We start from the raw sequence: 72,089 nt of genomic DNA on the forward strand, positions 1-72,089 counted from the left end.
TATGACGAACAGGTTTCCTATTTCCTGTAGGATAACGGAATTTTGTGAAATCAAGGGCAGGTGGCTCCCGCTTCCTAGATTTAGGATGAGGAGTCGCCTCTCGCCCTTGAACTGGCTTCCTCTTCAGTGAAGTGGAGGGTTTCTTGGTCGACTGCTCCTTGACTGGAGCAGGCGGCTTCTTGTTGATCAACTCTTGAATCTCTCCCTTGAAGTCCCTCATGAAGGTCATGAGTTCGTTCCTTGTGATGGGAGCAGACCCATCAGTCGGCTGTTGCCGAACAGGCGGTGCGCCTGCTGGCTCGCTTCCTGTTTGAAGATGCTCCCGTTCCCTCCTTTCGGTATGACGGGTACGTCGGGCCCTTAGGGTCCCGTCTGAAGCTGTATGAGCTTCAACTTCGAATTCACTTTCGGTATCATGGTCCGACTGAACTTGAGGGTCGTCTAGGGGACGCCTCTTTTCAGGAGTCGGTACAGACTTGGATGCCATCTCAGAAGTACTCTCCCCACAGACGGCGCCAAATGTTTCGGGGTTTTCTGATGTCCTGCGGGAGAGTTACAATTCCGAGACTGGAACCGGACGCCTGTACCTGCAAAATAACGGAGACTCCTGGGAGCTCCGCCTCCAACGGTCAAGTTAGTACTTGATTAAGGAGTAATTAATGCGGAAATTAAAGTGATTAGGTCTCTCTAGGTGAGAGTGTTTAATGTAGGTAATCTGCTTTGTTAGCGAGATCAGCCGGTTATTACTGTGTGTAATTAATGTGTTTCTTCCGTAATGTTTCTGTGTTCTTTTTCTGTCATCCTTTTTTGTTATCTCTCTTAATGAGGATTAAGGGAGGTATTTATAACCTTGGAAAACGTGTCCATCCTAGGTTTAGGTTAACCTAGGGCCGATTGGGCTTCCCTCGGAAGTTGGGCCTGGGTGGCCGGTTTCTCCATTAGGCATGGAGTATGCCACATGTCTTGACATAACAGGTCCAAGGTGGACGAATAAGCGCGTGCCACGTGGGAAGCCATGGTTGTTCCAACTGGGGGACACTTGGCAGGACCTGATTGGTCCACGTGGCGCATTCCGATTGGTGGGAGCAAAATCCCCTAATCAAATTCAACAATAATTTATCCAGAAAATTTATTTGTAACAAAATAACTTAAATTAAATGTAAAGATTATTGAATTGAATTGTATAAAAAAAATCTATAGTAATAGAAACTTAGAAGATATAACGTTTTATATAAGAAAATTAAATTATTAGCTTAGGTAATTAGGTTAGTACCCATATACGAAGTCATATACATTTGTCCATAAATTTTTGACACACTTTGATCGGCATAATATGAAAATTTATTTGAGTTCATTTTACTTTAGGATAATTAGTATTCCTTAATCAACTTTTTAAATATATTTTTAGTGAGTAGTAGGTTTTTTTTTAAATAAAATAATCACGTAAATGTTTAGAACAATTAGATTTAATTTTATAATATATGTTATGTACGAAGTATACTATAACAAAATTATTTTGTTCTTATAAACGTTATGTATAGTTTTAAGATTAATACTCTGTACAAAGTATGCTACCAAAATGATTTTTCTTTAAAATTGATATTGATAATATTATAATAATCTTGGAAAACAATATATTCCAATACCTTTTTTTTTAATCTATCTTAGTATTTTTGTAATTAAAAGTTTCCTAGTATATATAGAATATATGTAAAAAATTTAATTGAGTAATATTGGATTAAATATGTTGTCAAAATGAAAATGACTATTATTATAGGTTATAAAATATATAGATGTCATTAAAATATGGCAAAAAAATTAAAAAGAAAAGGGAAAAAAAAGTGGGAAATTTTTTAACCAGGAAATGACAAGTGTCATTCCTGGTTTCGCCTTTAGTATAAGTTATTGATATATATATATGCCATGCACGGTGATCGTTATAGATTATTAATAGATAAATATTATAATTATAAATTAGACGAGGAATAATAAAAGTATGTGATACGTTAAATTTTAATTGTAGCTTCTAATACACAGTTAAAAATAAAACAGGCAAAAAATCCAAACAATATTTTTTTTTTGTTGTAAAACAGATCACAAAATATTTTTAAGAATATAATTTTTGGTTATAGTTGTCCAATTTTTTGTTTTAGAAAAATTATTTGTGAAATCTTTTTACTTTATATATACTACATTAATATGGAATGTGTACCATAAATAATATTATTTTTTGAAATTGATTTGCTTCCTTAATTAATAGACTTTTTTTATATAAAATAATAATAATAATTAAAGATACATCAGGAGATGATACGTGTTATTGCTGGTGTGTCTTTTAGTGTATAATATTGACTTTATCTTTTTTACTTTTATTTTATTTTAAGTTTAGGAGATAAAAGATTATTACTTTATTTTATTATGGTAAAAATAGAACACTTCATTTTCTTACTTAAATTTACAAATTATGGAATGCATAAAGATTTTAACATTAAATTTTTTGTTTAAATATAATTTTATTAAAAAGGGAATACAAAAAGTAAATATTAAGGGAGGTAACATGTGGCATGTAACTGACTTGTGGTGACATGTAGCATGTTAGTGATTGTGGTTTGTTTTTTTTAAATACTAAGCATAGATAGATTAGTCTTTTCATTAATCTTTCACTATTGGAATTCGGGCAAATAACGATAGTTTTTCTACGACAACTAGAAAAACTGTTGTAATATTTTAATTCTACAATGGTTTTTGTAACTGTCATAACATTATGACTGTTTTTTAAACTATTGCTGAGTTATGACAGTTTTCGGCCAAAAAAATGTTGCAATAGATACTAAAAATAAGGAATTTTTTTACTTTTACCACCAAAAAAATCATAAAATTGTTTTCTACTACCAAAAATTTTAAAAGTTTTTATTTTACCACCAAAAAAATTAAAAATTGTTTTTTACCACCTGTCGTGAAAAATCTAACAGAATATTTTAAATTATTTGATTTTTGTGCGAAACACATCATCTTTAGGGGTTTTGGGGACATTTTGGCCCTTCGAATCCAATTTGAGGTCAGAATTGACAAAGAATGATCTTAAATGCTTCCTTTTGAGTGTTTAAAAACACCTCGGTTTACGTGAACCACGCAAAACGAGGCATTTTCGATCATTTTGTCAATTCTGTCTTCATATTGGACCCGTAGGTCCAAAATGCCTCATCTAAACCTATATGCGCACAAAAATCGAAAAAAAAAAAATTCACCATTAAATTTAACGGTTTTCTTGACGTTAGGTGGTAAAAAACAATTTTTAGAAACTCTTTTAGTGGTGAAATAAAACTTTTAAAATTTTTGGTCGTTAAAAACAATTTCGTTATTTTTTTGGGGGGTAAAAGTAAAAAAAAATAAAAATAAATATAAAAAAAAATTAATAGTTACGATAGATATAAACTGTCACAACTTACGACAGTTTTCAAAACTGTCACAATTTGCAATAGCTAATGGCTGTCTTAGAGTTGATTTTTTTTTTAAATAATGGTATTTAAAACCCACTTCAACAAGCCCACACCAACCCTAATACTCTTCCGCCGTTTCATTTTCTCTCCTCTCTATTTCCCTTCTCATTTTCTCTCTCCTCTCCTCTCTTTTTCTCTGATTCGCTCTCCTCTTCTCCACCTTTTCTTAGTTTCTCTTTTCTCTTTCTCAAATCATCTCCCCTCTTCTTCTTTTCTCTTTCCTCTCTTTTCCAATCCCCTCTTTGTTTCGTTCTTATCCTCCTTCTTTCCACTCTTTCTCGTCCTCCTTTCTTGTGTTAAAAAAAAATGGCGAAGGTGGCTACACAAATTGAAATTTGTGTATTTGAGGTTCGATCAATTTCGTGACGTTGAGGGTTTTTTTTGTCAAATTTGACGATAAAAATTCCAAATCTGGAGATTTTATGGTCGAATTTGACAATCAACACCGAAAAAAGATGAAATTTTCGAAGGTATGTTTAATTTTTTGTATTTTTTGTTTTTGTTAATGTGGTTTTTGTTTATATTCTGATATTCTTTGGTCTAAATTCATTATTTTGTGCTTGTATTGCCTTTTTTTTGTTGTTCATTTGTTTCTTTATTTTCATTTGATTTTCATTTTATTTTCGTTTGAATATGTTATATTTAGTTTATTTTTGTTTAATTTGTTATATTTCGCTTATTTTCTTTTGATTTATTGTGATTTGTGGCTTGTTTATTCGAATTTTGTACAGTCTCGTGAATCTCTGTTTTTTTAATTTTTTGTAGGTTTTTGATGATTTGATGCATATTGTATCTTTGTGTAAGGTGGTGGTGGGAAGGGGGATATAATGGTGGTGCACTGGTGCGAAAGGCTGTTGAGGGAATTGGGGGCAGGGAAGCCTAAGTAAGAGTGGGACAGAGGAAGGGCTTTTTTTTGTGACGGCCAACCGTCGGTAATACCATCTTACGACGATTTTGTTTTCTCTCATAACTTACGACGGTTTTAAACTGCTGTAAAATAATTACAGCGACAAAATAAAAAACTATCGTTGAAATTAGCAAAGCTGTCGTAAAAATTCTTACGACAGTCAAACTGTTGCAAAAATAAAAATTTTACAACAATTCTGACTGTAACAAACAGTTTACGATAGTTGACTGTTGCAACTATTTTTTGTGACAGTTTTTGCTATTTGTTGCAACAAATTTGGATGTCGCAAAATAGCTTATCTTGTAGTGTTATAAGGTTGTGCTTTCTCTCATCTTTCTCCATTGTGTATATATATATATATATATATACGGGACAATTCATATATATATATATACGGGACAATTCATAAATAGACAACAGTGGTGTTTCAACATAAGCAATGACAAAATTAAGAAAAAAAACACTAGAGTATACACATACGAGCACTGCCTCTGTTTATTATTTGCAATGATGTGAAATTCACTAAAATTTAGGTAAATCTTATTTGTGAGTGGTGGAGAAAATAAAGTTGAATATGATGAAAAGAGAAATAAAAAGACATAAAAAGCATATGAAAAATACACTTTAATAATCCCAACTATTGCCGATCTACTTCTAATAATCCCAACTAAAATTATTTTTTTAATAATCGTAACTATACCTCTGAGTTTGCTCCAATGGTCCTAAAAACCGGTTACCTATTGAAAGGGTTTTTTGTAACACCATATGTTACCACATGATTGGCCTAAATATTAAAAAATTAAAAAATATTGAAAACTGATCTAGCCAACCCAACCCACACGTCCAACTGTGAAATCCCAGCTAACCTACACAGACAATCGGCCACCGGCAGGCCACCTCCCTAACCCTCCGAAAATGGTTGATCGGCCCTCCTCACCCCCAAAAAACACACAGCCGATTCACTGAACTCAACCCCCTAAACCACTCTTTCCTTCGCCCCCCCCCCATCGAAAAAATTCAGTGTCAGTCCTTCTCCCTTCTTAAACCCTCAAAACCGCCCAGGGTGCCGAGAATTTGGGGGTTAGGGAAAGGAGGTCACTCGTCTTCAATGGTGAGAAGGTTATTTTTTATAGTCAAATTCAGTGGTTTGGGGTAGGAGTTTTCGACGGTTGAATTATGTGGTTTTGGGGTGGGAATGTGCCGACTATGAAGGTTTTTGGGGTTAGGAGAGGCCGACCGACCATTTATGAGGGTTTAGGAAGATGGTCATTTGTTTTTCGACGAGCTTGGGGTTAACCCTGCGTGTTTTGTTGTGGCGTACGGGGAGGTGGTGGTGATTGTTATGGTTTACAGTTTTTTTTTTAAAATTTGACTAATCACGTGTTGACACGTGTATTGGTTACCTATTACAATAAGTTAATGACTTGGAGTTGACTGATTGAGACCATTGGAGGCAAACTTAGGACATAATTAGGTTTATTAAAAAAATGAACCTTAGCTGAGATTATTAGAAGTAAATCGACAATAGTTGGGATTATTAATATGTATTTTTCCATAAGTGTAAAAGCAAAGAAAAATTTTGCCCTAAATAATATATAGTAACCTTTTAAGCTAATTGTTACAAATAAATTGAAATGGAGATAGGATATGAATTTAATTTTTTTAGCAATCAAATTAAAACTCGTTAAAAAGATAATTAGACTAGACATCCTGAAAGTTTATATATATTTCATTATTTAATAGAATTTAAGTGGTATTTATATAAGTTTTTGTTTACTACATTAATAGAAAAAAGGTTATTTTTAATGGAAATTTTGACAAAAAAATTTTGTCGGAAACACCTTGAATTCTGTCGAAAAACCCGTTTCCAACGGAATTTCCATCGGAAGCGGTTATCGGGAAACATTTTGTAAGAAAAACGACAAAATTCCGTCGTCGGAAGATATTTTCCGGTCCCGGAAAATTCCATTGCAAATTTCCAACGGAAATTTCGTCGGAAAATGCTTCAATCAATTAAAAAAAAAAAACACGCCGCACCACCACCGACTAACCCTTACCTAAGACCACGCCACTCTCCTTAAACTAACACTACTAAACCATATCTAAACCATCCCCACCATTCTCCCCACCCTAACCCTAAACCCGCCTAAGCCCACAGATGCCACAAACCCAGTGCCACCCACAACACGTACACGTAGCAGCCACATGCACCACCAGCACCACTACCCCTACATAAGACCAACATTACCAAAAAAATAATAAAAAATATATATAATAAATTGTAAGAAAAGGGTAAATACCTTATGAAATCTTCAACTTTTGGTTTATATGGTCAAATTCGACCATGAAAACCCCATATCTAGAGTTTTCATGGTCGAATTTGACCTAAAAAAACCATTAATTTGTTTTGTTGTAGTTTAATTAGATCAATCTAGAGTTGTGGACACAACAAACAACATACGTGGTCATGGTTTTCGTAGGCGGTTGATGTTGGTGATTCAGGACGAAGAGAGAGAGAGAGAGAGGGGGGGGAGAAGAAGGAGGAGGACAGAGGGAAAGAAGGAAAAGAAGGAAAAGGAGGAAAAGGAAGAAGACAAGAGAAAGAGGAGGGAGAAGGAGAAGAAGACCGACAAAGATAGAGGAGGGAAGGGGGGTGGAGATGAGAGAGAAAGAGAAGGACAAGATTTAGAAGAATAGAGGAGAGAAAGGGGGAAGATCTGAAGAAAATAAGAGGAGAGAAAAGGGGAAGATCTGAAGAAAATAAGAGGAGATAGAATGAAAATGTGAAGGAGTAGGAGAAAAAATCAGCGGAAATGAAAGGGGGGGGGGTTGGCTGTTTAGGGTTTCAGTGTTTTTATTTTTTTTTTAAAAAAAAAATATTCTGACAGAAATTCCGTCGGAAGTTTTCGACGAATATAAATTCCATCGGAATGTACATATTTTCCGACGAAATTTTTTTCTAGTGGATTTTTTGAATTCGTCGGAAATATCCGACAATTAATAAATTTGTCGAAAATTTTGGTTTTTTCGACGGAATTACGTGTCTGTCGGAACCAATCCATTGAAAACCCACCTAATTCTTGTAGTGTTAGTACATTAATAATTAGATTTTGAAAATTTTGGATGGAGCTAGTGCACACAAATGATCCATTGGGTTTTTGGAGTGATTAGAATTTAGAAATATGGCTCCTGTATATATATTTTTGTGCCAATTCAACCAATAAGATTAATAATTTAGTATGCAAGGTAGACAAAATCTATTCAACAAGTTTAGATATCTAATACAATATGTTCATAATTACAAAACTTATAGAAATTTAGAAATATATAAATAAGCGAAACAAAATAATTTTACGTATGCAAAACATCAAATGTTTAGATATATAATATATAGGAAAATTTGCTCAGAATAACACCATATTTGAGTGGTCTTCTAATAATAGCACAACCTTTTGATTTTTTAAAATAACACCACCTTTCACATGCATTTGCCAAAAATGAAACAAAAAATCAGTAACTTGTTTTACAGGTAACCTTGGAACATGTGTCCCAGTCTGATTGCTCATTTTTTTTTTGATAAAAATAAACCCTTAAAAACCTAATAATTTTTTTTTTTAAAAAAAAAAACTAGAAAATAAAAATCAAATAAACCCCCCTTCCCACATCTCAGCTCTCCTGCCCACCCGTTTTCACCGGCATCCACCTTCCCACACCAAAACTTCCCACCTGAAACCACCCTATCCCCGGACCCTTTCCCAGTTTCTGGCACCCCCTCTCCTACCCGACCCCTTTTCCGACACCCCCTCCCTTTCCCAACCCCCTTTTTGGCACCCCCTCCCTTTCCCGACCCCTTTTATGGCACCCCCTCCCCTTCTCGACCCCTTTCCAGCCCCGCCCCCCCTCCATTCCTCTTTCCCGATTTCAGCCCCCTCTCTTCATTGTTCCCGATACCAGTCTCCCTCCCTTTCCCTTAGCAAATTTCGAACCCCCTCTTTTTATCTACCCCGATTTCGAGCCTCTCTCCTCTAAATAAAGGTAATTTCGATTGGTTAGGCTTTTGAGGAGGTGGTTTTTGGGAAGGAGAAAGGTAGTAGGTGGTCGAAAATGAGGAAGGGAAGGGAGGGTCATGCACCGAATATTGAGATAGAGAGGGTGGTGTTTTTCGGTGAACTGGGGGCTGGCCATGGGCAAAAAAGGGCTGGGTTGGGAGGCTGGTGTTTTTCGGTGAATTAGGGGGTTGGGCTGTGGAGGAGGGGGCTGGTTTTGGTTTTTTTAAAAAAAAAAAAAATTTAAGGTTTGTTTTAATTTTTTTATGTTTTTCTTTTATTTTTTAAAATATTTTTTAAAAAATTAACCAATGAGATTGTGACACGTGTCTCATGTAGTTACCAACCGTTTTTGTACCACTTTTGGCAAATGCAAGGGAAAATTGGTGTTATTTTGGAATAATCAAAAGGTCGTGTTATTATTGGAAGATTGCCCAAAGGTGGTGTTATTATGGACAATTTTTTTTGTAATTTATATTGTACATAATTCTAAATTTTGTAAAATGATTAACAATACATAGATTTACAAAATAAATAAATTTTCATAAGAAACATATCACATGTCAAATTATAATTAAGATTTTCAAGTTCCGAAATATAAATCAATAAAATATTTATTTATAAGAAACGTATCATATGTTCATATTTCTGACAAAAAAAAGTTCAAAATAACAAAATATATCCAAATACAAAATTGTTCTTAGCAAAATACACAAATATCATACAAACTCAAGTATTGGTTAAATTTAACTAGCTAGATCAAAATCATACATCTTAAATAATTTTGCCCAAATATCATGTACACTCAAGCATCAACTTAAATTTAAGTTGATGAAAAATAACCACCTAATACAAATGTTTTTAATGATTTTCAAGAAAGAAAAAAAAAAAGAAAAAAAGAAACTGATGAAGGTAATATTCTCACAGAAATAGTGATGGTGTTAAAGTAAGGAAAATTATGTAGTGATGGTGTGGTATGAAGTAAAGAAAGAAGAATCAATTCTCTCATTTTGGGGGTAATAGTTACACTAGAGGGAGGGTGGGTAACTATTACCCTCATCGTTAGGGGCGAAGCCAGGATTTTCAAGTCTTGGGGGCCGGACTTGTTAAACAACAGGTTGATGGGAAAAAAAATGTACTAGTATTTTATTGTTACAAAAATACTTTAGTTGAATCGTATTTTTTGTTTGATTTGCTTCTAAAGTCTGAACAATGATAAAAACAAGAGTAGAATCTCAATTCTCAAAATATGATGCAGATTTTCTGTCATTAAGTTTATTTGTAGCTTAAGTCTTTATCAAAAAAACAAGTGAGTGATGGGATTTGAACCCAGGCTCCTTGGGACACTACCTACCTAATATGACAAGCTTCATTTGTTGTATCATATGTGTCTTCATTACTATATATAATAACTTTAAGGTTTTTTTAGATTTTAACACCTGATAAAAACAGAAAAATTGATATTAACACCTCCAAAAAAAAAAATTATTTTAACACCTCTTAAAAAAATTTAAATTGGAAGTTACCACTAGATAACGGATTCCGTGACGACAAAAGTCTATGGGCCCCAGCATTTGGTTTTACCTCCAATTTTCACCTAACAGAATACGAATGTTCTTCCTTCATTGAATACTCACCCAACTTCTTCATTCAATTCTCTCTGAATCTTCATCAAATCAAACAAATATTCAAAGGGCAAAATTTAAACCTAATTTTGTGTGGTTGAGGACCAAAGCTAGGTGTCAACATTGCAGAAGAACAACTCAGCAGGTGTTCGTCATCTTCATCAAGCAAAAAGGGGCAAACGTTGTTGGAGATCTTACAAAGACAGTCGGAAGATTCCAAAGAAGGTATTTTTTTTTTATCATCTTTGATTGTGGTGCTGGTTGATGTCAAAATTGCAATTATATGCTGAATTAGGTTACTTTTGGTAGAAGAGCATGAAACCCTTGACAATTCAATTGACTATGCAAATTAGGTTAATTATTTAATTGACTTTGCGAATTAGGGTAATTGAATTATTTAATTGAGATTAGAGGTTATTTACAGTGGTTTATTCTTAATTAATTCATGGAGTACTTGAATTGAGTTTGAATTGTTTATGCAAAAATGTTGGAATTGCTGCCTTTGCACTGCAAGTTAGATAATTAGGGTAGATTTGTTTATTCTCTTAGTGTCATTGCGCATGTTATCATATAATGTTCAATTATTGAATGGGTTTTAATATATGTTTTCCTTTTTGACTGGTGGGTAGATAATGGGGGACAATGATGGCAAGGTTGACATTTGTCTTAGAGTTGGAGGTGCATTTGTTCCAAAAAGAGTAAGCAAAGATAGGCAGCTTCTCGTTTGGTGTGGTGGGTGGTGTTATTGGAAATGGAAAGTTGAAGTGTCTAAGATGGATGTGCATTTGATTAGGACAGCTGCTATTCATGGGTTTGTTCAAGGGGATATCCCTGTTCCTATGCATTACAATTGTTGGTATAGGGAGAAGGGGAAAACTTTTAACACTGGGAAAAGGGAGCTAGTTAATAGTGAAGATATTAAGGGTCTTTTGGAGACAGCAAATGGTGAAGGGTATGTAGAAGTATTTGTAACAGTACCAACTACTACTAAGCCCACAAGTGAGGCCCAACCCAATCCACCAAAGGCAAATAAAAAGGGCAAGAAGGGCACCACTGATACTACTGTCAGTGTGACAAGGAGCCCTGGGTTTAGTAAGGCAGAGAAAGGAAAAGAGAAAGTAGCTGAAGTGGTAACTGAGAAGGGTAGGTTGAAAGGGAAAGGGTCATCAAAGGCAAAAGCTCTGAAGTTTAATGAGCTTGAGGATGTTGACTCTGAGTACTCAAGTGAAGATTTAAGTGATGAGGACTTGGGTTGGGAACCTGGTGAGGAAGAATATGATGAAGGGGATGAGGAATGGTATATTGAAGGGTCACAGGATATTTTGGACAAGGTGAACAAAAGCTTGAAGAAAGGGCTGGGAAGTGAAATAGAGGAAGGTGTTCCCCTGAAAAATAAGAGGTCAGAGCTTAGAGAAGACCTGGATGTTGGAGATCTGCATCTGAATCCAGAGAATGAAGGAGATTCAGATGAATCAAGGAGTTTGTGTGGTTCTGATGAAGAAGAGGACACTGCTCCATGGTTCAATGCTGCTGTTGACTTTGAGAACCCTATTCAGTTGAAAGTAAATCTGAAGTTCAGCAATGCACAAGTGCTAAGGAGGGCACTTAGACTTCATGCAGTTCAAAACAGGTATGAGTTCTACTTTTTGCATAATGACAGTACTAGGATTACAACACAATGTAGGTATAGGTGTGATTGTGAGTTCAACACTTACACTTGTAGAATGCCTGCTTGTACATGTGTGGGGGGAGTGAAGTGTCAATTCAAGGTCTTTGCTTCAAAACTTGTTAAGCAGCAAACTTGGCAAATCAAAACCCTCAGATTGAAACACACTTGTTTAAGAGTGAGGAAGAACAGGATTCTTATTGCTGAGTATATAGCACAGAGGTATTTGGAGGAGTTTAGGAGTAACCCTAGCTTGAGAATTAAGGAGATTAGGGCTAAGATTATGAATTATTTGGGTATTGAAGTGACTTATTTTAAGGCATGGGTAGCAAGGTGTAGGGCAAAGTTAATTATATTTGGTTCTGCTAGGGAGCAGTATGCAAAGGTGTGGGATTATGGGAAAGCTGTGATGAAGTACAACCCTGGTTCTGGGTGTAATATTGTTGTTGATGGTATTGATAGGCCAGAACCACCCTTGTTTCTCAGAATGTTCATCTATTTAAGACCTCTGAGAGATGGTTTTGCAAGAGGTTGTAGGCCACTTATTGGGGTGGATGGTTGTCACCTCAAAGGTGCCTACCCTGGGCAGATTTTGGTGGCAGTGGCTAAAGATGGGAACAACAATTTGTTCCCCCTAGCCTGGGCCACAGTGGAGGTGGAAAACAAGGAAACTTGGGGTTGGTTCTTAGAATCTCTAATGGCTATGTTCACACATGACCAAGGAGCTGGGCTAACCATCATGTCTGATAGGCAAAAGGTAATACTACCTTACTTTTTTCTTCCAAAACTTTTATTCATGTGTAAGTGATTGAGTTTCTTCTAATTTGGTGCATTGATGTTTGCCTTTTTTAGGGATTGATTGAAGCAATGGCTGATGTTATTCCCAAAGCAGACCATAGGTTTTGTGTTAGGCATATTTGGGCCAACTTTAAGCTCAAATTCACTGGAGCAACATTTAAGGAGCTTTTTTGGAGTGCTGCTAGGGCTAACACTATTGTAAGTGAATTTGTTCCCTTTGATGTGCTAAGTTTTCCATTCGCAGTACTTGTTAGATTGTGTAATGACAATACATGTTTAGTTTTACATGTTTAGTGCTGTGTTTGATAATGCATGTATTACATATATGTTTACTGACTTGAGTAGTTGTTATGTGTGGTTTAATATGTATGTAGTTGGCCGTTTGAGTATTTGTTTGATTGTATATGTATGCATTTGTCAGTTTGAGTGTTTTTCTGATTGTATATGTATGTATTTGTCAGTTTGAGTATGAGATAGCCATGGAGTCTATAAAATTTCTTGATGAAGCTGCATATGAGTACTTAGTGACTATTCCTCCCAAGCATTGGTGTAGACATGCTTTTCCACCTACTGCCAAGTCCAACATGTTGTTGAACAACATGTGTGAGACTTTCAATGCAGTAATCAGGCCTGCAAGAGATAAACCAATCCTCACCCAAATGGAATGGATGAGGAGGTATATAATGAACAGGAATAATGAAAAGTGGGAGGATGCCAAAGATATACATAGTAACTTAGTGCCATATGTCAGGCATGTTCTGCATAGGATAGATTTTGTGGCTAGGGGGTGTGTGGTACAGCCATCAAGGGACAACACATATGAAGTGCAGCTTAAGGATGACCAAGTGTTGGTTGACTTGGAGAAAGAAACATGCACATGTTACCATTGGGAACTAACTGGGATACCTTGTGTTCATGCTTATGCATGCATGCTAGATATGAGGGGTGACATAGAGGCTTATGTTGACCCATACTACACAATGGAAACATACAGAGCTGCTTATGAACCAATTGTCCTCCCAATGCCAGGTCCCAAACACTGGGAGAAAGTCAAAATGAGAGAACCATTACCCCCTGCATTTAAAGTGCAGCCAGGCAGACCAAAAAGCAAGAAAAGGAAGCTTGAGCCAGGGGAATGTTCAACTGCAAGTAGCTCAATAAAGAGGAAGAAGCAATGCAAACACTGTTGGGGTTTTGGGCATTATGCCAAGACCTGCAAACTACCTCCAGCACCAGCAACAGAGCTGGTAAAGGCAGTAGGCAGACCCCCCTTGAATACACCTTGGATGGTAGAGGAGAGAAAAAAGAAAGAGCTCAGGGCTGCAAAAAAGGTAACCCAAATCAACCTCAACTTTCTTACTCTTTTTTTTGGTACATTTTCAATCCTATAATACATGTCATTAACTATTCCATTTTGACACAACATGTGTGATAGGCTGCAACAGAGGCAGGAGTTGGAAGACAACCTACCTCAACCCAACCAACCTCCAGTCAATCAAAAACAAAGAAGAGGGCTATCTCCAGTCAACCTAGCCCAAGTCAGCCAAACCCAAAGAAAGAGCCTCCAACCAAGGCAAGAACCCCCTCAAGTCAGCCTGCAGCACAACCAGCTCAGCAAACAGGTGTTGTGACAAGGGGCAAGATGCAGACCTTCAAGATGAACCTCACCCAGTGAATTCATGTGTCTAATTAGTGAACAGTGTTTATCAGTGAACAATTTGTTAGTTTTATGTATGATTTGGTAGATTTCCTATGGGTTTGATTACCATATGACATTTTAAAACTTGTATTTCTGATTTGCATTGCTTTAAGGCAGTATAAAGTAAGCTTCTTTTGTCAAACTACTTTTGAAGTGCTTACTTATTTTGCCAATGAAAAAAGGGAGCTAGTTTCACAGCTTTTATAATCTTCAATTCCTTTAGCAATGTTAAAGCATTTTAAAAAAACAACAACTCAGTCAATGCAAATATCATTGAAACCATTCTCATAACAACTCAAGCCAATACAAAATATTTAAATTTAGGTTCCATAACTTAATTGATACTAATACAAGTTAACCACCCCTACCCATTATTAAAACAACAAACATTGACAAACTAATACAAATTGTAATGCCCAACCAACCAAAATAGTTCATTGAAGTTGTCTTCCCTGCACTGCACTCCCTGTTCATTCTGTTCCTGTCACCTTTTAAGGCCTTGCATATAATCTTCAAATTATCAACTTCATTTAGTAGGCACCTCCTTTGACCACTGATTTCATCAACTTCCCTTTTCAATTCATTGACTTCACCCTTTAGCAGCTTCTTATCCAATAAGAGGTTGTTAATAACCCCTGTTTTCCAATCTGTCCCAACAGGTTGATCAACCCACTCGAAAGATTTGCAGCCCCTTGTTTCTGTGATTGGATCATAAAACTTACAAGCTCTAAACTTCCTCCCTGGATTCTCCCTTGTCCAGCTAGTTAGCTTGCCCATTGGCACACCACAGTTGCATTTCTTTTCATTAGAAGGGGAAGAGCTAACAAACGCCATAATCTGCATCACTTTGAGAACAACAATTACATATACACATTTAATCATCAACGAATTAACATTGTTAACAACAATTTTCAATTTTAATGAACTAATACAAAAAGCCCCAAATTTCAATTTCTGATAAACCCTAGTTTTGTAATTGGGCAATTTCATGCATACATAACACAATCTAAGTATCAATTCCAGTACAAAACAATCCTAATTAATAAACCTAATGAATTTATTACATAATTAACAGACAACTAACCTAAATTTACCCAATTTGATTCAACATAATTCGTTGCATTCGTATAAACCCAAATACCTGTTTCAGTAGCTTCAATGTCTTCCACGAACTAAAATAAAACCAATTAATCCAGTAATTTTGGTTAATTTGAAGCAAATCGAACTGTTTCAAACAAAAATTAGGTTAAAATAGAGGAGAATTGGGGAGAATCGTGCATATATAGAGGGAATTCAAAAAACCAAACTATCCGTTAGAATGGGACCCAGTAACAGTTCCGTCAACTGAACTATGATTTTGGTGGTAACTTCCAATTTAATTTTTTTAAGAGGTGTTAAAATAAATTTTTTTTTTTGGAGGTGTTAATATCAATTTTTCCGTTTTTATCAGGTGTTAAAATCTAAAAAAACCTAACTTTAATGGGGGGCAAGAGTTAATAATCAAGGGCCGCAAATCTGGGCCGGGGAGGCCGGGCCTCCTCTAGCCCCCGTCCTTTCGCCCTTGCTCATCATGAGGGTCTCATCTCTCTCTTCTCTTCATGGTACAAGTACCTTATTTTATTTTAAATACCTTGTCTTCTACAATAATATCTCTGATTAGTTAAGTTTTTTTCAAGTTTGTCTTATATTATCCCATCATACATTACACCCAATCCAAGCATGACCTATTGTAAGTCTTATGGAAGATATTGGTACTAAATAATGGTATATGTAGATCGAAAATTGGAAATCATCAGAGCGCAAAACAGAAGAAGAGAAAGCAACAAAATATAGGATAAGGCAAGATATCTACTACCTCCGTGTTTTATTAGTTGACACCGTTTGGCTTTTAAACTATTCATAAATTACACTTTGACTAACTTTTATGGCTTATAGCTACAATATAATATACTCAAGTAGGATCTTGTTTGAATCGTCTCAATGTATATTTTATTAATATTTACTTTTTTTTAATATAATTGTACAATGTTGAGAATTTGAGATATTAATGTTAAAAAAGTGTGTTGACAATCGTAATGATAAAATGGTGTCAATTAAATAAAAACGGAGGTAGTATATGTTAATATCAAAACAACATTATTGTTTTTGGACCCGCATCACCTAGATCTAGATGGACCCAGGTCCATCTTATGATTTGCGGTTTTCAAGAAATAGAGTTGATCAAGTCAGCCTAGCCCGAATTTAGGTGGGTTTTGGGCAGATTTTTTCGACCCCAAATTTTAAATTTTCTAGCAGGCTTTTGGGAATGCATTTTAAGCCGACCCAAAAATGGCCAGAAAATCCAGCCATTTCAGGGTGGGTTTGGGAACCTAATTTCCGGCCTAAAACTTGGCCCGCCCCGAGAATTAGACTTATTTTTAGGCCTTAGCAGGTCGGTCCCTTAGCCGATGCGGCCTGCGCAATTGCTCAGGGTCCAAGATTGCTTTGGGCCTCAGACTAGCTTTGGGCCTCAGACTATACAGAATTTAGAATTTGTTGTAGAATAAACTTAGTATGAGTGTTGTGGCTCACTCGTATATGTGCGGATTTTATAGTTTAGTAGGTGTGTGGTTCGATTTCCACTTAAAATAATAATTTAAAATATTATTTCTTTATTCTAAACCTCCGTGAAAATCAAAACGAAACTGTGATTTTTTGTTTTTTAAAATCATATGATATATGTCATGTAATGAATAAAAAATTAGTCAAACTTATTAAATTCATGATAAATTTGAAAACTGACAACAAAAAAGTGGAAACACCTTTTTCTTATTTCTAGTTTTTAGTTTTCAAAAAAACTGAAAACTTAAAACCAAAAACGATGTCAAGCAAGCCCTTATTATAAAGTGCAAGATTATTATACATTTCATAAAATAAAAAAAAAAAAGGGCCTATTTAATTAATGGGTACCCGATATATATATACTCATTGTCCGGCCGACCCAGAACTCGAGTTATTTTATCTGGTTAAGTACCCAGCCCAAATAAATGAATAAAATTTGGTATTGGGTCAGGTCAAACAAGTCGGGTTTTTTTTAACACTTCTACATCCTACTGTCTATGGACAGCATATTTCATCTTTCTAAAAACCTAAACCTCTCTGCATCACCGTTACACCTCGCGAAGCACTCAGGCCTTTAAAACAACAGGTACAATTTCTCACCATTTTCTCTCTCCTCTTTTACATTCTTCTTTATCTACTTCTCTATATCTATTTAATTCTGTTGCATTTTTGTTTCATTACTCCTATTTTACCCTATAATTTCTGTTTCACAAGAATTCATAAATCCATTAAATTAAGGGGGTTTTTTTTTTTAAAGATTTAAATTTTAATTAGTACATTAGTTGTTTGATTTTGTTTGAGAAAGAAGCACATATCGAAGGCTTGCTGGTTTTTTAATTTTAGTAACCTGTTGAGCTCAAAAGATGTGCAATATCATAAATGTCGTCAATCAGCTTGTACTATCTCTAAATTTTTTTGGGGATTTTTTCTGGGTGACGAACATTGATTTCAAATTCAAAGATTTTTAACATAAAATTAGTGTATAAATGAGTAAATGTACATATTGTTTTACAAATTTTATTAGGTGTTATTTGTTTTAATTGAAATAAAATATAATTTGGTTTAAATGTATTGGGCTTGGAAGGATTTGTCCTGTATATTCAACCCAATATTGTGTAAGCAGTCGAAACGATTTCCGACATTTGCATTTGAAGAACACAAACTCAGTTGGGTGTGGAGATGCTATAGTTTAGGAGAATTTTATAGTTGTTGCTTTTGTTTGTTTGAGCAATGAAGTTCATTTGGAAATTAGTGATGCCACTTTGCTTGATCATCGCTTTTGTCTTTTGGTTTTGGTGGTTACGTATTGATTTATTTTCTGCAAATCACAGTTATTTTAAGTTTGCTCATCTCTGCATTGGTTGCTTATCACGTTTTTCTTTTGGTTTTTAGTGATTTCGTATTGATTTATATATGTTAATCACATGTAGTTGAAGGTTCCTTATCTCTGCGTTGCTTGATTATGGCGTTTGTCATTTGGTTTTGGTGGTTTTATATTGATTTATTTTATGTAAAGCACAATTAGTTGAAGGGTGTTTATTTCTGTCATTAGTTATAATGAGTGTGGCTACTTTGGTTTGTTTGTATCTGAATATTTTGGTCAGATTTCATTGGTATGTAATCTTAACTGTGCTTTCTTTTTATGTAATTGGCTTTGTTTAATTCTCAGGTTCTTGATTTGGTTTCAGTAGCAACACTTTGAAGAGCAAGATGGCAAAGCCGAATCCCAAGGTTTTTTTTGACATTCTGATTGGGACTAAGAAGGCTGGTCGAGTTGTTATGGAGCTCTTTGCTGATGTTACCCCCAAAACGGCTGACAACTTCCGTGCTCTATGCACTGGGGAGAAAGGAATTGGAAAAGCTGGGAAGCCACTCCATTATAAGGGCTCAGCATTTCACCGAATCATCCCAGATTTCATGTGCCAGGGTGGGGATTTCACCCGGGGAAATGGAACTGGAGGAGAATCAATTTATGGTTTGAAGTTTGCAGATGAGAACTTCAAGTTGAAGCACACAGGACCCGGTATTCTCTCTATGGCAAATGCTGGACCAAACAGTAATGGCTCACAGTTCTTTATTTGCACTGCAAAGACATCATGGCTAGATGGAAAGCACGTGGTATTTGGTAAAGTTGTCGAAGGTTATAATGTGGTTACGGATATGGAGAAACAGGGCAGTGACGATGGAAGAACTAAATGTCCAGTGGTCATAGAAGACTGTGGGCAGCTACCTGATAATTGATTAGAAATCATCAGAAGTGCTTTAGAAAGTAAGTGCCCTTCGCAGTATTCTGAGTAGTGATGTTTGAATCTTGATTAGTCTTCATGTATCTTATAATAGGTCATCCAAGAAACAAGAAATTTGTTGCTAGATAAATTACATGTACTTTCATTAGAGTGTTAGCTTTTAATGGCTTTATTTCAGGCGTTGGGTTAGATATTGGCAATTGCCCTGTTCCATTTGTTTCAAGTTAATACATTAATTTCTTGTTTCCTGAGTATGTGATGCAATGGGAAAAGGAAATCTCTGGTCTGTTTTTCTATGTGCTATTCGCGCATAGTGTTATGCCATTAGATCAGCTCAATTTCACAGTTTCTGAATCTGACATTCAAACAGAGTTGCTTGGATTCAAGATTGCTACAATTTTTTGCTTGATTACAAGTAGTTGATGCATTGGCAATAATGAAAAGACATGAACAGTTTTGTCTTTATTCTTTCCCTGCTAGTTACTCAAATAGATAATCGATTTGCAAAAGAACACTTCAAATTACATTTCGGTGTAAAAGATTGAATAATATGTATCCATTTCAAAACAAAGAAAACAAAATTACAAGCTCTATACTAGAGCAATAGTCATCATACAACTACAATGATCTTTGGTCTCTTTTCCATCTACATGAATCTAACCCAAAAAGACTCACCTCAAGAACCCCCTTCTAAACTAAACAATCAATCCCAATCTTCATCACTCAATTGATCATCAACCTCGTCTTTAGGAGGCCTAACCACAATCACAACCGTCCCTAAGCTCTCGGCCACCCCCATTTCCTTCAATATCGAACCTTTCTCCACCTTCAACCCTCCATCATCACCACCCTTCCTAGCAACCAAATAAAACCCATCATCAACCTCTACCTCCCTCCTCTTCCTATCAATCACCACCAAAACCGGCTCATCCACATACCACCTATTCACCCTCCATGGCAACACTTTAGCATTACTAAACGCCACCGCCACCCCACCGGTCCCAATCCCCGCCAACGGAATCCACCTCGGTAGCACCACCCACCTATCCCACCCCTCATTTGCAACCAAAACACCAAACTCCCCTTCACTCTTACACTCCATAGGCACCCTCCCAACCCCACTCTCCCCCTCAACCGCCTGCGAAACCGGCAATACCACCACAGTCGTGGCCTCTGCAACCTCACCCATCTTCAACCTCACCACCGGCACCTTAATCGCCGCCTTGACAATCTCCTCCACTTTCCCTACCTTCTTCCCCTCAATCTCCTCCCTCACAGTCTCCCTCGCCTTATCCGTATCAGCAACATCCAACGCCGTCGCCAACGCCGAGCTCCTCCTCTCCGACGGATTCATGAACTCCCTCGAAAGCCGATAATGCCAAAACGCCCAACAATCTCCAGGACAATTATAATCAAAACACCCAAAACCCGGCTCATCTTTTCTCGCCGGAAAATCCTTAATACTCCTCGCAATTTCCCGCGCTCTTTCCCCGTCTAATCTTCTCTTGACAACATAGTTCGCAGTAGCAGCTCTTTGCGACGTATTCAACATCCGAATTTCATACAAAAGCTCAGCACCACCATTTTCAAAGAAAGCCAGAGTTTCAGGCTCAATAATGGGGGAATCAGCAATGGATTCCCTCACCTGTGCAGCAACAACGAGGAGATTCTGCTCAACACCGGAGATTCCAGTAAGCTCTTCAATTGAAGGTGGAGTAAACCCGTCTCGAAACAGGGTGGAGATAAGGGGAGCGTACTCGTACCATGACCCAAGACGGTTAGCAAGAACCTCGATGATCGAGGCGGTATCGAGGTTCTTGTATTTTTGGGGGAGGGGGTTGGGAGGGGGGCGAAAGGGTTGGTATAAGTTTTGGGGTTGAGGGGAAGAGGAGGATTTGGGGATAATGAGGTTGGGGACAAGAGGTGGGGGAGAGTAGGATGAAATGATTGGTTGTTGTTTGTTTGCGAGGCGAAGCGAGGTGGAGGAAGGTGGTGGGAGAAGGTGTTTGGTGGTGGTGGAGAAGAGGGTGGTGGAAGAAGAAAGGGGGTGGGAGGAGGAGAGAGATAGCATGGTGAAAGTGTAAGTGTGAGAATTGGAGGGAGATTGAGTGATTGATTTATCACCTTATCTTGTTTTGAGGAGAAAAAAGGGAGGGCAATGAATGATGGAGTGATGTGTGTATTTGTAAGTTTTGGGATATTTTTTGAGGGCTTTTAGGAATGAAGCCCATGACTTTGATGGCTAGTATATACCATTTATGAGAATAGAATCATTTTAATTTATTTTTATAACAGAATTATGAATATTCATACGATTGGAAAAAATTAATGTATTTATTTGACCATCAATTTCTTCTATATTAGCTTGAGTTGGATTTAATTTACTCAAAATTACTAATTTGTCCCGCTTTTAATTTTTTTTTTTGCCCCTTTTACATATATGATAGTCAAAATTTTAGAACATTGACCACAAATTGTAACTAATATATGTAAGAAATTATGCACGAGTAGTCATAGGGAGTCTGGTTGGATTAGACTATAAAGAGGCAAATGGGGTAAACAAATATGGATAAAGAGAGTTTTCATTAAGACATAACCAAGACTAGAAGACCAATGAATTCATGGGCTAGTGGTTAAGACTAAGGGTCATGTACAATAGGTCACATGTTCAAATCCTCTGCTCATTTTGACTTAATGTATTTATCTAAGTTTAAATATACTTATTTTATGTCAGTGCAAATTATCTCTCCAGTCTCCACAATCTTATTCAACTCCAATGGACATTCATTTTGCTTGTGAAAAGGTGGTGTATTGTCATGTACAGGTTTAGCATATTCCTGCACAATAAATGTTTGCATATTAACAAAAAACTTACCTCGCCAACTATTTTTAGACTTTAGATCTAGTTTTAATGTTCCACCTCCTCTTGCTAATCTTGCTATCACTACCAGAGTGTGATAGAGAATATAAAAGATATTCCTTCTTTGTCATAGGTTAGGATATGTTTGGATATATTTTGTTAATATTTTATCCTTATCTTTTAAGGTTTTCAAACACACTCATATTATTGTAAACTTACATATATTAATCAATAAAAATCGCTCTAATTGAAATCTAATTAACATAAAGATTATTTTAAAAAGAAGGTATCTCGTCAGTCCGGACTGACCAAATATTTCGTCAGTACAACAGGTTTTGGATATCCGTTATTGGCTGGATGATGATATCCTATATTGGCTGGATGATATCCTCTATTAGTTATATGATATCATATAACCAATAGAGGATATCATCATGATATATTCCAGCCATGATATCATGTAGTCAATAGAGGATATCATTTAGCCAATAAAGGATATCATGGATACGATCATAAATGATATCATATAGTCAATAGAGGATGTCATCATGATATCTTCCAGCCATGATATCAGGTAGCCAATAGAGGATATCATTTAGGCAATAAAGGATATCATTAAGCCAATAAAGGATATCATGGATACGATCATAAATGATATCATATAGCCAATAGAGGATATCATTAGGGGTGTTCAAAAAAACCCGACCCGATTGTCCCGACCCGATTTCCCGATGACCCGGTAAATACCCGATGGAAAATTTGGGGAAAAAAGTTGTTTTTTTCGGGACGGGTACCCAACCCGGGAAAATAGCATGTTATCCGGGTCGGGACATGGGTCGCAGTTTTTAATACTCGGGTACCCGATTAACCGATATTTTTTTTTTTTTAAAAAAAAAAACCTTCCCTCAAACTAAGCCCAGCCCACCCTAGTTAGGGTTCTTTCAAGCGCCTCTCTCATTCCCTGCCTCCTCTATCTCTCTCTCTTCTTGCATCCTCATTCCCTGCCTCCTTTCTATCTCTTCTTGCATCTCTCTCATTCCTAGCCTGCCTTCCTTCTTCCTTGAATTATAATTATTAAACATTAAAAACTATAGAAAAAGGCATATCCATGGCACCCAACTGATGTGAAAAAATTAGAATCTGCAAATGTAAAGGGAGACTGATGGAAACATTAACAATATTGTGTTACTCACTTACTCTGCATTCGCACTTCAACAATATAATCTCAAGGTCGAGTTCCTTAATTCACAAATACAGAAAGAGAAGATGAGAGGAGAGAGAATGTCTTCATCAGGGAGCGTATGCGTCGTCGTCGAAGTTTCTCCCACAGATCTAATTCTTTTTCTCCTCCTTATTTTCTAATTTCATTAAATTTTGTCAACCCCTTTTATTTGTTAATTTTTCGCGATTCAATCTTAGTAATTCCATGGATCTTTGTTCTACATTTTTCCCACAAATTGTAAGCATAATTTTGGATTCTATATTTTGTTTTTGTTATTTTTGATGATGATATGCTTGTGATTGGGAAATCAATGGTTATAATTTGTGTTTACCTAACAAAAAAAAAATTAAATTACAGCAAGTATAAATACCTAAAATTAATACAAGTAAGTATAATGTTTTTTTTTGTAAAAAAAAAAAAAAAAGAAATCCGGGTACCCTATATCCCGACCCGAATATTCGGGTCGGGACATGGGACGAATTCACAACTACCCGAAACTTCGGGTACTCGAAAACCCGGGTACCCGGATTTGAACACCCCTAGATATCATTCAACCAGTATAGGATATCATCCAACCAATAAAGCATGTGTATAAATTATTAGAGGATATGTATAACTTGTTTGAGGATATGTATAATTTATTTGATGATATGTATAACAATGACGGAACCTCCATTGAGAGCTCGTACTAAAGGTCATAGGTATAACATAACTTGCTCATTTCTCAACCAAAATATATGCATCTGTTATCAAAATGCTCACTATTCAACATATAATCATATGGGACAATTAATTTCAACAATTATACATCACACAAGAAAGCTCCAATTTGATTTTTTGGGCATTTTTTCGAAAAATCTGAGTATCTTAAACAATTATCAAAACAATTCAAGCATAAATCACGGACAAATATAATCCCCAATCTTTATTTTTTCTCTCCTATCCATCCTCTTCAATTCTTTTAAAGTTTCTCTCTCTTTCCCGAGCCATGACTGACCTCGCTTCTCTCCTTCACTGTAACCACCATCTTGTCATCGATTGGAAACTTGTTCTTCATCATAAGAAGATGACGATAATATATTGCAAATATATTTAGGATTTTTTAGGTGAGGAGGAGATAGAAAAATCTGTTGTAGTTGTAGTTACCATTGATGGTTGATGTTTGGTAGAGACAAAAAAAGATATGATGAAAAAATGATAGGGAAAGGATTTTGTTAAAAAAAGAGAAGGTATTGATGCACGAAAAGCCACACCCAATACTTTGTGTATTTATAATACTGCTCCATCGAATAAGAAAATATAAAATCACAATATTCTAATTGTAACTTATGTCATTTTTGAGGAAAATAAAAACTTTTGTCCTAATGTACTAATCTTAATACCAAATTGACATTCACATGGGGAGTATATTAATAGATTGAGTCCAATTTTGTCACCTAGATATTTGCAAGTACACAAGATATTATATTCTCTTTTACAATTCAAAAGATCATGTAATATGTGGATGTGACAATGTAAAGGTGTGGCTATAACACTCAAATAACAACCGTTACCTTTCCAAATCTAATCCACCAAATTATGGCAACAACAACTTGCTTCCCTCCTTTGACAATCCAAATTCACCATCACCAAAATCTTCCTACATTCAAATTCAAACTTCAACAACCAAATCATAATCAATTCACCATTGATGAAACAAAGCAAATCCATGCTCACTTTCTAAAAACCCACTTCAAAAATTCTCATGAAATGCATCCTACAATCCAATTACTTTCAACCTCGGTTGCTCGATATAACTTCCTCATAACATCTTATAATAAGAATAATCAACCAAAATATGCACTAAATATATATGCCCAAATGAGAGAAATGAACATTGAAATTGACAGTTTTTTAGTTTCTTCTCTTTTGAAATCTTGTGCACAGATGGGTTGTGTTTTTTCTGGTAGAGAGATTCATGGTTTTGCTCTGAAAAATGGGTTAGATTTTGATATTTTTGTGGGGAACACTCTGATTCAAATGTACTGTGAATGTGGGTTTCTGAGTTCTGCAAGGCTCGTGTTCGAAAAACTGGTGAAAAGAGATGTTGTTTCTTGGAATACAATGATTAGGGGATATGTTAAGCACAGGGTGTTTAATGAAGCTCTGAGAATGATCAGAGAAATGCAGTATAAGTTAGTGAAACCGAGTGAAAGTACGATGATTAGTATTCTGAAGCTGCTGGCAGATGTTGGGAACAAGGACTTGACAAAGCCCATGTTTGCTTATGTGATCAAGAATAGCGACATGAATCAGTTAGGGGCTAATTTGACTACTTCTCTGATAGAGATGCATGCTAAGAGTGGGAGTGTAGATGTTGCGCGTTCTTTGTTTGATAGCCTAACCGAAAAGAATGTCTATACTTATACAGCAATGGTTGCAGGCTACATTCGTTGCAATGCTATAGAGGAGGGTGTACGACTTTTTGGCCAGATGATAGAAGATGGGATTTTACCAAATGAAGTCACTCTGCTGAGTTTGATCGCGGAATGTGGATCAGTTGAGGCTTTGGACTTAGGAAAGCAGCTACATGGTCATGTTATCAGAAGCGGGTTTGCTATGACTTTACCTCTGGCTACTTCTCTGATAGATATGTATGGTAAATGCTGTGAAATTAGTAGTGCACGAGCAATTTTTGATAAAATGGGGAGAAGGGATATTATGACTTGGACAGCTCTTATATCAGCTTATACTCGAGGAAATTGCATTGAAAAGGCGATTGATGTCCTTGTTCTAATGAGAGAAAGCAGTATAAAGCCTAACCAGGTTACTATGGTTAGTTTAGTATCATTCTGTGCAGAATCAGGTGCACTTGACTTGGGAAAGTGGATTCATGCGTACATAGATAAGCAGAGGATAAATAGAGACATAGTACTCGATACTGCTCTTATTGATATGTATGCCAAATGTGGTGATATAACTACAGCCTACAGGCTGTTCGAAGAAGCTGCAAGTAGAGATATATGCATGTGGAACTGTATGGTATTGGGGTTCGGTATGCATGGTTTCGGTGAGAAAGCTTTAGAGCTCTTTACTAAAATGGAAAATTTGCAGATCAAACCAAATGAAATTACATTCATCGGATTGCTTAGTGCTTGTAGTCATGCAGGTTTGGTGATAGAAGGAAAGAGGGTTTTCGAGAAAATGAAGAATAAGTATGGCTTGTTACCAAAGATTGAGCATTATGGCTGCATGGTGGACCTTTTAGGTAGAGCAGGTTTGCTTCATGAAGCATATGATATTGTACAAACCATGCCAATGAAACCTAATGTAGTCGTATGGGGTGCTCTGCTTGCCGCTTGCAAGGTTCATAAGGACCCTGACCTGGGCGAGTTAGCCTCTTCAAAGCTGCTTGAAATAGATCCTGATAGCTGTGGCCATAATGTTCTTATCTCCAATATCTATGCAACAGAGAAGAGATGGAAGAATTTAGCGAGTGTGAGAAAAGCCATGAAAAACAGAGGAATGAAAAAGGAACCGGGAATTTGTTGTATTGAGGTAAATGGTGCAGTGCATGAGTTCACAACAGGAATTCAGGCACACGCACAATTTGGAGAAATTGATGATATGCTCGAGGAGATGCTCTGCAAACTGAAGGCAGCTGGTTACAAGCCGGATACTTCTGTAGTACTGCTTAACATAGAAGAGAGAGAGAAAGAGAAGTCACTGAAGTATCACAGTGAGAAGATTGCCATGGCTTTTGGCCTCATTAATACAGCTCCCAGTACTCTGATTAGAATTGTAAAAAATCTAAGGGTTTGTGATGACTGTCATACTGCTACAAAACTCCTCTCCAAGATCTATAACAGGACCATCATAGTTAGGGACCGTAATCGCTTCCACCATTTCTCAAAAGGATCTTGTTCTTGTGGTGACCACTGGTAATGCATTACAAAAAGATAAAGGGAAAGATATTGAAATGTTTTACAGCTAGAAAGTACAGTATATACAGTTGAAGCTTACAGCTCTTTCGCTGAAAATGACACCTCTAAACACCATTTGCTCAAATAAGTGTGTACAAGATTAAGCTGGTACAAACGAAGGTATATAAAGCCAATCAACCAAGCCACTGCTGACAACGTCGGTCCCCAGTACCCCCAACAGCACGACGAATGCTGATCTTCTCATTTGAGTACTTCTCTTGAAGAGATTCAAAAGCAGTCACATCAAGCTTACCGGAAACTGACTTCCCTTGTTTTCGACGATTAAGTTGCTCTCGGATTGAAGTCCAAAGTTTCCCTATAGCATCTCTCTGTTGAGAGGTGAACCGTGATACATGGTCATAGGCATGTTTTACCAGTATGTCAATGACAGTCTGACACCTGCAAATAAGAATCCATCGTTGTTAGCATTAAAAACGAGAATGAAGTAATTAACTTGTAGCAAAGGGGCGCAAGAACAAACCATGGGATTTTATAGCGCTTTGCAGCTATCTCCAAACAATTGATTATGGCTTCTCTTTGTAACCTCAGAAATCTCATCGTCTCTTCTTCATCCTCCTTCCCTTTATTATTTTTTGTTTTCTCATCTTTTTTCGGTTTACTTGAAATAAGAGCATCAAGCCCAAAAGGATCCAACTCTTCTTTGGTGGTAACATCAGTAGAAAGATCAGAAGGAATCACATCCTGGCTTGACTGAACCTCTCTACTTACCCTTTCCTTCTCATCTTGAAGTGCTGCAGCTTCCTCAGCATCATCTTCCTTGGTTGCAAGAGGAAGATTGGATATCAAATCTTTGACGCGGCCAGCAGCTTTTGAGAACTGCATGTAGCCCGAACAAGAATGTTAACCTACGTAGCGCACACGCATTATAGGCTCAGGAAAGTACATTATAAAACGATTTACATCAATGAAGCTTCACATTGGCCAGAATGCCAAAAACTATTAATTAGAATAAAGAATTAGTGTAAGAAAATCAAGACAGCTAAAGGGGTTGCCAACTTGCCATACAAAAAGTAACTGTAAAGAGGTCTATAAATGAAGAACAGAAATTGCTTCCCTAATCCATGCATTTTCATGTACCTCTCCAATCTATAAAATATGCTTTTTACTATTAACTCATGGTAGTTACCTGTGGAGACAGGAAAGGAATACTCATCCATGAGGTTGAGATCAGGGGAAATATATTTTTAAATAAAAATAGCTACGTTTGGCATTGTGTTCTTATGAGTTATGACAGACACGGATTTCAGTAGAAAACTTTTGATCTGTTTCTTGATTCTTGACTTCGAAATATAAGAAATTTCCTCTCCATTCCTCGTCTGTTCTTAGTTTAATGAATACTAAACCCTCTCTAGCTGCAACTATATATATTTATATATATATATATATATATATATATATATATATATATATATATATATTTTACGTATTTTCCATCTCCCAGCCCCAAAACTGCCATAGAGTTAGGTGTAGACCTCTTAAAATAATTAATATGCTGCTGTATTGATACTTAGGTTACACGTGTGTAGGGTTTGGTGGTTGGATGTATCTCTTTGAGAATTTAAAACACTTAAAATTGACCTGAGCTTTTGTTGTAGCTTCACAGCTTCACCAACGGATCGAAAAAACTTATTTATATCTTCCTCATCATTTATGCGACAATTGAAATCTGATTTTCTAAATTTTTATCTAATTTCTGATTGAGTGCAATAGAGCGTCAGAACTCAGAGGCAAATAGCATTGCAGGAGCATTAGATCTAAATACAAGATTGAAGCCAAGTAACCACATGAAAGAAAGGAGACATTCAGATATCAGAAGATATTAAAATTCATATTTGGTCCCAAATAAAAAATTTGTATAAATTGCTATAATGGGCAGTTGGGCTCACAAGTTGAGGTCAAAAAAGTTACATGTTTCCCCTCCTCCCACTCCCACCCCCCACCTCCCCGGGCATCCATGAAATTATCAAAACTACTCTAGAAATTTATCTTCTGCTATTTGTAATATGAACCGCAAAGAGAGCTTTTATAAGATATGTCAATCACGCAATGATTTGATGAGCAGAAACATATGAGTATTAGAATACCACAGCATGAAGTGGTCCAACAAAAGGTAGTCGTTGTGAGCTAATTAACCCATTTACAAGCATAAGCATGAAATGACTGTGGTGTATAAACACACAAGTATGCATAGGCTAATAGTGTTGATCAGGACAATGATCCCTGATTCCCTGTGCATGAAGAAATTTCCACCACCATGTTTCTGCAATCAATGTATTCCCTAAAGAATACATGTTGACAGGAATGATGCAAGACTAAATAAAGTATTTCCTTTTAACAGAAAACCCATTCTGATCCTGTTAGTCAAACATAAATCCCAAACACCCTAGCTTCTATATTTGGCAACTCAGAATGCCTACAATATCATCCAGTTAGACACAGAGGCACAGACAGAATATCCTATAAACCACAGAAACACTGAAGGTAATCCTGCTGTTCTTGTGATACTATGGAAATGGGAGCATGTAAAAATGTTTATAAGAAGACACTCAGAAAATTATTTTTGCCGATTTCCAAAACACCTTGCACCTTAAAACATTTTTGAAATTTCTATGCCATCTAAAAAACAAATTTTTTACAAGGAAAAAAAGGGAAAAAAAGTTTATAATCCCCTTCTTTCCTCATTTTATATTGATCTACACTTAAACCAGAACAACTTCACAACTCACGGCCTCAGGTCATTACTCATAATTTGATAACCACAAACAAACCTTTATTCTAAAATAAATTATTATCCAGAAGCCATGCCAGAAAATCATTATGAACCAAAAGTGGTAACTAATATATAACGGCCAACTCAACCATAAGCTTCTATCTCACAGATTTAACACATGCCATCAAAAGACTCATCCACCAATCCATCCCTGGAGTAGACAACAAATCACTTTGATGCATAGAACATTTGGCTAATTCCTCTTTTTAGACCAACCTTATCCCATCCTCAAAGATGCATCAAAATCTCCACAGCAGATTGCATGCATACCAATATTGTACACTATCCACAACTAAATCAAGTAAGATATTCTTATCAGAAAAATTCCAAAGAACTAAGCCCTAATGGGGCTCCTAATTTCTATACACAGTTTCTTAATCAGATCTCTAGGCATCAGCCCCTCCCTAGGTGATAAAGCATTAAGCATCACTCCAACTGAAGAATACTGAAGTACAAAAAACTTAGCAGCTTTCTCATAATAATTAATTAACCTATACCTGCCATGCTTTTAGCTACAAAAAAAGTGTGGGTTGCAAAGTCATGGCATCACAAACTGATATTTTAATGCTGAATACATATACTCACAGATATATCATTATCTCCACTTTGGAAAACATTATCATCTCCACTTCAAGACATTCTATAGAAGAACAGTTAGCGCTTGAATGCATAACCCCAGCTCAAATTTTTGATCACATATTCACTTTAAACCTGTGACACATGATATCTTAAAAATAGTACCAAAATGCTTACCACAAAGCTGTCATCAGTATACAAGTCATTTGCCACCACAGCTCGGATGGTCCATACAGTTAGTTGATTCTTCTGCTTCTTATTCAGACACTGCAGTCAACACAAGGAGAGTCATCTCTAAAAGAAATGTATCACATATGAAATCAAGTAATAAAAAATCATAGACACAGATAAAAACATTGAATAACTTACATCTTTTGCATCTTGTGCCACAGAGAACAATGCATGATAATCTGATCGTGCAGAAGCATTATTGCATGAAGTAGGCGAAAACATTGCTGCTTCCAGTATGGAAAAGAAGTGATCAGCCGTCTCAGGTTTGACACTTCCAGCCTGAATCAACTGTATAGCCAACTTCGAAGCTTTACTGAACTTAGCAGAATTTCCGATGTGGGAGGCTATCTTCTGCATGGCCTCAACAATTTGTGATACAGAAGCATCCGTTGAGGTTTTAAACCTCAATTTCTTTCCAGATCCAACCTCTGAAATGAATTAAAAATAATTCAGCACCTTATTAGCATATTAGTGCTATGCTTAGACATATATAGTCATAAAAGATTATATAAGACCATAATTTCTCTCAAGGCTTTCCATAGCTCGAAACACTATGAAATGCATATGGACTAACGAAGGTTATTGTAAGGAAATAGCAGTCAGCAATTGAAAATTAATGATATTGTCTCACATGAGACATCCCAATGCTAAAACAATTTTCAGTAGGATCCCTCATTCCCTCTAGATCAACCTATATTTGCAATTTCAGCAAACCAAACCAGACAAAATTGAATCTTCATTGACTTATTGCTTTCTAGAAACACAAATGACTAAAAATATCTTGGGAAAAAAATTGGAAAAATCTAGATAAAATTATTATATCAACTATGATCACCATCATGAGTCAAAGACAAAGGTAAGTTGAAACTTTGCAGCTTCAAATATCAACTCTGACCAGTGACATTCATGAGTCATAGATCAATGGTGTCACTTGATGCAATAACCATAACAGAATACCAACCTCGTATAAGTATACTAATTTGACAAATTATCACCATGAAAATGTTGCACAGACAGATATGACAATTCAAATTAACCCAGAGCTTAAGATTTTTATCAGCCACATGGACATTTTCAGAATGTAAAATGATACCTTGAACTGTTATTGATTATAATTGTTTTATTCCCTAAATTAGAAACACTATACAAAGTATAATATAAACTAGGTCTGAGGATTTAGGTCTGGCAACAAACCTTGATCACCAAACTTTATCCAAAATCGAATCAATCACAACAATACCAATCCTCTTTCATTTCTGCTTATTCAGAACCACAATAGTAACCAGGCGAAATCAAATCCACAATGACCCTTAACCACTGAAATAATCCAAAGCAAACCTACCATAACCATATCATTTCTTGTTTCAATGCAGCTTTGCTTATCAAGAAACACTAGTGAACAAATCTATGGATTGTGACAACCCTAAATTACGAAACTTTATTTAAAAGCCGATTAATTAAAATCAATAACATTTCTTATTTTTGATTAAAATTATTCAACTAAGCTTGACCCTTGATCACCAAAACTCAATCCAACAGCAATCAACCGCAATCAACATCATTCGAACCAATCACCAAAACTCCTAAACCATTTAATTGAGCTTTTCATTCCCAGAATCATTCAAGTCTGAAAAAACCAACTTTCCCTACTCAGAAACCCTAAAATGACCAACCCCTTTTAGTTCAAGTCAGCAATAACTCGTAATCACCAAAATTTATACAAAAATAAATCAACCAACAATCAAAATCATTCCAATTAACAATCAAAATGCACAAATTAAAATATGAAATCAAAACTATACACAATTACATAGATAAATTAAAGTAATTGATTAAAAAGGGGGCAAAATTACCTTCATTTGGGGTAGATTCTGGAGGCTTGGATCGTTTGAGGGCGCTTTTGAGGGGAGGAGGAGGGAGTGGAGTTGGGTCTTTAATAATACTAGTTGTTGAATTATTTTCATTGATTTTGACAGATTTGCGAGGTTGAAGATGAAGTTGTTGTTCTTGTTGTTCTTGAGAAGGAGGTGAGAGGTATGAAGGAGGTGGTAAGTCGCCAAATAAGTCACCCGCCATTGTTGAAGGTTGAAGGATTTCTCGCGCTCTCAGTTGCGCAGTTGCTAACTTGCAGGCTTTGCAGCTACAAAGATAGGAGCATTTCTCAGACTCAACTAAGGGGTAAAATGGTAATTTGACATTATTGAATAAAGTAATGAGAAGTTGAAGCAGTTGGTCCCCCATCCTTTGTCAGGTAAAACCCTAAAAAAAGAAAATTAGGAGAGAGAAAAAATACAACACATTTTGTAATAAAAGAACAAAGATAGGAAATTCAAAACCTTCAAACAAAGAGAGAGGCGGTTTTCAGAAACAAGCAAGGCAAATTTGCATCCTCTTAGTACAAATTTGAAGTGTGTACCGTGGTTGTTTAGCAGTTCCGCGAACCGTGGTTGTTTGCCGGAAATTTGGTTGCCGCCGATTGCTGTAGTGTGTCGCTCATCGTGATGTAAGTTTCTACATTTGGTATTTTATTTTTACAATGAATTTGCGCTGAATTGTTGTATGAATTTGCGCTGAGTTGTTGTATAATATGTGCGAATGTTTAAATTTTATCAAATTATTTGCTTTAGGGTTAATTAGTAAAGTGTAAATGTATAATTTCTTACTTTTAGGGTTAATTAAACTGGCAAATCGTTTTTTATTTTTTTGCAATGAATTTCCGCTATGTTGTATAATTTGTGCGAATTGTCGAAAATTTATCAACTTATTTGCTGTAGGGAGTTAATTAGGTTAGTATTATTATAATTTGTGCGAATTGTATATAATTAGGTTAATAGGTTAGTATATAATTCATAATTTGTGCGCATTGTCGAAAATTAATCAACTTCTTTGCTGTTGGGGGTTAATTAGCCAAGTATTATTATAAATTTGTGTGAATGTCGAAAATTTATCAACTTTATTTGCTGTTGGGGGGTTAATTAGCTAAGTAAAAATTTAAATTTTGAGGGTTAATTTTCTTAAAAATGTTTATATTCGTTTGATAGGGTTAATTGAATTATGTGTGGGAATTGAATTATGTGTGTAAGGGTGTTTTGATTAAAATGAGAGATGGATTTGATAAGCTGATGTCTTAGCTTTAAATTGGCTAAATTGCTTATTAGTTTAATAAATCGAGGTGAAGTTTGATAATGTTCCCAGTTGGTGATCCCTTTATGTTGCATTGGTTGATAATGATACCACCAACTTGCTTGTTGGTACTCTGCTCTATAGTGTGGTGGTATTGGTTGGCAGAATTTGATTTGGTTTGATTTGATTGTTGGTAATTGATTACTGTATGTAATGGTATATATGAACTTGTTTGGGTAGTGGTGTAGGTGTTTCTCCAAATAATTATTGATATGGTTTCTTTATTTTGCGTGTGTTGTTCTAATGTTATAGTCATGATGTCGGAGCAGTACACTGATTCTTCAATAAGTTGCAGAAGTAAATGGGGGGTATGTGACGAAAGAATTTATTAAAAGACACATATTGTTTGTTTCAGCGCACTTGTTTTATTTTTTTTGGTACCCTTCGCAGTCTACCCTTAAACATATAATGAGGACGAGAAATGCTCCAAGTGGTTCATCTAGCCAACAACAACCCAACAAGAAGAGAATGAAACAAACAGTTGTTGAGGATGTTGATGAAGGAAATGAAGATAATAACTACGATGGGTTGATTAGTGGAGCAGACAATGCTGACTATGTGGTCGATGAAGAAGAAGACTTTGCTGAAGCTAATATTAATATAGGTGATTACGAGGTGGAGTCAGAGTACCATGTCACTGAACACACCGACAAGAAACGTAAAATTGTCCCCCCACCACCAAAACATGTCAGACCTCCACAACCCCCACACCTAAGGTTGTCAGAAGAGCTCGGCGTCCAGTAGTTATTGAACCGGACCATTATGAGGTATAGAAACACTTTAATGTAGCTAGTATTTCCTTATTATTCACAGTTTTTTGGTTCATGAATTGTGATGTTGGGTAGATGATTCTGTTTGTGTTTAATGTAGTTTGTTGTTCAACAACCGACTTTGACTTTGGGTGAGCAAGTTAAAAAGAAAGGCGTGTTAGTCGCGACACAGCTGAGGAATTGTAGCTAGAAGGTAAAGTTAAATAGCTGTTGAATTTGTGGGACTGTATTATGTTTTCATGTATATTTGTTGTCTTTGTGGGAGTGTATTATGTTCATGTGTATTTGTTGACTTTGAATGTTTGTTTGGTCCTTTTATTTTAGCCAGCGAATTTTAATTGTCGGATTGGTGCATTTACCGATGTTGTGAAGGCGATGGGCATAGATGATAACAAAAAACAGTTGTTGGAGGAAAGTGGGTTTGGAGGGTTGCTGAAGCTGCCTTCAACAAAGATTGATCGTAGATTTTGTTATTGGCTTATGGCACCCGGAGAAGAAGGTGTTAACGGGAGGAGATGGAAGGGAGCTTCCTTTATGCCCCGAACAATGGAGGTGCATATTTGGCCTTCCGCGGGGTCCAAAGCCTGTGCCTGTTAAAGTTCTTAATGAAGCCATGCGAGAAAGGGTCGATCTTATTGTTCTTTAGTATGGGGAGATAAAAGACAATGTTTGCCATATCAAGATTCAGCAAGCAGTTGATGAGCTTCCGTTGATGCTGATTGCAACTGACTCGGACAGGGATGAGTTTATGAAGGCTTTCTTATTAATGATGTTGGGACTACTGCTATGTCCCACTACGAATGGTCAGAGTTTGACAACTTAGTTATTGCCTGCTGTTTCGATAGGGGCTGCTGCCCGGGATTATGATTGGTGTACTTGTGCACACAATTGGCTTATGACTTATGTCAGAGACTTTAGGAAGAGGCTACACAACAAAGGTTACGCGGCTGGTGGTGGAGGATGTGTCCTATTCCTTCAGGTATTAATTTTCTACATGTGTTAAGTATAATTTTGTGCTAATGAAATGGTGGTGCTGCAGTTAGGTTAAATTGTTTGTTGGTGTTCTTATTAGTAAACATTTGTTTTGCAAAGATATTTTACTTGGACCACCTAGCAGTGGCTCCTTTGAGTTGGGGTGTTATGCCACGATCGGTGCTGTGGATTGAGAAGAAACTCCAGCTGCTATTCAAGCTGATTTGCTTCCTTCCTTAGACTATGGAAAACAGAAGGTGAATGTGTTTTTATCTTGTGTAAATAGTTTAGATCCTTTTATTAATGTAATTCGAAATTTGCTCTACTGAATCTACAACGTAATGTGTAATGGTACCAACTAAGAGTATGTTGGTACTGTGTTGACACCATCATATTACGTGGTGGTATTACAAAAATGGGCAATTGTAATGGTTGTTTTCGATTATGTTTCAGGGACATGTTGTCGCATCATCATCAAGGAGGTCGATCAGAAAGGCATTAGGATATGACAGTAAGAAGAAAGGTGCAATAAAAGGACGTAATTAAATGATTATTCACAGATTATTAGTATTTATAATTTTCTGGTGAAAACGATTATGTAATGCCTTTTTATTAAGGTGTAATGCCTTATTTTGATGGTGTAATAGCAATTTTAAGTTTATTATGCAAGGAGTGTAATAGCAATTTTAAGTTTACTATATTTAGATACTATAAACTATAAACCAAACTCATATTTAGATTAATTTAGAATCTTTATTCCATAACATACTAAACCTCAATTATACTTACATACTATAAACTGAATACATAATAAAGGAAATTAAAACAACAACAGTCATTTTCTTAATGATCTGAGTGCTCAAATTAATTTCGGTGATGGTGGCCGAGAGCTTGTCCATGCCCAACCAAATTAACTTCGCCGGAATCATGTTCTCTGACCGTATAACGTTCTCCTCCTCCACCCATTTGAAGAAATCATTGTGTCGACACTTATAATATAAGCGTCCCGGGTTAGAAGACAACTCCGATACACGCACTTCAACAACATTGGACTCGCAATTTGGGCAAGTTATCATCTCCACCCCATGACACTGGTGGTTGTTGAGGAACCCTGCTACTAGCCATTGTATTCCAATGTAAAGGGGAATTTTTTTTTTTTTTTTTAAATTGTTTTGTTCATACTATTCATATTTTGTTGACAACATTGGGAAAAGGGCACAAGCATAAAAGCGGGAAATTTCCCTCCCATATCATTAAGCACGTTGATAGTCTTTTTCCATTATGAATTTTCAATTCCAACAAATCATTTCACAGGGCACAAGCATAAAAGGGGGAAATTTCCCTCCCATATCATTATGAATTTTCAATTCCAAATAATACAACATAAATATTACATTCCCCATGAATGAAAGACAAGACCTCACCCTGATACACTCACCTCCAAAGAAAAGGCTACTTGAAGCAGGTAGAAGCTTAAGATGTGATGGGGACAACGTAGGGGCAGCTGTTTTACACGCGTTTGACAGCTGTATGTCGCAACATCCAATGTCGTAAAAATGGTATAACAATGATACAACAACAATAAGTTATGGTATATATACATACCACCAATACACAATTGTTTTGTACAATGGGACTTAATTCCATACCATCAAATACCAACATGGTTTCTACCAAATAGCTGTTAAGTAAAGTACCGCGTTTATTAGTAGTTACATATTCCCCCTCCAACAATTGCAATTACAATTTGACCTCCTCAGCCCCCCTCAACAAAACACATTCCTCTCTCTGAAGCAACCTTCCCCCTTTGTAATTGTTCATCCTGTTTGAAAATGTTTAAAAGAATCTTTGGCCACACCTCTAAAACCAAATCCATTACCATACAAGCCCGTGGGAATGAGCTTGTTGGTGGTCAAAGAATAAACTACCACCCACAAGCTGTAATATACTTCAATACTCAATCGTCCATTACCCAACCCGAACTAGACTACAACAACATCAGTTACTACCATGATACTCTAGACTACCAAAGGGGAAATCCTATCCCGGATGAGCTAGTAAAATAGGGTATATATTCGTTCCAGCACGATAGAGATGGGTTTGAGCCGCAATGGATGGTTAATCGAAGCGGTGGTGGCCCTATGTTGCATTTTGGAAATTCCTAGAATGGTGCTCAGACAAATTAAAGGAAGAATCCTCTCCTAAAATGTTCCCTACTGAGCTGCTTGCTGTTTTGGATCCAGTACCTAATATCAATGTAGAAAACCCAGCAATTTTTAGCTTCCTTGATTGCCTTGCCGCATTGTTTGTCGCCCCGTACGATGAATCCCTGCATGTCATGTGTGTAGATTCGTTTATTCACTACATGTGCTTTAAACTAGCAACAAAGGGGTTTTGCTTCCGAAGAGGACATTATCATGAGGTCGACATACACTCTGAGCAGCGTATGTATGAAGCCAATGATAATAAGTACATTCCTAGGGGGAGTGTAGCGGTATATTGGAATGCCCTTGGTGTAGATCGGCCATCATTCACCACACATTTCCTTAAAATTTACGCTAAGCTAAAGCCATGGGTGTGGGTTATCACTGAGTCTCGTGTTGATAGGAACACGTTCATTAGAGTAGTGGGTGAGTTGCCTGGTGGCTATCGAGTATCCGGCTTTGCACTGCGAGGTTGTACTGGAAGGCCGGGGCTGTTATCATGTGGGACAGTAGGTTAATCCCCCGATTCACTGGCCAACAAGAACTTTGCAATTTCGAGATATTTAATGTTTGCTTTACAATGAGATAATTACATTGTACTAGTGTTTAAACTTTTTATTAAATTGTTTGCGAAATTAGTATGAATGTACCAGTTACATTTTCATATGTATGCAAAATATATACCAAGCAGTTATTGGTTGGTATAGTAGTAGTTTATATTGCAATTCATTTTCATAACCGTGCATCAGTTCAGTGATTATGCCATTTAAATTATAAATATGATTATTTAACTCATAACCTTATAAATGGCAGAATGTAAATGACATATATGTTTAAAAGTTCTTTTACTAATGATGTTAATGTTTGTACACAAAAAGCAAATAGAAGGTGCTACTAATCCCTTTTTTTTTTGGGAAATTCTCTTTGATAACACTGTAATATTTAATTTTCTCAATGGTGAATTGCAAAATTTTTATTATCTTTGGTAAACTCAAACTTTTTATATTAACTAACCATAACATTAGTAATAAAAGTATAGTTAAACATTTAACTATAGTTAGTTATTTTTTAATTTATTTTATTATTATTATTATTATTATTATTATTATTATTATTATTTTACTAATTAAAAAAAATTAAAACAAAAAAAAAGCCACCCCACCAACCAGACACCATTCCCGCCCCTACCCACGTCGGCACGGTGGCGCCAGCCCCATTTCCGTTGACTCGCCGGCCTCCCCCTCCCACTAAACCGTCATCAGCAACCACCACCCAGATCGCAATCACGTCCTCTTCCCCCCTGAACCGTCATCATCAACCACCACCTAGAATTAAAACCAAAACCCTCCTTCGCCGGCGCCATGCGCTCTAAGCTCAGTCGGCGGACGCCCAACCTCCCCCACGGCCGGCGATGCCCTATCTCTCCTATTCGCCGGCCGAAAATCCTTAAACCCACCCAAAAACACCAGAAAATACCCAAACCCGTTTTGGGGTTCGAAACCAAACCTAGAAAACATGTTGGGTTTTCCGATGGTTTTGGGTGGGATTTAGGTTTCCGTGGTCGGCTTACAGGGGAGGAGGTTTTTCAGGGAGGAGGAGTGGTTTTCTTGGTGGTTTGGGGTGGGTTTAAGGGTTTCGTGGTGGGGGAAATAGGGGTCGGGGTAAAGGGAAAGAGAGGAGGTGGGGGACGGGGAGGCTGGGCGTCGGTAGTGGGGGAGGTTGGGCATCAATCATGGGGGAGTCCAGACGTCGCCGGCTGGGGGTTGGGCGCCTAGCCACCAGCAGTGGTGTTGCTGTCGCTGGTGGCTAGGTAAGGTGGTATGGGGTTTGATTTTTTTTTTTTTTTTGGATTTGGGTTTAATATTAACCATGGTTAGTGAATTATATATAAAATAGTCATTCTCTTTGGTAATCAATAGTTCAGATTTACCAATGATAATAAGTTTTTTCACAGTTTACCATGACAGTGTTACCAAAGAGAATTTCCATTTTTTTTTTTAATTTTTTTGTTTTTGTTTTCAAATAACTTCCATGTTTTTTTATAACAAAAATAATCCTCTAAATAACTTCCACCGATTTCCTAAAAATTTTTAAAAAAAACCTCCCTTCCACTATTTTTAGTATTTTTTTTTCCTAATAACACGTTTTGTATGCATTGCCGATTGGAACACAAAAAACACTAACACGTAACAGACAGAGTAACCCCAAGCCGAGTAACCTCAGATCGAGTAACCTTTGACATATCGAGTAATCCCGGACTGACTAAGTAACCCCTAAATAAATAGCCCCTCATGATGTGCCAGCCAACATTAAATGTATACATTATATTTGCTATGCAAAAGAACAAAGTAACATTTTTAACATTGATTAATATTTCAAATAATCGTTTAATAACTACGTTATCATTAATTCAATAATTATCAACACAAAAAAATTATCAACAAAGTAGCATTTTGCACGGGTACACTATAGTGTGGATTAAGTCAAAGGTATCTAGAATTATTAGTGTTATATATCAGATAATTAATTATGGAGAGACTATATTATTTTTCACATTTAATTATATCAGACAATTAATTACCAACCAACCAAGAGATGAATAAATACACATTGAATTTTGATGGGAATAAAGCAACATATCTCATTAAATGAAGACATAAATAGATCATTCAATTTTCATAAAATATATGTAATACATTGTAAAGAAAAGTGTGGTACAATACGGTGAATACTCATGTTGGAACCTGATTACAGCGAGGATGGTATAATTTAATATCCTGTTGGTCTTAAACCAATGTTGTTTTGAGCTCGGTTGGTACCCAACTGTTATTTAATGATATGCAGCATATCCGTACCATGTTATTAATGGGGATTTTGCACCAACTTTATTTGTTATTTTAACCAAAGTGCACATGAATAAATTCACTCTACCTACGAATTGTACTTGTAGTATTTAATAATCATAAGTGTATTTGTAGATTTGAACTTTGTATTTGCATTTCACCAAAAAAAAAAAAACGCTTCTCTTAACTCATTTCCCCCTTTCTAACTACGTATTTTCATATGGAAAACCAAAAGAATCAAAGATCCTCTTCATCTTCCAACAACAGAATCACAAGAACCGTGACCCATCGATACACATACGCCGAAAAAGGAAAAGCGAAAGTGGAAGACTTTGACATAAACAAGGAACTTGAAGAACCCGGAGAAAGGGATGTGAAGGATACCATCGGCACGATTGTTCTCGAGAACCTATCAAAGAGCCTTATTTGGCCATTTCAACTTGCCGTTTATAGTGGTAAAGGATCGGGTGCTATATGTGGTATAAGGTTTCATCCCGATTATCCTTACTTGTCACTACTACAACTTGGAAAACCTAGAGAATTCAAAAAGGATGCATACTGCTTGTTATTTTACTTACTAGATGTTACAAGATGGCTTTTATTTTTGATGTGATCAAATTGAAAAAAATCCTACCAAAATGCATGCAAGATAAACGAAACGTGCATACAAATGGATAGGAAAGTTCTTTGCCATGTTTAAGCCAATACAGAGTTGGTTGGAAGATGTTCATGAACACGTTCAGAGTAACGTGCCGGACTCCGGTAAGTGGGGTATTGTTATTTTAGGCCGCAATTTTTCCGGAGAAAATGGAGTGGGTATTCATGTAGCTGATAAGATCAACATCACTTATGAGTGGGTTAACTTCTCCCACGAGAATTTAAGGTTCGAGCTTGAAGACGACGAAGAAAACTTCCTCACGTTCAAAAACATGATGATGGAGGCCAACGGGTTGGATGTCATGGAAAACATTGATATTCTACTCACTAATCCATATATCACTGATCTCCACCCTCAGGATTACAAGAACCAAATGGATGTGGCGCTTAAGAAGATTATGGACTGGCTCTTTTGGGATATGGATTTAAGTTCTGACTCGGAGTACACCACCACAGACACTGACGACACGGATGGAAGTGAGGAGATATGAAGTTGTTGTGTTGAAGCCCTAGTTAAAACCGTTAAAACAATACCATTAATTGTTTGATGGTATACCATCAAATGACAATTGGTATTAGAAATATCAAAAACGATACCATTTATTGTTGAAGCCGCACAGGTATAATAGTACTGTCTATAGGCATTATGGTATCATTAGTCTTACTATGTTTATATAGTTAAGTTGTTGTCTTAAAGACTTTATTAGTGTTAAGTGTTAAGAGTAGCTTCGGTAGTTGGTTGCTTATGTACTTAACTTGTTGTCTTAAATACTTTATTAGTGTTAAGTGTTAATAGTAGCTTCGTGGGTTGCTTATGTAGTTGTAAGCATCTGTTACTAGTAAGTTCACAACATTGACTATGTATGAACTCTCGTTAAGTGGTTATTTATATTGTTTAGTGGTTATTTATTAAATTGCTTCTTTCTTTATTTATATAGTAATTGCTTTATTATTTTTTGCGAATGATAATAATAATGGAATGAATGATAATAAATTGTGAATAATAATAATAACTGGCCATAAAATATCACCTTACAACGGTATACCATCATAATGACAATTGGTTTAAGTAAATTCCAAATCAATACCATCCTCATGGTGGTTGATAACAATGGCCGTTGTGCCTATGATACCTCGTAAAAATACAAAATAATAAGTAAAATACAGCATTGGTATCATTCAATTACTAACATTCAATACACAAACACCTAAATTTGTACTTGCAAGTTCCCTTTATTTATAGCACTTCTACTAGTTGTTATTCATCCCAGTTGTACTTTGCTTGACTAAAATCCCTTCATCATTTACCACACTACTTCTACTACCAAGTTCAACCAGGTAACACTTCAACAGAAAAAAAAATAAAAAAAACCTAAAAATTAATTACATGGGAAATAAGAAAAACAATGAAGGGGAATCTTCACATGGACCGGTAACAAGATCGATCTCTCGACGTTATACATACGCCGAAAAGGGAAAAGCTAAGATAGAAGACTTTGATATTTCTGAAGAATTGGGTGAACCCGGTGAAAGAGATGTTAAGGACACCATTGGCTTCTTAGCTCTCGAAATGAGATCAAAGAGTTTAATCATGCCATTTCAACAAGCCATTCTGGGTGATAAGTGTTTTGGAGCCATTCACGGGATACGTTGGCATCCCACGTACCCGTATTTGACACTTCTTGAACTTGGCCCACCAAATGCATTCAAAAAGGAGGCTTACTGCTTAATGTTTTATTTGTTGGATGTGTACAAGATGGCTTTCATCTTTGATATGGTGAAGTTGAAGGAAACACTTGTTAAATGCATTATATACAAGCGTCGGTACAAATGGCTAAAAAATTTCTTCACCATGTTTAAGTCCTTAAAGGCTTGGTGGCATTGTAAAAAAGGCGGGCCCGATAGGGCGGCCCTTCGCCCGATCGGGCGCGTGTTTTCTTAGAAGCTGATTAGTTTAGTTTTAATTCTTGTTTTAGGAGACGTTTAAATACATTTTGTACGGAATTATTAGTCACCTTCTTTCTTAGACTTTCTCTCTCTACTTAGTATTTTTCTCTCTCTTAAATTCTCTCTAAACTTTTGTTCTTAATACTTCCTTTAATTCCAGATTTATTTTTGGTACAATTTCTTCCCTTTTTAATTTCAGCTATTTTAATTGTTTTCTTGATTATGCTTTTAATTATTTACTTGATTGGCTTAGTTATGATGATTAGTGAGTATTTCCATTCTAGGGTTCATGGGGATCCATAATTAATATGAAGGGATAGTTTGTTATTATTGGTTATTGATATTGCATGATAATTTCCTATTGAATTGTTTTAATTCTTTGCAATTAGATTATGAATCGAGCAGATGTAATTTGAATGTGAATGTTTAGCAATATTGAATTGATGAATCGAGCAGATGTTAATTTAATATTAAAGGCTAATTTTAATAGGAACTTAGGTCTAGTAAATTGCGAGAGCCTGTTAGATCTATGTTGATTAATAAATTACGAGAGCCTGTTAATCATGTTATCTGTGCATTGTTAATTATTATTTACTTCATTTTATCCCGAAATATTAATTATTGGTGAACCTGTGACCCTAGGTTTCCTTATTATTGATTCTTTTCTCCCTAAATTTATTCTTCGTAGTATAGAATTCATACCTAAAAATATTGGTTACTTGGATAATTTAGATTATAATAATTAATTAGAATTAAAAAGACTTGTTTCCCTGTGGAGTTCGACCCTACTTCCCTATCTACTGCAGTTAGTGATTTAGGTAATTATTTTTTATTAGAGGATACGACTTTACCCTGTCAAAATTTGGCGCCGTTGCCGGGGAAACGGTTTTATTTTTGTTTTCTGATTATATTTTTGTAGTCTAGATTATCCCCCGTTTTGCCTCAGAGAACATTAGTTCTTTGAGGCAAATCTCATATTTGTCTTTAGTTCTTTGTTTATGCCTAGGCGTTCCAGATCAGGTTACATCCCTTTTGATCCTGAGATCGAGCGTTCTTTTCATAGGCAAAGGAGACTCTATAGACAAATTTTGGCGGGTTCTGAGGAGGACAACGATCGAAGAGATCCTCCCCCTGATTCTAGTGACACAGATATTCCTTCAGATTCAGAATCAGAGATGACGGCCCAGAAGAAACTCAGTTATTATTCGTAACCGAAGCTCACAGATTTCCCGCACCTTACTCCCACTTCGGCTCTAGATGGAGTTCAATTTGAGATCAAGCCCCAATTTATCACTATGATAGAGAGGAAGCAGTTCAGCGGAGCTAAGGGTGAAAATCCTAATCTTCACATCGCAGATTTCTGCCAATATTATAACACCATTAGACAAGCCGAGGTCACGCAAGACCAAATCAGAGAGATTCTTTTTCCCTTTTCATTATGTGGCAAAGAAAAATTATGGTTTAATGGTTTGAATAGAACTGCACTTGGTATTACTGACTGGGAAACTCTTGCTTTGAATTTTTATAATAAATATTATCCTGCAGAGAGAACAGCGGTGCTAAGGAGTGCTATTCAGAACTTCGCTCAAGAGGTCGACGAAACATTATATGAGGCTTGGGAGAGGTTCAAGGATCTACAGAGAGAGTGCCCCCACCACAATCTAGCACAATGGCAATTGATCCAAGCATTTTATAATGGACTTGGAAATTCTTCTAGATCAGTACTAGATTCGGCAGCTAGTGGGAGGTTTATGAATTTAAATGTGGATGATGCAGGACAGGTTATCGAAGACATGGCAATACACAATTCCCAATATGGGAATCCGAGAGGATTTGCAAATGAAGGAAAACATAATGTCGATTCCGTATCCTTTTTGCAAGCTCAATTAACATCTATTTGTCAAAAATTAGATAATCTTACTGCTGCTCCTAACTCTGTAGCTAATGTTTCTGCTGTTGTTAACCATGAAGCTTTTTGTGAAAATTGTGGAATTGTAGGTCATTGGGAGCAAGATTGTAGGAGCTCTATGGAACAAGTTAATGCCTTTCAAACCTATAGGAAAAATAACCCCTATTCCAATTCCTACAATGCCGGTTATAAAAATCATCCTTATCTTTCATACCGGAGTACCAATGTACAAAATCCTCCACCTCCACAACAACCACAACAGCAAACACCACCACAGCAAAAATATTATCATCCTAATTCTGGCCAGAAAAGCCAAGCATCACCCTCATCATCTTCCGACCCTGCCATGACAGAAATTAGAGCAATGCTTGCCAACATGCAAAAGCATATGGAGAGTAGGGATGCGCAAATGGATTCTATCCTAGCCCATAATAAAATCATGGACAATCAAATTGCACAACTTTCATCTACCCTACAATCCCGTCAGCAGGGAGCTCTACCATCACAACCTATCCATCCTACAGATCATGCTAATGCAATCACTCTAAGGAGTGGTTCACATTATGATGGAACTCCTATGCCAAAGGAAGATAGACCAGTTCCTGATCTAGATTCCTCTATACCAAACGGTAATCCTGCTAGCCCTGCAGGGCTACAAATAGATACTAACCCTACTAATGCTTCTTTGCAGGGTAAATCACAGGATAAGGGAGGATATGTGCAGAGCCCAGTTATCAAGCTTCCATTCCCTAATAGACAACTGAAGAGTAAGCTTGATAAACAATTTGGTAAGTTTTTAGAGGTTGTGAAAAACCTGCAGGTAACAGTTCCTTTCACTGATTTAATCACTCAAGTACCTGCTTATGCTAAATTTATGAAAGACATTCTGACTAGGAAAAGGGCCTTTAATGAAGTAGAAACTGTAGCTTTCACAGAGGAGTGTAGCGCTTATTTGCAAAATAAATCCCCTCCTAAATTAAAGGATCCCGGTAGTTTTTCTATCCCTTGTCACATTGGGAATGTTTTTATTGATAAAGCTTTGTGTGATTTGGGTGCTAGTGTCAGTGTCATGCCATCATCTATCTGCGCTAAATTAAATATGGGAGAATTAAAAATTACTAATATAACTTTGCAAATAGCAGATCGTTCGGTAAAATACCCCTTAGGTATTTTAGAGGACGTACCTGTCAGAGTTGGTAAATTTTTCATACCTGTTGATTTTGTTGTTTTAGATATGGCAGAGGACACACAAATACCCATTATATTAGGTAGGCCTTTCCTCCACACTGCAGGAGCGATTATTGATGTGAAAATGGTAAACTAACCCTTTCTGTAGGTGACGATAATGTTACCTTTAATTTGGGGAAGGTTTTGAAAGGGCCTATGTTTGAGGAAAATTGTTGCTACATTGATACAATTGATATAATGGACGATATTTGTGATGATAGCTTGCCACAGGTTCTTGCGAAGGATCCCTTAGAGGAAGTTCTCTGCGGGAATCTATCTAGCGACAATGCAAGCGTTTGGGGTAATGAGGTACAGGATATTGAAAAGGCTCTTTCCTTAGAAGATTTAAGCCCCAAGGAGACAATGAAGGTAGTAAATTTAGTTCAGGAATCAAAACCTGCAGAGGTCAAGAAACCTGAGCTAAAACCTCTCCCTTCTCATTTAAAATATGTTTTTCTCGATGAACAGGAACTACACCCCGTGATCATCAGTACTGCACTCACAAACCTACAATCTTCCCAATTTCTAGGGGTCCTCAAAACCCATAAGAAGGCTATAGGGTACAGTATTGATGATCTCAAGGGTATTAGCCCTGATTTTTGCATGCACAAGATTCATCTAGAGGAAAATTATAAGCCCTGCATTCAACCCCAACGAAGATTAAATCCCAACATGCAGGAAGTAGTCAAGAAGGAGGTGATGAAATTACTTGATGCAAGTATTATCTATCCTATTTCTGACTCCAAGTGGGTAAGTCCTGTGCAGGTGGTACCGAAGAAGGGTGGGATGACTGTGATAACAAATGAAAAAAATGAATTAATTCCCACTAGAACTGTAACAGGGTGGCGTATGTGCATAGACTATCGTAGATTAAATATCGCCACTAAAAAGGATCACTTCCCTCTTCCCTTTATAGATCAAATGCTTAAGAGGTTAGCCAATCACAAATTCTTTTGGTATTTGGACGGGTATTCGGGATTTTTCCAAATTCCGATTCACCCTGAAGATCAGTAAAGACTACCTTTACATGCCCTTATGGCACTTTTGCATATCGTAGAATGCCCTTTGGTTTATGTAATGCACCCGCTACCTTTCAACGTTGCATGATGAGTATTTTTTTTGATTTCATAGAGTCTATTATGGAGGTCTTTATGGATGATTTTAGCGTATATGGTTCTTCATTTGATTCATGATTAATTAATCTCGCTAAAATTTTGAAAAGATGTGAAGAGTGCAACTTGGTCCTTAATTGGGAAAAATGTCACTTTATGGTGACAGAGGGAGTAGTCCTTGGCCATATTGTATCTGATAAGGGCATACAAGTAGACAAGGCTAAAATATCAGTGATTGAGCAATTACCTCCCCCAGTCAATGTTAAGGGAGTTAGAAGCTTCTTGGGTCATGCGGGGTTTTATCGCCGCTTTATCAAAGATTTTTCTGAAATTGCTAAACCACTGACACATCTTTTGCTCAAGGATGCCCCATTTATTTTTACTGACGAGTGTCTTGAGGCTTTTAACAGGATTAAGCAGGCTTTGATATCGGCACCCATCATATGTGCTCCCGATTGAAACCTTCCTTTCGAGATCATGTGTGATGCAAGTGACTTTGCACTAGGAGCCGTGCTCGGACAGAGGAAGGACAAGGTTTTTCATGCTATTTATTATGCTAGCAAAACCTTGGATGAAGCCCAAGTCAACTATGCCACCACAGAAAAGGAGTTTCTTGCTGTTATTTATGCTTTAGAAAAATTTAGATCATATCTAGTTGGTTCTAAAGTTATTGTTTTTACTGATCATGAAACACTAAAATATTTGATAGCCAAGGCTACTCCGGTGGGTTCTCTTGCTCCAAGATTTCAACATAGAAATAAAAGATAAAAAGGGAGAAGAGAACATAGTGGCAGACCACTTGTCACGTATCAGATTTGATGAGGGTAAGGATTCTTTACTTATAGACGATTCTTTCCCTGATGACAACCTGTATGCAGTTGTAGAGCATCACCCTTGGTATGCTTATTATGCTAATTATATAGTGGGTGGTACTCTACCTCCTGACGTGTCCTACCAACAGAAAAAGAAATTCCTTTATGATGTTAAACATTATTTTTGGGATGATCCTTTTTTGTTTCGTGAGTGTGCAGATGGATTATTTCGCAGGTGTGTTCCCGAATGGGAGGTTCACGGCGTCCTTACCAGTTGTCATACTTCACCCTATGGTGGACATCATGGCCCCACTAAAACGGTGGCTAAGATTAATGAATCAGGCTTCTTTTGTCCTACTATGTTTAAATATGCTAACACTTTTGTGCAGGCTTGTGACTCTTGCCAGAGGACTGGCAACATTTCGCGGACGCATGAGATGCCCCAAACTGGGATTCTCGAAGTTGAAATATTTGATGTTTGGGGTATCGATTAAATGGGGCCGTTCCCATCTTCCAATGGGAATTGTTACATACTTGTAGCCGTAGATAATGTGTCCAAGTGGGTAGAAGCCATAGCTTCACCAACAAACGATTCTAAGGTAGTCATCAAGCTCTTCAAGAAGATCATATTTCCTAGGTTTGGTGTTCCACGAGCTATTATTAGTGTTTGGGGTACCCACTTCCATGAAAAAACAATTGGATAACCTCCTTAAGAAGTATGGCGTATATCACAGAACAGGACTTAGTTACCACCCTCAAACTAGTGGTCAAGTTGAGGTCTCTAATAGGGAAATCAAGGCGATCCTAGAAAAGGTAGTAGCCAAGTCAAGGAAAGATTGGAGCATGAAGCTTGATGACACACTTTGGGCATACTGAGCAGCATTTAAGACACCGATTGGTACTTCACCTTATAGATTGGTTTATGGTAAGGCATGTCATCTTCCCGTAGAATTGGAGTACAAAGCCTTTTGGGCGATCAGAGAGCTTAATATGGATTCTAAGGCCGCGGGTAAGAAGAGCTTCTTCAACTCAATGAGTTGGATGAGTTTAGATTGTCGGCATATGATAGTGCGCGAATCTACAAGGAGAAGACCAAGAAGTGGTATGACAAGAGGATCTTACCAAGAGAGTTTGCACCGGGTGATAAGGTTCTTCTCTTTAATTCTAGATTGAAGATTTTCCCAAGAAAGTTAAAGTCTAGGTGGTCCGGTCCCCTCACTGTCACAAAGGTGAACAAATTTGGTTCGGTGGAGTTGGTGAATGACAAAGGTGAAGAGTTCAAGGTAAATGGCCAAAGGTTGAAAGTGTATCATGAAGGTGCTACCATTAGAGATGTGGAGGAGACTCTCCTAACTCCACTTCCAACATGAGCTTCAAGGTGGTAAGAAGGTCGTGCGGGACCTAGATAAACCAGCTTTTTGCGGGAGGCAACCCGTATTTCATGCTTTCTAGGCTAGTTTTCCTTTTCCTTATTTTTGTTTTTTTAGAGAGGCGAGGAGAGTGATATTTCACCAGTTTTAAGTGTTGTTGTACAGTTATGAATTTGACAGGTATAAAGACTTAGAAAAATTTGACGAAGAAAAGAAATCGGAGAAAAAGGACTGCTCGGGCCCGATCGGGCGAGGCTCGCCCGATCGGGCGCGCAAGCAACCCAGATTTCAGCCGCAAATTCGCCCGATCGGGCGCGCAAGCAAGCTTGAAATCGGACCTATTTTCGCCCGATCGGGCGAAGCAACCCGATCGGACGCGCAAGCAGGGTTGAATTCAGAGGCATTTTCGCCCGATCGGGCGAAGCTTGCCCGATCGGGCGCTTTTTGTGGAAAATCGAGTGAGAAGGAAAAGATATGTCGGGCGAAGCTCGCCCGATCGGGCGACCAAAGGGAGAAAATTCTCTTCGCGTTCGCGCCCGATCGGGCGGAGCTCGCTTGATCGGGCGCGCAACTTGAGTTCTGGAAATTCCCCCCTTCGCCCGATCGGGCGAGGCTCGCCCGATCGGGCGCGCCATCAGCCCGTCCCCCTTTATCTTCTTTTCTCTTCTTTCTTTCCTCACTTTCTCCTTATTTCATCTTCTTCATTTCACTTTTTCTCTCTAAAACCTCCATTTTCAAATCTTCAACCTACACTTCAATCCAAGATCTCCTCCAATTCTTCCATCTAAACTTAAAAATTCTTACATATTCCATCTCCCCTCATCCTCCTCTACAATCTACACTAATTTTCCCCTATTTTCTCTCAAATTTTCTCAAACCCTAAGAGAGAGAAACCTTCAATTTGCCACTATTTTACAAGAAGATGGCCTCAAAGCGTTCAAGGAACCAAAGGGGTGAGAGTTCGAGGGAACCACAACCAACAATCAACCCGGATCTTCAAATTCCGGGATGGGAGGAGGTTGTCATTACCTCGGAGGAGCAACGGGTTAGGATGGTCAACCTCATCGATCGTCAGGTAATCTCTACCCGTTTTATTCATCATCCCACATTAGTTAGGTTAGGCCTAGATAAATATGTGGAAAAATTGTTCAAAGGTATAGGCATGAGTGGTTTTTTTCAAATGTGCCATGAAACATATGATTACTTAACATTGGAATTTATCTCAAGTTTTAATGTTATTAAAATGAATTCACTGATTACTCTTGTTCAATTCCGATTATTAAACAACGATGTGAGACTAACTCTTAAAGAATTTGGAAAGTTGTTTGATTTAAAATCGGATAAACCTATTGAACCCTCTCAAGACCACACCGCTGTGGTCTATAAGAGGCTAACTGGGGAGGATTTAGTGAACCTCCAGCATGCCAAAGGGACGTGGATTCAACCTCCCGTCCCAAAACTTTGGCAAAGATTTGCCGGCCTCACTATTTTTGGGAGGCATGAACCGGCAAATGTCAGGAGAGATGAATTGGAACTATTGGCATCCTATATAATTCCTACTGCTGAAAAATTGAACATAACCCATAGGATAGCCAATCACTTCCAAAGGGCGGCAAATGCGGCCGAGGCTAGTAGGTCTAGGGCACCTATTTACTTTGGGGGGTTAGTGACCCACATTGCTAGGAAACACCTAGGTTGGAACCCGGATGGGCATAGGAAAGTTGTGGGATCAAACCTCATGGACCTACCCTATTTAGGGAGTTTGAACTGGGTGCAACCTGTGGGGAGTGATACTTGGTGGATAGTCCACCGACAATCGGGTAGGAGAGACCAAGCCTTTACCTTACCCAACCCCTCCTTGACCAAATTTGAGAGGGGGAAGCCCTCTTATACTTTCAAGATAAATGGTCAAGGTGAGGTTCAACCACCTCACCTCTCACCACAACCCCACCATTCCCCCATTCACCACTCACCACACTACCAACCACCTCCACCCTTCACCTATGGCATGCCCACTTCCCCGGTCGATTACAACGTCGACCCCAATGCCCCATAAGACTATTCGGCTTTTAGGAGCCAATTAGACCGCATCGAGACGGGGCAAGGGAGAGTTGAGGTTATGATGCAAAACCTAGACTCTAGGTTAAGCACCTTAGATGGGCGGGTTGTTCATATAGAGAGGAACCTAGGGAGGGGCCTTTATCCCATGTATGATGATTACGCCCGTCGGGGGGCTATTCCTCCCGATTCACTTACTCCCGATTGATTCCAATACCCCCAAGGAGGGTATTCTCACCCCGGTGCGTATGGTACTTAAGTGGACTACTCTTCGGTCCACGGATATGGGGGTGATGCTCCTTTTGGGGGTATGGCCCCATGTATGATGATTACGCCCGTCGGGGGGCTATTCCTCCCGATTCACTTACTCCCGATTGGTTCCAATACCCCCAAGGAGGGTATTCTCACCCCGGTGCGTATGGTACTTAAGTGGACTACTCTTCGGTCCACGGATATTGGGGTGATGCTCCTTTTGGGGGTATGGGTGGGAATGTGGACCCTAAGTACTATGCAGGTGGTTCGGGGTATGGAGGTGGTGGCTCTAGCCATGGAGGAGCCGGTTCTAGCCACGGCGGGGGATATTCGAGGATGGATGAGGATGAGGAGTAGGATACTCTCCCAAGTCAATGAGGGCATTGCTTGATTTGGCTTGGGGGGTGTTCTTTCACTTGGTAATTCTCTTCCTTTTCTCTCTTTATTTGCTTTCTAGTATAGTTTTTATTTGCTTTCCTAGTGTAGTTTTTATTGCTTTCTTATATATGAAAAATAAAAAAAAATTCAAAAATAAAAAAATTCAAAAATACGTTCCAATGAATTGTAAATCATGCTTCCTTGTGCCCCGTACTTGAGAAAAATTGTTTTGATTCTTGGTATTTGATGATGAATATTGTGGATTTGTTGGTCATGATTTGAAGTTTGATTGCTTGGATTCCTAAACACGCGTCAATTTTGTCCAACTACTTGTGAATATAGTGCTTGACTAGTTGATTTGGTTAGGAAACGTGTGATAGTTTCATAATTCCTGGTATGTCAATGAATTTGAGTATTTATTTGCAACTATGAGTAGTGTTTCATGACTTATTATTATGCACATGAGGAGGACGAAGGCGTTCATTCTTTTAGGTAGCCTTCAGAGTATTAGATACATTTGTTCCCTTCTTGTTACCCATGTTGTTTCTTGTGCCCTTTTATTGTTTATTTAGCCACATTACAAGCCTACATGAGCCCCATTGGTTACTAGTCCCAAGCTTGGCTTGGGGGAGCTATTAGTGTGTGAGGTGAGGGAGTTTGTAGTGTGCACATTATTTGCACAATTTGGGTGGGTTTTGAGAAGTAATTAATTCTTGATCATATTTTTGTTTTGTTGAGTTTAAAAGTTGCATATTTTTGAGAAAAATAAAAGTGTGATGAAAAAAAGAAGTTAAAAAAAAAAGTGAGAAATTTGAAAAAAAAGGTGAACTTCTAAGAAAGAAAAAAAAAAGAAAAAAATGTTTGATGTTCAAATGTTCTAAGTGAAGGTTAATCAAAAGAAAAGAAAGAAAAAGAATAAGTGGTTCAAAGTTTGTTTCAATTCACTCTATTCCATATTATTATATTCTTATGAGTGAAATTGTAAGTGTTGGGATTGTTTATATTGTTTGGAGGGAGTTGGTTATGTTGGAGATGTGTATGATCATTATTTTTTATCATGAGTTTATTAGGATTTGGCTCCCTTTTAGCATAGCTTTTCTCTCACATAATCCCAAATTTATCCTACCTTTACCCTAGCCTTACATTACAAGCTTACAAGACCTTCCGACCTTGTGCATAGAAGTTATGTAAATGTGAAAGTGTTGTTTATCAATGCAAGTTATGACTTGGCATATTTCGAGTTGACTAGTAGGATGAGCGTTCAATGTTTTTATACACACGAGAGTGTGAGTTGGGAGGGCATTGTTCACATTAAAGGGGTTGGTTGGAGAGCGATCGAGTACATTCTTTACTCGCCACATAAATGAGAGTTGAGTGTGTGAGCACTAGTCTTGAATTCTATATGCTCTTGTGGTTTGCTCTACTTGACAATTGTTGGGGAGGAAGCTGGTGATTAGATGAATAAGATTGATTGATGTTGAAGCGTGTTCACTAGATTTGCCTTGAATCGTTGGTTTTTGATTTGATTATTGGGGTGAAGTATGTTTTATGTGTTAATTGATGAGCTCTTTGCTTAGGGACAAGCAAAGGTTTGGCTTGGGGGAGTTTGATATGTCTAGTTTATATAGTGTTTTATCCCCGTTCCTTAGTCGTTATTAGTAGTGTTTTTGGCTCTTTCGGGCCACTTTTATTACTAATATGTGTGTTCTAGTGTTTTCGTAGTTTTAGTTGTATTTTACAGGAAATTGCACTCTTGGAGCATTTTCCCGGGCTTTATTGGATCGACTACGGAAGCTAGAAGGACACGACCACTTTTGGAGCCCGGGATCGGTGAGAGCCGGTGATTAAGGGCTCGGTAATTAGGATCACGAGGCATTTGGACCAAGTATTCGAGACCCGAGAGGAAATCCGGATTGGGCCGAGAAATCTAGCCCAATCGAAGTTTAAGCCTCGAAGAAGAAGACCGGGCCCGATCGGGCAAGCATACGCCCGATCGGGCGGCTGCGCGCATAAGGACCCTCAAGGAAGAGGCGCGCCCGATCGGGTGAGCTAAGCTCGATCGGGCGCGGCACATCAATAAAGGGCATTGTAAAAAAGGCGGGCCCGATCGGGCGACCCTTCGCCCGATCGGGCGCGTGTTTTCTTAGAAGCTGATTAGTTTAGTTTTAATTCTTGTTTTAGGAGAGGTTTAAATACGTTTTGAACGGAATTATTAGTCACCTTCTTTCTTAGACTTTCTCTCTCTACTTAGTATTTTTCTCTCTCTTAAATTCTCTCTAAACTTTTGTTCTTAATACTTCCTTTAATTCCAGATTTATTTTTGGTACAATTTCTTCCCTTTTTAATTTCAGCTATTTTAATTGTTTTCTTGATTATGCTTTTTAATTATTTACTTGATTGGCTTAGTTATGATGATTAGTGAGTAGTTCCATTCTAGGGTTCATGGGGATCCATAATTAATATGAAGGGATAGTTTGTTATTATTGGTTATTGATATTGCATGATAATTTCCTATTGAATTGTTTTATTTCTTTGCAATTAGATTATGAATCGAGCAGATGTAATTTCATTGTGAATGTTTAGCAATATTGAATTGATGAATCGAGCAGATGTTGATTTAATATTAAAGGCTAATTTTAATAGGAACTTAGGTCTAGTAAATTGCGAGAGCCTGTTAGATCTATCTTGATTAAAAAATTGCGAGAGCCTGTTAATCATGTTATCTGTGCATTGTTAATTATTAATTACTTTGTTTTATCCCGAAATATTAATTATTGGTGAACCTGTGACCCTAGGTTTCCTTATTATTGATTCTTTTCTCCCTAAACTTATTCTTCGTAGTATAGAATTCATACCTAAAAATATTGGTTACTTGGATAATTTAGATTATAATAATTAATTAGAATTAAAAAGACTTGTTTCCTTGTGGAGTTCGACCCTACTTCCCTATCTACTGTAGTTAGTGATTTAGGTAATTATTTTTTATTAGGGAATACGACTTTACCCTGTCATGCTAATATTCTGACCAAAGGGTTCTTTGGTTATTTGGTTAAGTTGTTGTGTTTGATATGTTGTATTAGTGTACTTCGTGACGGTGTTGCGGAATAACTTCGCTTCTAGTAGTAGTTAGCTATATTTGCATAATTTAAGTTTCCAAGGAAGTTGTTGTTGCAAAATCAGTAGTATGTTGTTTAGATTGACTATGTATGTATGAACTAACTCTGATGTTTAGTAGTGACTTATTAAGGTATTAAGTTAATTAGCTTTGTTTTATTTTAGCATTGTACGCAATTCCCTTGATTTATAAATACCATCGTGTGTATTTGGTATGTGAAAATAAAGTATGCAACACCATCATTCTGGTAGTTGGTATGGAAAATATAGGCTTCATACCAAAAGTATAAAAAATAATATATTACATAAAACTAATCCCATTAGCAACTACAATACTATGTAACATCTATAATAGTATCTCACATTACATTTTGAATACCAACTACTCGGTACATTTGGTATTTTAAGATTCCAAACCCTCGCTTGTGATACGAAATGGACATCGCCTACCTTGCAGGGACATGTATGTACTCTTTAACACCATCCATTCTCGATACCATGCATTACTGTTATTGTCGTACTGGTAGGAAATAAACATCTTGTTCGGTATCAAATTTTCCCACGAATTCCAAGCGAGGCCTTTATTTCTCACCCAGAACTGTATGTGCTTAGGGCTGCTCTAGTAGCCTGGTTGTCAAAAACATCAATAGCCTCGTTAACAACGATAAACGCAAGATTATACTTACTTGCCATTTCTTTCATTTTCCTTGCTACGGCCTCTATCGTTCGTTTACGCTCCATAAAACCTTTGTATGTGTTGTCGTGTTCATGCCTGAACAAATAAGCTATAGAATCAAGAACAACAACCCTTGTGTGCCTACATCCTTCATGAGACTTTACTACCATTAACTCAACTTGGTTTAGGACCAGAAATATCTGTTCGGCAGTATCAATTTTTTTAACATGTACCAAGCTAAGTGGATTTTCATCAATACATCTGGAAGGACACAAATGCAGACTAAGATTATGCAGTCGTTGAGCCGGGAAGACTAGACACGCTTGTATGTATATCGATGATCCGTACAGACCACCATCCCCGGTTACAAAAGACACGTCAACAACATCTGCAAACAAATCTGGGTTTTACCCACCCCTGATTCACCGAATAATTTGGTCACTTCCCCAGTGCAAATTCTACCATCAAGAATGAAGTCTATTCTTTCACATTTGGTTCTATATTTTTGTTTCATTTTTGAAAATGATGATCTTTAGTGTTATAAGGTCAATATTGTATATGCATAGAATATGTATAAGATCTTTACTTGAAGAGAATCTTTTTGGATTACATTATAGTACAATTTGTGGATTGTAATGAGTCCGTGACACTAAAGCCCTATCTATAGTACAGTTTCGTCTATACCATTTTAAGTCTTATAGTACAGTTTTGTTCAATACCATTTTAATTCTTCATGGTAATTAATATAGGATACCATTTGTACATGTATCGGTATCAATATAAGATACCATCAGGTTCTTTGGTTTGGTATATTAAAGGATACCAATTTAATTCTTATTGATATATTACACGGTACTAGTTTGGCTCTTAATGGTATAATTATATGATACAGTTGTTTGGTATATGTTAGAAACACACAATTACATTATCACACATATGGCTAAAGATTTGACATAATTTTGAACATGTAATTATTTAAAAGAACATAGTACTATATCTATTCATTTTATTCTAAATCATTTAATTATTGAATGATTTGAATCCTGTTGAAAATGATGGATGGATAGGTTAGTGGGAAAATCATTGTTGAATACATGGCCATGAGGAGGAGGGGGAGGAGGGAAATGTTGTTGGCCATGGTACGCGTTGTTGGTGAAGTACCTAACTGCATCACTTTGTTCGTTCATGTGAATTCCACCTGCTAAAAACCTCCCATTAAACGCTGAGGAGGGGCCACTACCATTGCTATGAACTGTATATTGGCCTTGGAGGGACAGGAAAGACCACTGTTAAAAGCTTGCTGATGTTCAAAAATAAATTTAATTTAGGTAAACAAGTATCAGATAGTATTACATGTTGCTCATGGTACCGGTGTTGAAAATATTGATCACCAAACATATTAGGAAAAGGAACCTGCAAAGCATAGACACATAATTAAGCAACCGTAGTGAAATCGACAATAAAACACCACACCGACACTACATTTACCTCATTTTGCAAGCTGAACGTATTTAAAGTCCCATTATCAACATCATTCTCTTTTCCCGTAACCTGTTTCTTCTTGCCACTGCCTGTCTTGGCCTGCTTATTGGAACTTCCTTTTTCTGCTGGTGATACAAACCGAGTAGTTTTTGGTCTGTCCTTTTTATTACCCCCCGAGGTTCAGGATCTTTCACGATAGAATTCGGTGTATCTTCTGGTTGTATAGTGCTCCCTTTGTTAACTGAGCTCCCTTTGTTAACTGAACTAGGAGTTTTTGGTGTAGGAATAGGCAATTGCACCATCTCAAGTTCACCAGTAGGCCTTTCATCACCGCCTAAACCTTGTCCTGAACCTTGAGCCAACACTTGTAGTTCATCAGCCTTTATGCTCATAGACTGAATCATATCCATCAACACTTCTACAACTTCTTCGGATGCTGAAGCACGCAAAATAACAGGTTCTAGAGCTAGCATCAACTTATCATATCTCATCACATCTTTCCGTTTTGGATGCATCATGGTAAGCAACTTTGGTAAGGGTATGTTTCCTGGTTATATCCTTTCTCCACCTATCTAGAATGTACATGGGAGGGACCTCAGTAACACCATTCATGTCTAATACCTTAATTATGTGTCTGCAAACAATCCCGTGACTTTCGAAGTGCCGACAATCACAGTACGCCTCTTTTTTCTCATTGTTATACAAGGCTGTGTACTCTTTCAACCTGTTCTGCCCCTTTTTTTTGCAGAGGAACTTCTATCCTCCTTTTCTTGCAATAGATCCAAACACGATATGAGAAAACATGCTCTTCATCAGTAGGTGACAACATCTTCTTTGGCCCAACAGGGGTCACATATGCCACTCAGTTGCACTGATTCTGTACCTCAACAAACTTTGCATCCGTATACACTTTTATAAATTTTCATTCCAACTTGAATTCCGACATCAAAGGCCTCACATACCGGACTGAGTTTGCGTCCGCATCCTGCTCATCACTTGCACGGCTTTCCATGGCCTTGCAATAGTTAGGAGCAAATTCACAAAGGCGAGTATTCCTATTAATATACCCATCAAAAAAACTATTGATGCTCTCAACCCTTTGAGTTGTCTGCATTCCAGCCCAAAAGACATCCTTAACATAGCAAGGAATCCACATCTCCCTTTCCTCAAACAAGCCTAACAACAAAAAGGTCAATTTTTAAAACGTACACTTTCAAAACATATGCAACACAATATAACTGGCTAATACAATACCATCCCACAACAACATGGTATGCCTCAAGTACCATTATTAATAAATTAAGTACCATCTAAGCCCAAGATGGTTCTGTTGCCACATTTAGCAGTACCATCCAAGCCAATGATGGTACAAAACAATACACCAGAAAATACACAACGAATAACATGAGGAAATAATATAGTCTTAGATGGAAACATACAAAAAAGGAAAATAACATACAAAACCAGAACCAAAACAAACAAAACAGAAACATGAGATAATGTTCAAGCTTGCAAAACTAACAACGTACGACCTTCCAACCATTCATAGCACTCATATTGTTCAAGCTCATACTTTTTCATCACTTCCCACCAAGACTCTACAAACTCGTCCGGGGTAATGCTGTTGTAGATCACATTTTGCAACTCCTCTTTCACATCCTGGTAGTTAGACAAAGCGCCAGGTTTCAGCCCAAACTTCTTCATAATATGCCACATACACCACTTATGCCGTGTTTGAGGCATGGGAAAAACAACACTAATGGCCTTCCTCATCGCCGCACACTGATCTGTCATGATCGCAGCCGGTGCCTTACCTCTCATGCATGACATCCAAGTCTTGAATAACCACTCAAAGGTCTCGACATTCTCATGAGAAACCAAGGCACAACCAAGAAGTATAGTCTGACCATGGTGATTAACCCCTACAAAATTCGAAAAAGGAAGTTTGTACTGATTTGTTAGGTAGGTCGAATCAAAACATACAACATCCCCAAAATAGTTAAATGCCTCCCTACTCCGAGCATCAACCCACATTATGTCTTTCAACCTCCCCTTCTCATCAAGACGGTGCATATGAAAAAAAAATTTGATTATCGGCACTCATCCTATCAAAATAGTCCAACATAGCCGACGCATCACCATTTTTTAACTTCAACCTCCGCTTTCGATTCACCAAATTGTGCATATCTTTCTTAGTGAATCCCATATTGGCAACACCATTTCTTTGGCTAGCCATATTGTTGTAAATCTGCCCAATTGGAGCACGGAACCATGATCATTTTCAATCCTATACTCCAAGTGCTTTGTAATATTCTCCTTCCTATACACTGCTATGTGTTTGGGCAACTCGGGACTTACTACATGATTATGCTCATTCACAACCTTCTTTATCATCCAGCCAACTTCATCATTACCTTGCCTGTACATCATAACTGGACAATCACATTTTTTTTTGTCTTCTTCCTTACCGATGGCTCTTCCTTAACCACAACCCTCTTACCATTAACCCTTTTTCTGAATGCAGTCTTCCCATAGCACTCGCACTTCCATACGTAAGTGCAAAATGAATTTGACTTTCCAGCATTTTTTGAGGCTGGCTTCCCACCACCTATACGCCCAACACCAAACCCTTCTCGCCTGCCATAATCACGATAAAACTTATTCATTTCATCCCAGGTGCCGAATACCATTCCCACTTCTGGTTGAGGTAAAACCGTACCTGTACATCTTTCTAACTCCTCTAAACCCGTACATCTTTCTAACTCCTCTAAACCCCATGTACATTGTTCATTCAAGTCAATAAAGTCACTATTGTACCTACTCCCGATATATGACTGACAACCCTCAACTGGAGGCTCCTTATTCAAGTTAAAACCCTCACATCCATCGTCTATAACAACCCTATGTGTTAATTCATCACTGTCTGTATTATCTGAACTACATCCTGAGTCTACCTCCATTTCCTGGAACTGATACTCATTTTGCTTGATGTGGGAACAGAACAACAGCATAATTAGGGAGAGGGAGGGAATTGTTATCACAACAACAACTTAAAACAACCACATGAATAACACTAAAGAGCATGAACATTTTCCACCAATCACACCTAATTATAAGAAAGATAATTACAATATCAATGTATCAATACAAAAGAACAAGAACATTTTTCAGCAACATTACAAGGCTTTTTTCAGCATCCAACAAATTATGACACCAAAATATAAACATATATGACTAGGACAGTTGTTTAAGTAATTTACATCCTAAAACAAAGATTGATTACATAGATTGATTACAAAACATAATCCATACTTAAGCCTTCAACATTACCCACTCCACATTTCATAATCTATCTTCCATCGTCAATTAGAAACAACAACAACATTTAAATTTTTCATCAATCAGTTCAATTGTTCCAAAAAAAGGAATATGACAGCAAATGTAAACAAACAATTACAATACAACAATTGCATGCCCAATTAACTCTGATACATTCCATAATTCAACTTCAATAACCAATTTTTGAATTAACATTACAATTTACTCAATTATTAATAAATCTAAAATAACATAAATATACCTCAATTATTTCAATTGAACTATTCAAACAATCGTCACCACTGTCAGGCATTGTAGACAGCCTACTAAGCTCTTAAACAACTTGTCTCCACAACCAATCAAGCTCCAAATTGCACTCCCCAAATTCCACCAATAACCTTGAATAATTTTTCTAGGTATACAAATTCAGATTTTACCTTCCAATTCAATGTGTGCATGCTCTTCGTTTATTTTTCTGGAACAAAATTGGGGAATACAACACTAATTCTATTATTTGTTTGGAAAAAATTGGGGAGAAAATTGGGAGGGAAAAAAATGGGGATAAAAATTGGGGAAAAAATTGGTTCCTCGCCATGAATTTTAGTCTTCATATTTTACAGAGGTGTTTTCCTTACTGACAAGGTGAGGTACCTACCTTTCTCTTTTTCTTTTACTGCCTTCAATAACTTTTGGTCCTTTTACCCCTTTTTTGCATTTTTTTTTTAAACCTTAGTTGAGTCCTCTTGGCCTCAACTTAGTTAAGGATAAGAATTTCCGTAAAGATAGATACAGTGTTAAATAAATTGAATGAGTAATTTGAGTACTCCCTTGTCCCTCCATCATGATTGCACCGATCAAATATGGTCTAGTAGTAAGATTTGCATGTTTTATGTTAAGATTAAGGGATCAAACTCCACCAGAAGCACATTCAGGTGGGATTTCTTTTTCTTTGACTAATATATCCTTGAAAGTCATATTTTTCTTTATTTTTATAAAATAATTATATTATTTCAAATAAAAATAAAAATCACCACCACTCTTTTCCCCACCCCAGCCAGCCAAGCCCCTGCCTCCACCATGCCTAACCTCGATCCCCTCTTCCTTCGGCGCCGACACTACACAAACCACCAACACTCCCTCACTACCCCTACGAAACCTTATCCCTTTAAAAAAACTCATCCCCTACCGGAACCCTGGTTTTAGGAGATTTCGTGGGGGGGGGGGGAGGAGAGGGTTTTGAGGAAGGGATTGGGTGGTTATGGGGGAATGGAGACGCGAGAGGGAAAGGGGGGGTTCAGCGTGGCGCCAACACTAAGAAGGAGGGGATTAAGCGCGCCAACGCTGGGGCATTAGAGGGCAGGGGTGGCTGGGGTTGATGGGGATGTGGTGGTTTATTATCATTGTTTTTAAAATAATTTAATTATTAAAAAAATAAAAAAATAAAAAAAATCTAACCCTAGTTAAAGTTTTAACCGAAATAAATCATTAGTGTTATGATAATAAATATTAATAATTCATGATTACCAAAGATAGTTAGAATTTGGGAAATTCACTTTGATAACAATATAGTTTTATTTTTCTCAATGGTAAATTGCAAAAGAACTTATTATCTTTGGTAAACTTGAATTATTTATATTAAGAAAACTATAACATTAATCTTCCCTACCAATCTGCCACCATTGTAACACTCTAGAAATTCCTTTCCTTTAAAATACCTATCTTGCTCTTTTTAAAACTCAAAATAGGAATATCTAAGACATTACCGCCATCGTGAAAACGGCTAAGGCAATTATCAAAGACACACAGCGGAAGACTATCTTTAAAACCATTTAAAACAAGTCAACTAAAAAAGTCAACCAAACAAAAGTAAAGTCAAACCAAAGTAAAACGAAGTCAACCTACAACTTGGAACCATTATAGGCCCTTATTAAAACCGAGCAATACCAAAACCTTTGCATTAGTCTCACAAGTATAAATAAATAAACAATATTCAAAGCAATAAAGCACATCATATTCCTATGGAAACTAAGCATGATTCGCTCTTTACTCATGCCCTTTATGAATATGCTTCATCACCTAAAATGCTCCTCTCTACTCTTCCGGTCTTCCCTACTACTCTCCATTAGAAATGGATCGTCATAGGGCGAAATTAAAGACAAGGAAAAAAAAAATACAAACAAAGAATCAGCAATGCAGAATACATAAGCGTAAATAAAACACACTAACATGCTCTCACCCTATCATCACACAACTTACCTTGTTGCACCTGTTTACAAGCATAAAACATACTCAATGAACAACTAATACATAACTAATTTATTAATTAGATTGATTACGCATCGAATGGGTTTCCGCCTAACCTGCCCCAATAAAGGGGTACTAACACGGGAGCTAACCGTGCCAGTATAAAAGAACCACTCGTAAGTGGTGGAATTCCTGCGCATAATCAAAATGTAAAGTACAACGTCATGTACCCCCAGTAGAAGTTATGGTCAAATATAAAGTCGCATAACTCCTCCCATATGTTCATACTCGAGGTATATACGTTCCAAGAGTTTTGGTAGGGGTGAGCACGGATCGGATATCCGATCCGAAATTGGTTTTCGGATCGGATATCTGAATCCGAAAGTTCTTTAATTTGATATTTGATATCCGATCCAAAATCTTCGGATATCCGATATCCGGATATCCAAAAATTTCGAATCGGATAGGTCGGATATCCACTAACCGAATTTTTTTTTACCAATTGACATTATTTTACCATTTGAAAGAAAAATATCTTCAAAAAAATAAAAATTGAACGTAGTTTATATTGCCTCAGGACATCAAAATTCATAAACAATTAACTTAGAAAAAATATATCATCAATTTATCTTACAAGATATATATTATTTACTAGCTAATTTGAGCAGAATAAAGTTTTAAAACTATACTTTTATTCAAGAGAAATAAACCCCATATACTAGTATATACTCATGGCAGTTTGTACAACAATACCGAATTGAAATATTAGTGTTCCATTTATTTTTCGATCTGAGTAAATTTCAGTGAGGCGGAGCCGCAAACTTACGAAGTTGAGGCCGTTGAGTTGCGAGTTGAGTGAGAAAAACTAGTAAGGTTCTAATTGTAAGGATAAAGAAGCGATGATTAAGTGAGAAATTGATAAGCATGTCAATGGAGGAGATCTGCGAAAATGAGAGACTAAAACTTACTGGAGAGAGAAAGTTATAGGTAGATGATAGAGAAGAGGAGAGAGAAAGTTAGAGGTTTAGAGAGGTGGGTGGAGGCGGGTTTGAGGGATTTATATTGGGGGTCTCAAACTTTAGGGTTTGGTATGTGTTATAACATGTACTGTAAAAATGATACAGTATAATGAGTAATTTCTTTGGATATCGGATATTTTTCGGATATCGGATATCCGAAATCCAAATTTTGGATATCCGATATCCGATATTTTCGGATCGGATATCCGATCCGAAATCATTTTCGGATCAGATATCCATAATTTTCGGATCGGGTGCGGATCAGATCATCGGATTTTCGGATTTTCAGATAGTTTTGCTCAGCCCTAAATTTTGGTGCGTAATCTCTTTCACTTTACACTGTTTACATATTATCAGACTTGGTGATGACTCTCAATCCATAACGCAAACAATCATAATAATTACCAATTAATTAAATGTACCAATTTAATTCTTGAATGATTAGTGACCACATGATATTAAATGTTGAATCCTTTTTAATCCACCTCAGTGTCAAATCATAATGCGCCACAATTCCTATCCCTCGATGTTAGAAACACCTTAAATCATAATGTGCCACAATTCCTATCTCTAGATGTTAGAAACACCTTAAATCATAATGCGCCACAATTCCTATCCCTCGATGTTAGAAACACCTTAAGTGCACTTAGGCACCAAAATACAATTTAATCCTCGTGTACAAAGACACTTAAATATCTCATTCCTCATGCTTATAGCATCAATAAAAATTATGTGAACCATAATAAAATTCTCTTTTAATATTCCAAACCAAATTAAACATCTAGTTTAATTAATTATGCTTTCTATCATGCCATAAATAAAAGTGTGGTTCATATTCAACATGCTAAACGATTATTTTCAAACCATTAATCCATCACAAATAAATCATGCTTCATAATTTCAATCACCAATGTTTACCAAATCACAATTTCCAAGCATAGCCTTAGCATGATACTGCTTGGGATTAATTCATCAAGCCTAGCATGTTACTACGTCATCAAAAATATGCTAAGCACGCGAACGTACCTCAAATAAGCTCTTAAAATAGCCGAGAACAATACAACAATTCTTGAACCAAGTCTCCTACATAAAGGGACAATAGTACTATATTAATTACCCTTGTATACACAATTTCTAGCAACTTAAACTCACTTTAAACAACTTATAATAATCTAAAAATTATAGTAAAACCCTTAATTAAACTCTTCTTTAATGGATAATTAAACCCTTTACATAAAACCATCAAAAGTCGTACTTTGGACAAAATTCCAGCATTATCATTTAATTAAAAACCCTTCAAAAACTTCATCTAACATCACTTTTATGCTTAATTAAGTCATAGAATCACTAGATATATGAAATCCCCAAATCAATGTATGTAGGAATCCTAATAATCAAGTTTTTAATAAATTAAAAACTCTAACTTTAATTCTGTCAAAAATCTAAAAATAATACTCATAATAATAAATCTGAACATATAAATTAAGACCTTTAAAATATGGTTTTGATACTAAATTAATTATATTTTAAACTAATAAAACCATATTAATAACAATATGCAAACTTAATTACAATAACAAAACCAAGAAGGAGAGAGAGGGGAGGAAGAAAGGTGGTACGACGGTTGTAGACACCTAATTGTGCTTCCGTAAAAACTAAACCCAGTGATGAATACCTTTTACATCATTGATTATCGAACGAAGTGAAAGTGTGAAAAGTCTTGTGATGTGGTTGTTTTTAATAAAATACTTTCTTTCTATTTTTGAAAATGTGCTCTATTTATGAAAATAGTCAGTCCAATTTATTTTGGTCCATGATAAGGGTCCAAAAATTGTGTATTTGGATGGGGTTTGAAAAGACCTTTCCAACGATATATTATCAGCTCAATTCCGATAAATAATGAGAAAGTTATGGCCAAAATACTAAATTGGGATCAAACCGGATTTTACCTACGACCCAATGATCATGTGGAGGTCCAAAGGTTTTAATCTCAATCCTAAACTAATTAGGATTTATTAGAGGCTATATAAGTTTCTAAAAGATCTTAATTTTTTTTTTTGAAAAGATAAGATCAAATTGATCCTACGATTAAAATAAAAATTGATGGAGCGTGGAAGAAAGGGTGAACAAGGAAGGAAGGTGATTGGGAAGCCGCAGTAGGGTGGGTAATTTATGAGAATGACAGCAAGGTGCACCAGGGGAGTAGTAGAATCTTCTCTCACTCTCCCACCTAGGAAGAAGCAACGGCTGCCCTCCTAGCTTTGCAGAGCTACGACCTCGAAGGCAAGAGTGTGATCATTCTAACTGATTGCAGCAACCTCATTTATGGTCTCAAAAAACCAGTCGATGCGGATCGAGAGATCAAGTCGATAATCAGTGACGTCAAGAGTATTGTTGAGTCCTTAGCTCTATTGATGTTTAAAAAGGCTAGTAGATGTACTATAGCAGAATCCCATAATCTGGCCTTGAAGGCTAGGAAGGGCTAATCTCTTATGTTGTTTTCTTGGTTGTAAAAAAAAAAAAAAAATCGAAATTGAATAAAAATTCTCTTTTTGAGACTTCTTGTTCTATGTGAAATGGAATATGTTCAAATATTAATTTCGTGGCTCATAATTTTTATCCAAACATTATATGGTTGGAAAGATCTTGAAATTATCTTTCTAATAATATATTATAATATTAGTTACGAGCAATAACGAAAAAGATATGAAAGGAATATGAAACTCTATCCAAAACTAACACTCTTTCACTATTTTGGCCATATATTTTATTCTACAAAAGATTTTAATCTGATTCTAATTAGGTTGGAAAGTAGACTTCAAGAGCTTTCTAACTACATATTATATGACTTATTTGGACTTCTGTACCAAATATATGATAAAACAAAATCCGCAAAAAACTGTCCCAACGCCAAACAAGTCGCCAAACGATAGAGTCTGTCGCCATGCGTGATCCCTGTGGTTTCACGATAGACTCTGTCGTACGCGACAACTCTGCGACATTACTAATTTTATTCTGATTCAAATCCTGATTCTTTTCTATCGATTTCGGACTATTTTCTTTATAAATAGTGGTCGTATTTCCCCCTTTTTTATTCATCAACAATCATCTAATTCTATTCTCTTCTCTCTAAAAGCTAGAATCTTGTTCTTTCTCCCTTATTCTAGCCTTTCCCTTTTACAAATAAAAATTCCGCATTCACAAGTTCTAGACACACCTAGCCAAATTCAAAGTTGGCTTCGCCCTAGACGTGAAAGGTTGATAATTTTTGAGGGTTTGGCCCAAATCCCTATTTCAATTATTTAATTTAATTGTTTGATTTAATATTTCCATTGAAGTTACTAACTGTAGGCATCGTTCAAAGTGCGCCTACGTAAAAGCATGTGTGAATATGCTTGGCAAATATGCTTGGCACTTATAGGAAGTGGGTTGGTTTATGAAATGGAAATATGGATTTAAGCACTCCAAAAATTAAATACTCAACCCGACCAATAATGGCGGTGAAAGGTTGTTCATCATCGGGTTTGGTTTTGGGGAGACATTTTTAGATGTCTACAGAAGCCCCCACTTTGATTGAGTTTGTAGAAACGTCAGTTTCGAAAACGATAGTCAAAGTAGTCGATAGGGATGGAGAATGATTTAAGACGTTCTGCGATCCTAAATCATTCTGTATACGCCGATACTTGCAGAAAAATATTAGTTCTACAGATAAAAGAGTAAAGGGATAGAATGTGTATCTGACACCAGTGTATCGGTCACAAATAAGTTTGGTAGCTTCCTATGCTTGAAGGAATCCACCAGATGACGTTTGTTGAAATGCTTTCCATGCTTGAGGAAAGCCGACATATGAGTTTGGTAGCTTTCTAAGCCTGAAGAAACCTACCGGATGACACTTTCCATGCTTGAGGAAAGTCGACATATGATTTTGGCGTTTTTCTATGCTTGAAGAAATCCACCGATCATGCTTTCCATGCTTGAGGAAAACCGACAAAGGAACTTGGCGATTTTCTATGCTTGAAGAAACCCACTGGATAATACTTTCCATGCTTGAGGAAAGTCGACAGATGATGAGATTACAAGTCTCTGTGTATCGAGAACCTTGCGTCATGAAATGATGGTGGTTCGATTGTCCCCGAACGTGGGCTGTAGATGGTCCGCTTGTCCCCGGACGTGGGCTGTAGTTGGTTCGCTTGTCCCAAAACGTGGGATGTAAATGGTTCGCTTGTCCCCGAACGTGGGCTGTAGATGGTCCGCTTGTCCCCGGACGTGGGCTGTAGATGGTCCGCTTGTCCCCGGACGTGGGCTTTAGATGGTCCGCTTGTCCCCGGACGTAGGTTGTAGTTGGTTCGCTTGTCCCCGAACGTGGGCTGTAGATGAGGCCTACAAAAATAAATTTGCCAATGGATTCGTATATATTGTGATTGACTTGACCACTGACTTGACCAAGTCTGACTTGATGTGACATGACATGTGTGTGACTTGTGAGTGTGTGTGTGTGTGTATATGTGTGTGTGCAGAGACAAGCAAACGAAGATGCAAAAGCAAAAATTTTCCGTCAATTTTTGTCATGAGTGGAGGGTACCGACTTTCTCCCGAAAAAGAAAGATGTGAAAACTGAACATTTATTTTCGAACTTCCCTCGATGAGAAAATTTTGAAAAAGTTTTTATTAAACTTCCCCAAAAGAAAAGACGCGAAAAAAGGAAAGATTTTTTGAACTTCCTCGTTGAGCAAGAAAAATGAATCGCATGGATTGTTTGCTTTTCTTGAAAGTAATGTATGCATGATGCATGTCCTTAGTCCAAGAGGCTAAGGACAATTACATCATGTGACACGATAGATGAATGAACTTAAGTCATGGAGCTAAGCATCATATATGGTGTAAAGAAGCGATCTTGAACGTCACTTAGGTCTGGAAGCTAAGCACGTATATAGATGAAGTGATTATTAACGTTTCTTAGGTCAAGGAGCTAAGAACGATATGCTTTGTATTATTATAAATCATTGATATAGAAATGTTACTCGGCACATTATGCGATGCATGAAACAATGAACATTGCTCAGGTCAAGAAGCTAAGCAAGTATACAACGTTTCTTCTGATGAATGTTGTCTTGAAAGATGATGAAGCATGCGCGGTAGGGAAACAAGATTTCATGATAAAGGGTCCCTAAGGGAAAGATGCTATGGATATGTATGTGTGAAAGAAGTGTGTGAAAGTGATACTAAGGTGAGGCTGCAAAGGTTATGGTGATGGAAATATATGTGTGAAGAGTCAAAGATGATGACTCTTTAGGCTGGGTAAGCTAATGTGATGTGGGTTCAAGCCCCCAAGTCTAGCTCTAAATGGGTAGGGATATAGAGATAAGCATTGGATATTCTTTGACTCGATCATGCATAGATATGAATATGAATGTGGCCGCACCTCAATGTGAGGTTGCCTACGTATCCGTTAGGAATCAGGCTGAACGTAGCTCTAACAAAACTTTGCACAAGTGTATGTACACCTCACAGAGGTCTTTCAAGGGTTGCATTGTGGTTAAGCTGAATGTTTAAGGAAGAAAAGGGTACAAGGCTCAAGACCCGAAAGAATCCCCAAGATATGTAATTGTGTATTAGACTTTACAAGTTTTATTTTTCATATATTTTTTTGTTTTGATTTTTTTTTAATTCGTTTGAATCAATGTAGGCAATCTCAGATCATGCGGTCCATCACTCACTTAGCATTCATGTTTCTCAGGCACGGTGCCAAGCACTCGATGAGAGACGCAATTTGAGATGTGTTCATATCAAAGACATTGGAACACTTGCCTTTAGACATTGTTTTATTGTTGCTTTGCTGCTTTTTTTTTACTTGCTTTTTGAATGTTATACAATTACACATCTTTCAATCCCAGGGTTAAGTGAATGTGGGTTGAAGAAATGAAGGCCAAACGTTAGACTAGGCTCAAAGTGGTTGATGAAGAAATGAAATGTGATTGAGCTATTAATAGGGAATGACAGGGTTGCAAAGAAGCCTCAAGTCATTGGTGTACCTTGTGTTTAGTTCGGTAATTGTATTTTTTTTTACTTACTAATGACATGATTGAATGAAAAGGAAAGAAATTCTCATTGATGAAAAAGATAAGAAATGTGACACATAGACACATGGATAAGGAGAACCTATGCTAGACTTTTTAGGGGGAAGGGTTTGAAACAAAAGAAGAAGAAAACATGAAATCTTGGTGAGAAGCTTGCATCGTGCATTGTCTTCATGGCTGTTTATCAGTTGCTTCTAGCTGCCTGCTGAGGAAAATAGTTTCATGTTGTTGATGTTTTGATTGGAAGGAAAGAAGGAAGGAGTGACGTTCCCCTTATTCTTCCAACTATTGCCTAGTGATTTTAGACTCAAGTACTGTGTAAGGATGATTTCACTTAATGCATTCACTCAATACTCGAATTGGAAAGGAAGATTGTATGAAACAATTTTGAAATCTGATGGGAAATACTCCACTCATTCCTATTACGACGGAAAATGACGCATGCATGGTCCTAATATACGATCATAAACAATATAGTGCATTACTCGAAGACAAAGTGTGTGAAATGACTCAACATGTGAGATTAGGTGAGTTTATTAAGACTCGTGGTATGATCGCATGGCTAGACATGAGGACGTTGTGAAAAACAAAAGACCTAATGACCAAATAGCACGGAAGACTAAAAGACAAACTAACTTGATTATTTTGTCCAATTTTAATGTTTATGCTATTTAATAGGGGAAAACGGTCCATTGGCAATCGTTAGTCATAAATAAGATCAACCACAATCAAAGACAAAGAACACATGTTAAGGTTAGCACAAAAAATCACAAGAAACTAGGAAGAGGACTAGAATTCTAGAAGAGTTATGACTCATGGGTATAAATAAATAAATAAATAAATAAATAAAAATAAAAATCTATAATCCTATGTTATACAAGTTGACACAAATTAAAGGACTTGGCTAAGAATAGCTTGACACGAAAATATATAAAAAAAATTAAAAAAAAAAGAAGAAGAAAGTTGACGCTAAAAAGACACCTACACTGGACAGGCTGTAGTATATCGGTTACACTGGACAGGCTGTAGTATATCGGTTATAACTTTTGATCTGTGACTTTGATATTGACGAAACCAATTCTAAATGAAAGATAAAACTCGGGGCTACAGATCCGTAAGTGGTACGACACGTAAATCTTTCTATGACTCAAGATATGACCAAAACAAGTTGACTCTTATGCAGTATACGGGAATAAAAATCCGGGTGACTCAAAAATTAAAAAAAAAATCTATGGCTTGACTCTAATAATAAAAAAAAGTTTGATAAGAGAAAAATAAATTAATAAATAAAAAGTAAAAAAATTCTAGCCCATTTCCCCAAACCATAACTTATTTTCCTCTTTTGGTGCCTTTAAACCCAAAATAATTCATTTCGTGTCCTTTAAAATCATTCATTTCGTGTTCTTTTTATAAAAAACGTTTAATCCAGTTTATTTTGGTTTATTATCTGGGTCCAATGATTTAATAATTGGATGGGTCTTGAAAAGAGCTTTCCAACGATATATTATAAGCCCAAATCCGAGTTATAACGAATAAGTTATGACCAAAATATTAAACTGAGCCCAAACCGAACCTAAGCCCACCTTACCTACGACCCAATGATCACGTGGAGGGTCCAAATTATTTAATACCATTCCTAAACCAATTAGGATTAATTAGAAGCTTCTATAAGTTTCTAAAAGTTTTTAATTACCCTTTTTGAAAAGATAAGATTAAAGAGTTTGAAATTGAATAA

The 72,089-nt window shown here is 36.9% G+C and overlaps 5 protein-coding genes and 2 long non-coding RNA genes across 10 annotated transcripts; 5 read left to right on the forward strand and 2 right to left on the reverse strand.

Moving 5' to 3' along the window:
* The first annotated feature begins 3,695 nt into the window (after positions 1-3,695).
* Positions 3,696-4,716, forward strand: LOC110708355. Its single transcript, XR_002508714.1, has 2 exons — positions 3,696-3,970; positions 4,266-4,716. It is a non-coding gene; the product is annotated as an uncharacterized LOC110708355 (long non-coding RNA).
* Positions 4,717-12,974: 8,258 nt separating this feature from the next.
* Positions 12,975-14,423, forward strand: LOC110708982. Its single transcript, XM_021887208.1, has 2 exons — positions 12,975-13,873; positions 13,978-14,423. The coding sequence occupies exons 1-2, from the start codon at positions 13,022-13,024 to the stop codon at positions 14,215-14,217; spliced, it is 1,092 nt and encodes a 363-aa protein (XP_021742900.1). The 5' UTR covers positions 12,975-13,021; the 3' UTR covers positions 14,218-14,423.
* Positions 14,424-17,273: 2,850 nt separating this feature from the next.
* LOC110708357 (peptidyl-prolyl cis-trans isomerase CYP19-3-like) lies at positions 17,274-19,384 on the forward strand. 3 transcript variants are annotated; one of them, XM_021886472.1, is made up of 2 exons: positions 17,274-17,428; positions 18,512-19,384. In XM_021886472.1, the coding sequence occupies exon 2, from the start codon at positions 18,553-18,555 to the stop codon at positions 19,081-19,083; it is 531 nt and encodes a 176-aa protein (XP_021742164.1). In that variant the 5' UTR covers positions 17,274-17,428; positions 18,512-18,552; the 3' UTR covers positions 19,084-19,384. The 3 variants fall into 3 exon arrangements, with proteins under 3 accessions (XP_021742164.1, XP_021742165.1, XP_021742166.1); XM_021886473.1 differs by having other exon boundaries at positions 17,312-17,428; positions 18,531-19,384; XM_021886474.1 differs by having other exon boundaries at positions 17,321-17,428; positions 18,534-19,384.
* A 147-nt stretch (positions 19,385-19,531) lies between these two features.
* On the reverse strand, positions 19,532-21,319 carry LOC110708356 (rubisco accumulation factor 1.1, chloroplastic-like). Its single transcript, XM_021886470.1, has one exon. It carries the CDS (start codon positions 21,157-21,159, stop codon positions 19,792-19,794), a length of 1,368 nt encoding a protein of 455 aa, XP_021742162.1. The 5' UTR covers positions 21,160-21,319; the 3' UTR covers positions 19,532-19,791.
* Positions 21,320-24,612: 3,293 nt separating this feature from the next.
* LOC110708358 (pentatricopeptide repeat-containing protein At2g02980, chloroplastic-like) lies at positions 24,613-27,125 on the forward strand. Its single transcript, XM_021886475.1, has one exon. The coding sequence runs from the start codon at positions 24,749-24,751 to the stop codon at positions 27,092-27,094; it is 2,346 nt and encodes a 781-aa protein (XP_021742167.1). The 5' UTR covers positions 24,613-24,748; the 3' UTR covers positions 27,095-27,125.
* On the reverse strand, positions 27,082-32,984 carry LOC110708359. Its single transcript, XM_021886476.1, has 5 exons — positions 32,584-32,984; positions 30,869-31,158; positions 30,677-30,766; positions 27,614-27,969; positions 27,082-27,531 (listed from the first exon to the last, which is right to left on the reverse strand). Exons 1-5 carry the CDS (start codon positions 32,969-32,971, stop codon positions 27,267-27,269), a joined length of 1,389 nt encoding a protein of 462 aa, XP_021742168.1. The 5' UTR covers positions 32,972-32,984; the 3' UTR covers positions 27,082-27,266.
* Positions 32,985-33,115: 131 nt separating this feature from the next.
* On the forward strand, positions 33,116-36,324 carry LOC110708360. 2 transcript variants are annotated; one of them, XR_002508715.1, is made up of 7 exons: positions 33,116-33,233; positions 34,166-34,221; positions 34,304-34,680; positions 34,784-34,876; positions 35,008-35,662; positions 35,776-35,912; positions 36,109-36,324. It is a non-coding gene; the product is annotated as an uncharacterized LOC110708360 (long non-coding RNA). The 2 variants fall into 2 exon arrangements; XR_002508716.1 differs by lacking the exon at positions 34,166-34,221 and having other exon boundaries at positions 33,134-33,233.
* The last annotated feature ends 35,765 nt before the right edge of the window (positions 36,325-72,089 follow it).

The sequence above is a fragment of the Chenopodium quinoa genome, unplaced genomic scaffold (assembly GCF_001683475.1).
Source record: "Chenopodium quinoa cultivar QQ74 unplaced genomic scaffold, ASM168347v1, whole genome shotgun sequence".
Taxonomy (NCBI): Eukaryota; Viridiplantae; Streptophyta; class Magnoliopsida; order Caryophyllales; family Amaranthaceae; genus Chenopodium; species Chenopodium quinoa.

Coding starts and splice junctions, on each gene's coding strand:
- LOC110708982 (XM_021887208.1), top strand. CDS start 13,022: ATGGAGTCTATAAAATTTCTTGATGAAGCTGCATATGAGTACTTAGTG. Junction 13,874..13,977: donor AGCTCAGGGCTGCAAAAAAG/GTAACCCAAATC, acceptor CATGTGTGATAG/GCTGCAACAGAGGCAGGAGT.
- LOC110708357 (XM_021886472.1), top strand. CDS start 18,553: ATGGCAAAGCCGAATCCCAAGGTTTTTTTTGACATTCTGATTGGGACT.
- LOC110708356 (XM_021886470.1), bottom strand. CDS start 21,159: ATGCTATCTCTCTCCTCCTCCCACCCCCTTTCTTCTTCCACCACCCTC.
- LOC110708358 (XM_021886475.1), top strand. CDS start 24,749: ATGGCAACAACAACTTGCTTCCCTCCTTTGACAATCCAAATTCACCAT.
- LOC110708359 (XM_021886476.1), bottom strand. CDS start 32,971: ATGGGGGACCAACTGCTTCAACTTCTCATTACTTTATTCAATAATGTC. Junction 30,767..30,868: donor TGGCACAAGATGCAAAAGAT/GTAAGTTATTCA, acceptor TGTTGACTGCAG/TGTCTGAATAAGAAGCAGAA. Junction 27,970..30,676: donor ATACTGATGACAGCTTTGTG/GTAAGCATTTTG, acceptor GGCTACATGCAG/TTCTCAAAAGCTGCTGGCCG.